This window comes from Lucilia sericata, unplaced genomic scaffold, assembly GCF_015586225.1.
Source record: "Lucilia sericata isolate MDLA Ls3-8-SP2 unplaced genomic scaffold, ASM1558622v1 Contig000273F_arrow, whole genome shotgun sequence".
NCBI lineage: Eukaryota > Metazoa > Arthropoda > Insecta > Diptera > Calliphoridae > Lucilia > Lucilia sericata.
This window is the reverse complement of record NW_023994298.1, coordinates 354,041-426,129: the sequence shown is the minus strand read 5'-3', so window position 1 is coordinate 426,129 and position 72,089 is coordinate 354,041.

Here is a 72,089-nt window from a genome sequence, read left to right as displayed (position 1 = left end):
ACATGTATGCATCCGGGTTTGTTTGTTACTTTCAAAAATTTTCTAAAAAATATTTATTTAGGACTTTAGTAAAAAAAACTTTACATTTTAAAATAAGGGAAAAAACCTTTAAAAACTATATATGTATAAAAAACATTTAACAATGTGTTAGTAATTCAAATAATACAAAAATCAAACACATACAAGTATTTACAACATCCTTTGATCCTTTTTAACATACAGTTGGAATAAAAGAGAAACTTAATGTATGTTTTACTTTTATTTTTTTAAGTAGTTATTGAAATCAGCAGCAACAAAAAAACTTTTCTTATTTGTTCCGTACAATAAACAAACAGAAAAGGGAAATGGAAAAAAACAAGAACTCATACACACATATGTACATACATGTATGTATAAATATGCGTGAATACAAATATTCAAATGTTCATTCATTTTTCAAGTAAAAGTAGAAAAAGTTTTTCTTAGTTTATATTTAGATCCTTAATGTATGTCAGGATATAGAAGAAAAAAAAGCAAAATTTATATCTGCTAGACTTTCAGTATGTCCGTATGTGAACAACTACTAAACAAATAAGCCTTGTTTTGTTAAACAAATATGTATGTATATAAATACATATACAGTAAGTAGTTAATACTATTCATGTGTTCGTAAGACTAACTTCCGGTCTGTGTGTGTGTGTGTCGGTTTCTTTGTTTGTTCTGTGAATGTGTGTCAGTGTATGTTTTGTTTGATTATTAGCATTCAACATTTCAATTTGATGAAAAAGTTTTTTATGACACACACACACACACACACATTCATTTAAATGCGAATATCCTTACATGCACTCAGTCACATACTTAAGGAAAAGTTACTGGTTGCTGTGAACAATAAAGTTATTTAGCTAAATTTGAATCAAAGCGACCTACATTCTGCCAAACCGACTTTGAAGCTTTTTCATAGAAATTTTATAGAAATTTTTGGAAAATTTTTTTTTTTTGTTGAAAATTTTCGGAAATTTTTCTCTTTTTTTAGAAAATTTTCGGAAAATTTCTCTTTTTATAGAAAATTTTCGGAAAATTTCTCTTTTTATAGAACATTTTCGGAAAATTTCTCTTTTTATGGAACATTTTCGGAAAATTTCTCTTTTTATAGAACATTTTCGGAAAATTTCTCTTTTTATAGAAAATTTTCGGAAAATTTATCTTTTTATGGAAAATTTTTTCTTTTTATGGAAAATTTTGGGAAAATTTCAATTTTTATAGAAAATTTTCGTAAAATTTCTATTTTTATAGAAAATTTTCGGAAAATTTCTCTTTTTATAGAAAATTTTCGTAAAATTTCTCTTTTTATAGAAAATTTTCAGAAAAATTCTCTTTTTATAGAAAATTTTCGGAAAATTTCACTTTTTATAGAAAATTTTTGGAAAATTATTTTGTTAATAGAAAATTTCAGAAAATTTTCAGAAAATATCACTTTTGGTAGAAAATTTTCGGAAAATTTCTCTTTTCATAGAAAATTTGCTTTATATTTCTCTATCTCTGGAAAATTTATCAAAATTCCTCTGTGTAAAAAATTATTAAAGTATCTATTACGTTACAAAAGGGATTTCCAAATTCTACTTAAACGTTTTAAAGCATCCTTAATAGTTTCCCTTAATTCCCTATAGTTTATGTATGTATAATTTTGGGAAAATCCTCTTGTACATTTAAAGTTTTTATTATGTTAAACATTTTTCAAATAGACATGGCTAATAATAGTTTATGTACAAACAAAACTACTTCTAAACAAACTTACCTCTAAAAAAAAACATAACTAACAAGGGGTTCCTTGTCCTTAAAATTAAACTTTTAGCCCATCAGCCCTTATTTAGATATTCAAGGGAGCAAACTACAAAAAAAAAGGATAATTTATGCGCATATTAATTTTGACCTTGGGCCAATAACTATTTAATTAAAAACTCTTCAAAGTTCATTAAAGCAAACCAAGTGTCTTCTGATTTTGTTAATGAACTGGGTACTCAAAAAAAGTTTTCGTTTTTTTTTCCTTAAGCTTAAGAGATTTCTTTTTTTTTAGTTGTTAATTTAATGGAGTGAAACTTTAAATCCTGTTTAATAGAAAAAAGCTTTAATATTGTTATCCGTTTTACTTATTAAATATTATTAGAATTTCTTTTTCAGTTGCTGTAGAAATTTTATTACAATTTTTATGATTTCGTTTGTAAATTTAGTTTAATAAAATTTTAGTTATTATGGGGAGATTTTCATCTTATATTTTTCCATGGCGAGTTTAGCATAAAAACAATTTCTTGTTCATGAATTTCATTAAAACAACGACATGGATTTACAATAGTTAGAGTGAGAAATAATAGAAGAGACTATACTTGCTTCTTGCTTCCTATCCTGACACTATTTCTCTGTTTCTTTTATTATGTTTCCCCCTGTATCTATAAATATTCCTCATTTTTATCTCTATCGATTTCATGTTGCTTTAAGTATTGAATTTCCATTTAAGTCTATTCTTCGATTTGTTTGCTTATTTCTTGTTGTTTTTTTTTTTGTCGTTTTGTTTCGGGAAGCTTAAGAAGTCATAATACTATTTTCGTACTTACTGCTTAAACAAAATCCAGTTAGTTTTATTAGATTGAATGAATATAAAAGAATATTTTTCCAATTTTTTATTTAATTTCTTTATTTTTCGGTTTTCATTTTATGTCTCCATTGTTTGGCAGCAGTTTTAGTTAAATACAGATTTTTGCAGAAATATTATCTGGTCTTTAAGATGGAAATTTGTACAAGAAATTTGAATATGGGAAAAGTCTTAAAGTGGATCTATTTCAACAAGAGTGGTACATCATTACCTAACATTGCAAGAAATTAAATATAAAATTTTTTAAGACACTTAAGGACTTTTGTCATCCTAAGTACATACATAAAAGCCTACACTACTTGACCTTGTATTACGTTTTCCTTTAACATATAAAAACCCCAACTAAGATAATAATATTCATACTTTTAGACTTTTTGACAATTAACACTCTTCAACTACTAGAGTTAAATAAACATATAGTTCTAGTACGAAAAATTTACATATATTCTTAAAACAAGAGCCAAATTTTACAAACACATACTCAAAACAATACTCAAAGAAAATATAACAAAAAAAATAAGAATTTTATGTAAATTTTATATTTTAAAAATCTAAAAAAAAAACTTTAAAAAAATCATGACTTGCGTTGCTATGTCACAGAAAAAAAAATTACAGCTCCTTAGTTTGATTTATTCATGTTGTAGAGTTTTTTTTTCTGCGTATGTTTCCGGGTTTTTTGTTTTGTAATTTTATACGCATATACTTACATATTTTCCCTGTTTAAAAGAAGAAAATAAAAAAAACGACTGCTTTATCACTCCTCCTCCTCCTTCTGGTTATCACCTGTAATTTGACTTGCATATAGTCATTTTGTTGTCGTACATAATTTACCATAAAGTTACTCAATTCCTTTTTTTACAATTTTTTTTTTCTACCAGTATGTTGCTAGCAAGTAGTAAACTTGATATAAAGAAAATGTTTGTTATTTTGACATTTAAGCTTGGTAACGTTTTTCCATAATTTCTTTTTTTGTTTTATTTTATTTTATGTGAAAATCTTACAATATCATTTTCTTTTTCAATAATGCACTGCAAGAAAAAAGTTATTTATGAGGAAGTACAGAGTTATTGAGATTGTAATTCTAAAAGTCGCCAAAATAAAATTCAACAACACACTTTATTTTAAGAACACTTTTGAGAAATTCTTTACTAAAATAACATATTACTGTAGTCTAAACTGTAGTCTAAAGTATAGAATATTGTCTATCCTTTAGTCTGGATAATAGCCTAGTCTAAACTCTAGACAATAGTCTAGTCTACAGTCCGGAATTTAGTCCAGTTTATAGTCTGGACTATCGTCTAGTCTAGTCTATAGTTTTAAATATTGTCTAGTCTCTAGTTTTAACTATTAGCTAGTCCATAGTTTGAACTATAGTCTAGGCTATAGTCTGGACTATAGTCTAGTCTATAGTCTGGACTATAGTCTAGTCTATAGTCTGGACTTTAGTCTAGTCTATAGTCTGGACTTTAGTCTAGTCTATAGTCTGGACTATAGTCTAGTCTATAGTCTGGACTTTAGTATAGTCTATAGTCTGGACTATAGTCTAGTCTATAGTCTGGACTATAGTCTAGTCTATAGTCTAGTCTATAGTCTGGACTATAGTCTAGTCTATAGTCTAGACTATAGTCTAGTCTATAGTCTTGACTATAGTCTAGTCTACAGTCTGGACTATAGTCTAGCATATAGTCTAGGCAATATAGTCTAGACTATGGTCTAGGCAATATAGTCTGGACTATGGTCTAGTCTATAGTTTGGACTATAGTTTGGTCTAAAGTCTAGATTATAGTCAAGTCTATAGTCTGGACTATAGTCTGTACTATAGTCTAGTCTATAGTCTGGACTATAGTCTAGTCTATAGTCTGGACAATAGTCTAGTCTATAGTCTGGACTATAGTCTAGTCTATAGTCTGGACTATAGTCTAGTCTATAGTCTGGACTATAGTCTAGTCTATAGTCTGGACTATAGTCTAGTCTATAGTCTGGACTATAGTTTAGTCTATAGTCTAGACTATAGTCTAGTCTATAGTCTGGACTATAGTCTAGTCTATAGTCTGGACTATAGTCTAGTCTATAGTCTGGACTATAGTCTAGTCTATAGTCTGGACTATAGTCTGGACTATAGTCTAGTCTATAGTCTGGACTATAGTCTAGTCTATAGTCTGGACTATAGTCTAGTCTATAGTCTGGACTATAGTCTAGTCTATAGTCTGGACTATAGTCTAGTCTATAGTATGGACTATAGTCTAGTCTATAGTCTGGACTATAGTCTAGTCTATAGTCTGGACTATAGTCTAGTCTATAGTCTGGACTATAGTCTAGTCTATAATATGGACTATAGTCTAGTCTATAGTCTGGACTATAGTCTAGTCTATAGTCTGGACTATAGTCTAATCTATAGTCTGGACTATGGTCTCGTCTATAGTCTGGACTATAGTCTATTCTACAGTCTCGACTATAGAATAGTCTATAGTCTGGACTATAGTCTAGTCTATAATCTGGACTATAGTCTAGTCTATAGTCTGGACTATAGTCTAGTCTATAGTCTGGACTATAGTCTAGTCTATAGTCTGGACTATAGTCTAGTCTATAGTCTGGACTATAGTCTAGTCTATAGTCTGGACTATAGTCTAGTCTATAGTCTGGACTATAGTCTAGTCTATAGTCTGGACTATAGTCTAGTCTATAGTCTGGACTATAGTCTAGTCTATAGTCTGGACTATAGTCTAGTCTATAGTCTGGACTATAGTCTAGTCTATAATATGGACTATAGTCTAGTCTATAGTCTGGACTATAGTCTAGTCTATAATATGGACTATAGTCTAGTCTATAGTCTGGACTATAGTCTAGTCTATAGTCTGGACTATAGTCTAGTCTATAGTCTGGACTATAGTCTAATCTATAGTCTGGACTATGGTCTCGTCTATAGTCTGGACTATAGTCTATTCTACAGTCTCGACTATAGAATAGTCTATAGTCTGGACTATAGTCTAGTCTATAATCTGGACTATAGTCTAGTCTATAGTCTGGACTATAGTATAGTCTATAGTCTGGACTATAGTCTAGTCCATAGTCTTAATTATAGTCTAATCTATAGTCTGGACTACAGTCAAGTCTATAGTCTGGTCTATAGTCTAGCCTATAGTGTGGATATAGTCTAGTCTATAGTCTGGAATATAGTCTAGTCTATTGTATAGTCTGTGGTCCAAACTACAGTCTAGTATATAGTCTAGATTACAGTCTAGTCTATAGTCTAGACTGGTCTGAACTATAGTCTAGTCTATAGTCTAGACTACAGTCTAGTCTATAGTCTGGACTATAGTCTACTCTATAGTCTGCACTATAAATTAGTATATAGTCTGGACTATAGTATAGCCTATAATCTGGACTATAGCCTAGTCTGCAGTCTGGACTGTAGCCTAGTCTATAGTTTGGACTATAGTATAGTCTACAGTCTGGACTTTAGTCTAGTCTATAGCCTGGACAATAGTCTAATCTATAGTCTAGACTATAGACTAGGCTATAGTCTAGACTATAGTCTAGACTATAGACTGGACTGTGGTTTATTATGATGTAAAATCTAGTCTATAGTCTTGTCTATAGTATAGTCTATAGTCTGGACTATAGGCTAGTCTATAGCCTAGACTATAGCAAAGTCAATATATATATAGCCTGGATAATAGTCTAATCTATTGTCTGGACTATAGTGTAGTCTATTGTCTGGACTAAAGTCTAGTCTATAATCGTATCTATATTCTGGCCTTCAGTTCGGGCTGTACTATAGTGTATAGTCTTGACTATGTTTTCGTCAATATTCTGTACTATAGTCTAGTCTGTAGTCTGGACTATATGTCTTGTCTGTACTCTAGTGTATATTCTGGAGAATTGTCTAGTCAAGTAGTCTGGACTATAGTATAGTCTATAATCAGGGTAATTTTATTTTTTAGCCTGGATTCTAGCATTGTCTAATGGCTGGACTATATTCTATTCTAGACTATAATCCAATTTATAGTCTGGGTTATAGTTTAGTCTATAGTCTGGACTAAAGTCTTGTCTATAATCGGGACTATAGTCTTGTCTATAGTCGGGACTAAAGTCTAGTCTGTTATATAAACCATAGCCAGTCTACAATCTTGGATATAGTATTTTTATAGTCTAACCTCTAGTCTTGTCTAAAGCCTGCACTATAGTCTAGTGTAAAGTCTGTTCTATATTCCAGGTATTGTCTGAAGTCTAGTCTGGACAATAGTTTAATCTTTAATTAGGAATATGGTCTAGCCTTTAGTCTGCTCTATAGTCTGGATGATAGTGAAGGCTTTAGTACAGATTTAACAAAGTTTTTATTTAATTAAAAAAATTTATTCTAAATTCATTTAATTTATTGCTGCTAATGTTTACTTATTCGGATGTAAATAAGTGTAACTTTTTGACCCAAATCGTATGCTTCTCACTTCTATTTTACAACATTTTTTTATTTAAGTGTACTTGCTTTCCTTTTTTTCCACATCTAATGCCATTTGAACAATCAAAGAAAATTGTTAAGTGGAGGGTTAAAATTACACACAAAAAGCACATGTATTACTTACCTTTACTCTGTGTGTAGACTATGTATTTATGCTAAAAGATAAATGTATGTACAATATTTCCATTTACTTGTTTTATGAGGTGAAAATTTCCATGTAAATGCCTGTGGATTGTAACTATTGATTGCAAAAAAGGAGAGAAACAACAACAGTAGAATAAACCAACTTAAATGTAGGTTAAAGGTTAAAAACAAAACTGTATGTAGGTTAAAGTTTTTATAACAAAATTATGATAAAAATCTGTATAAATAGTTTCGGTGTGGAAAAAAAAAATAAAGGTAAGAAACGCCTAAAGAAATTACTTGTGAAAAAAAGGTTTTGTGATTTATATGGTGCCAGTGAACAAAGTAGTGTAAATGTGTTAATTGTTTTAATGGAGATGAATGTTTAAATTATAGTTACATGAAAGTTGTAATTATTTTTTCTGTACACAATTAAATAAGAAAGTAATAAAATAAACATTTCCTTACAAAGGATTCTATACGACTATATGTAGTGGGTAGGGCTCAGAATATTAACTTTGGTCTTATATTTTATCCACATATGAACATAATTAGGTCCATAATTAATCAGATCCCCTTTATTAGATCATCAACGAAAAATCAATTTAAGTGCTTCAGTTAAGCAAAGCCAAAAACTTTGAAAATTCTCTTTGTACTTTGTACTAGAAATTCTATTCCTCTTCGAGGTCCTTGAATCTTGTTGTTTTTGTGCTATTGACATTGCCGCCTGATGTTGTCATATTATTATTGTTGTTTTAGTAGTTGCTGTTGTATTGTGTTGTAATGTTTAAATATCCGTTCTTCTTTACAATTTCTACAATTGTTCTACATCTAACAGGATGACAAAGTATTTGTACTTGATGTTATGTTTTGCTTTTTTTTCTTACAACAATTTATTTATTTTCATCATTGACATTGTGTGAAAAAAGTCAAGAAATAGTAGAATTTGCTGAAAATAGCATTTTCTTATCCCCGACAATATTTTACTAAAGTGTGTTTGAATGTTGGTCAAACAATGTCAAAGTTAAATGTTTAAATTTCCTTTTTCTGCACTTGATGTTGTTTCCAAATGGAAAAAGGAAACTAAGTATTTGTTGTTGCTGTTGTTGTATTGGCAATAGACTAATATCTATACAAGGATATAAATATTTTTTTGCAAGATATTGAAAATTAAGGTTTAAATATTTGTAGTCAATGTACAAAACGAAAATTGTCGTCAGAGACAGTTCAAGAATGTTGGGTGTGTCTTTTTGTATAGAAGATTGTTTATGTGTTAAACATTTTAACACTTAAATAACTGGAAAATGGCAAAATTTCCGTTTTTTCTAAATTGGTTTTTAGGGTTTTGATATTATTTAGTTTTTTTGTTTGTTTCAATACATGTAATAAATATTATCTTAAATGGCAACAGAAAACTTTTTGTTTAAAATATGTAATAACTCTAAATTGTCTGAATTAACAAAAGCTTTCATTTAAATCTTTAACAAATTTTCATTTAGTTTTTTTTTGTTCTTTAACTTGAATAAAATAAAAAACGAATTACTTCTAAAAGATTTCTCACATAATCTTGCTTTAAGTCACCACCACCTGCCCTTTATTCACGTACATATCTAAGTTGCGCTATAGAACCATCCCTCTTCCAAAAAAGAAATATGTCATTTAAATATTTTAATGAATTTCTGTAGCATTAAATTATTACACTACAAGAAGCACAGGACTTTATGCTGGGAACTATACATATACATACGCAAATTGTTGGTTTTTAATTTTTATACTTAACATCACTGCATCGGCGAGGGTAATATTAAATTGTACTAAAATTTGTAGTATAAAATATACATTGGTCCAGCCGTTAGTCTAGTCTATATTCTAGTCGATAGTCTAGTCTATAGTCTAGTCTATAGTCTAGTCTATAGTCTAGTCTATAGTCTAGTCTATAGTCTAGTCTATAGTCTAGTCCATAGTCTAGTCTATAGTCTAGTCCATAGTCTAGTCTATAGTCTAGTCTATAGTCTAGTCTATAGTGTAGTCTATACTCTAGTCTGTAGTCTAGTCTATAGTCTAGTCTATATTCTAGTCTATAGTCTAGTCTATAGTCTAGTCGATAGTCTAGTCTAGTCTATAGTCTAGTCTATAGTCTAGTCTATAGTCTAGTCGATAGTCTATAGTCTAGTCGATAGTCTATAGTCTAGTCTATAGTCTAGTCTATAGTCTAGTCTATAGTCTAGTCTAGTATAGTCTAGTCTATAGTCTAGTCTAGTCTATAGTCTAGTCTATAGTCTAGTCTATAGTCTAGTCTATGTCTAGTCTATAGTCTAGTCTATAGTCTAGTCTATAGTCTAGTCTATAGTCTAGTCTATAGTCTAGTCTATAGTCTAGTCTATAGTCTAGTCTATAGTCTAGTCTATAGTCTAGTCTATAGTCTAGTCTATAGTCTAGTCTATAGTCTAGTCTATAGTCTAGTCTATAGTCTAGTCTATAGTCTAGTCTATAGTCTAGTCTATAGTCTAGTCTATAGTCTAGTCTATAGTCTAGTCTATAGTCTAGTCTATAGTCTAGTCTATAGTCTAGTCTATAGTCTAGTCTATAGTCTAGTCTATAGTCTAGTCTATAGTCTAGTCTATAGTCTAGTCTATAGTCTAGTCTATAGTCTAGTCTATAGTCTAGTCTATAGTCTAGTCTATAGTCTAGTCTATAGTCTAGTCTATAGTCTAGTCTATAGTCTAGTCTATAGTCTAGTCTATAGTCTAGTCTATAGTCTAGTCTATAGTCTAGTCTATAGTCTAGTCTAGTCTAGTCTAGTCTAGTCTATAGTCTATAGTCTAGTCCATAGTCTAGTCTATAGTCTAGTCTATAGTCTGGTCTATAGTCTAGTCTATAGTCTAGTCTATAGTCTAGTCTACAGTCTAGTCTATATTCTAGTCTATAGTCTAGTCTATAGTCTAGTCTATAGTCTAGTCTATAGTCTAGTTTATAGTCTAGTGTATAGTGTGGGCTATAGTCGAGTCTATAGTCTAGTCTATAGTCTAGTCTATAGTATAGTCTATAGTCTAGTTTATAGTCTAGTCTATAGTCTAATATATAGTCTTTAGTTTTGTCTATAGTCTAGTCTATAGTCTTGTCTATAGTCTGTAATTTCAGTGTTTTATCGTCTGCTTTCCATGAGTGTACTTGGCTCAAGCAAATTTTTAATATAAAAAGTTTTAGCAAAAAAAAACTATAAATGTAAACCAAACTAACTCTGCCTCTCCCTTGTTTTTCTTAAATGTGATGTTTCCATCTCTATTTATAGCAAGAATTATGAGAAACATATCAGCCTCCGTATCCGGTTTAAGATTCTTTATGAAAGCCTGCTCGTGAGTTTGTTTTTTTTTTTTTAATTATTATAATTTTTGTTGCTTTTCATACCAATTTAGGTGAGGGTTACACATATTCATTCTACACAAATATGTGTTTTAAATATATAAGTTTTATTTTACTTTTGTTCTTTAAAAAAATACATATCTTCTATAACAAAGCTAAACCTCTAAATGACTAAGAGACTGAGTGCAGTGTAGCTGAAAAATAAAATTCATTCATACATTTTACATTCGTTACACTGATACCTTTAAGCTGGTTTAAGGTAACAAACAATAAACGCACTACAACAAACATCCCCGACAAACACAAAAAGGTATCTTTGCCAAAAAAAGCAGAACAAATTTAAATTGTTTCTTATTTTTCAGTTAAAACTCATTGAAGAGTATACAAAATTTAATTTACATAACAATTTGGTATCATCATCAAAATATGAAAGAAAAAATAACTTAAACCAAAGAGGGTGGCTTAACTCCCTTTGTATAGACACTATACCTAATGGAAAATTGAAAAAAAGAAAACGTTTCATATTTGTTGATGTTTTTTTGAAATGGCAAAATGTCTAGAAAAAACATGACATCAAAATATTCATTCAGAGTAAGGTAGATTTTTTGTTTTTCTTACATTTTGGCACGCGTTTCGATTAGGTAAATGATGAAAATGAAATCATTACCAAAAAAATATTTTTTGTTTCTTTTATATATAATTTTTTTTTTTTTTTTTGGTTTACCTTATAAATGATTTAGACAACCAAGATGAAATGTTTTACGTGCTTGCAGTTAAGTGAAAAATAAAATATCAGCTATTCCTGCCAACGACAATGATGCTCAAAAATAAAATATTTTCATGTTTTTGATGTGAGTTTCTTTTAAAATAACTTTGAATAAATTTGTGTCTTGAACTACTGCTAAAGATTAAAATACAACGAAAGAAAATTTAATAAATTTTCTATAAGAAAGAGAAAATTTTACAATTTTTCTACAAACAAGAGAAAATTACATAAATTTTCTGAAAATTTTAAAAATCAGAAATTTTTGGAAATTTTCTATTAAAAAGAGAAAATTTCGATGATTTTCTTTAAAAAAGAGAAATTTTGGAAAATTTTCAATAAAAAAGAGAAATTTTGGAAAATTTTCCATAAAAAGGAGATATTTTGTAAAATTTCTATAATAAAGAGTAAATTTCGAAAAATATCTTTAAAAAAAAGCGAAAATTTCGACAATTTTCGAAAATTATCTATACAAAAGAGAAGTCTTCGAAAATTTTCTATAAAAAAGAGAAAATTTCGAAAAAAATCTTTAAAAAAGAGATAATTTCGAAAATTTTTTATCAAAAGGAGAAAATTTCGAAAATTTTCTATAAAAAAGAGAAAATTTCGAAAATTTTCTATAAAAAGAGAAAATTTCGAAAATTTTCTATAAAAAGAGAAAATTTCGAAAATTTTCTATAAAAAAGAGAAAATTTTCTATAAAAAACAGAAAATTTCGAAAATTTTCTATAAAAAACAGAAAATTTCGAAAATTTTCTATAAAAAAGAGAAAATTTCGAAAATTATCTATACAAAAGAGAAAATTTCGAAAATCTTCTATAAAAATTTGTTCGAAATTTTTCTATAAAAAGAGAAATTTTCAAACATATTCTAAAAAAAAAAGAAAATTTTTAAAAATATTTTATAAATTTTTTTTGCAATTTTTAATATAAATAGGTTGATAGGAGGATGTATACTACATCAAATCCGAAGAACTACACCTAGGCCACTATCGGGCCTATATACATACATCACTGAATGTATTATTTTTCAATATTCAGAAACTCAGTTTCCTGGACGTAGTTCCTAAGAATTTTCCAATCAGTGTTAGTCAGGAATGTTATTTCTGGAATAATATCACTTGCGACGAATGCCTGACAGTGGCAAAGAAAGTGCTCCAAAGTTTCACTGTCCTCTCCACATGCTCTACATTCGTCTGAATCCGCACGTCCAATTTTGTATAGATGTGCACGTAATCCTGAGTGTCGACTCAGAATACGTACCATCATACTAACCTCAGACTTGCTCATTTTGAGGAGATTTCTCGTTTTGCTCTCATCAGGGTCACCCCATAGAATCTTTGTGGTTCTACCCACCCATCTCATTGGTCCAAGAGGCCTTATAGGATTGTCCCACCCATATTTTTAGTTCAGCTTTTGTTGCGTCGAATGGTTTTGCGTTTGTCAGGTTAACTACCTCGAGCTACCTTCCCTTTAAAGCAATTACATTCGGACTTTCGTTGCCGACTACTCCCGAGTGGCCTGACACCCCTATGATACAAACCTTACCTCAGGGTAAGCATTCAGTTAAAGCTTTCATACAATCCAATACGGGTAAGCATTCAGTTAAAGCTTTCTTACAATCCAATAGATTTAATTCTATCACCTGATATCGCCCTAATTGCCTTCTGGCTGTCGGTAAATATATTAAGCCCTATAGGAGCCATATTTATACTAATAAAATTTACACATTCAGTTATTGCTGAAGCTTGTGTTATGATTAGGTAAACGGTGATATATTTCTGTTCGTCCGATGATTGTGTATAACCTTCCAATGTGTCTAGTATCCATTTATGACGTGTCCTATAACCGCTTTTGGCCAGTTCGTCTAAAGTAAAGAGCCTTTCGGCTGTGTAAGCACCGCCTCATATCTTAAATATATATTTCAATGGGTGGAATATCTAGCAACGTTTCCAGAGCCTTAGTTGAAGTAGTGCACATAGCACCACTTCTACCCAAGCAGCATGTACGCTGAACTCCCTGTAGTAGTTTGATATTACACTTTTTGTCCAAAGCAGTCCACCAGATTATTGAAGCATACAGCCAATTTTTCATAGTAGGATTAAGACCCCATTTCATGCCTATAGTTCTCCTACATATCGCACCCAGCACCGATGTGCCTTATAGATCCTAATATAAATGAAGAAGTTGAAGACTTTTCGTTAAAATTTCTACAAAGAAGAGACATTTTCGATTCTTTATCTTTCGAATGACGGCTATTTTCTGAAAGAAGAAAACTTTTGTACGCAATGCTTTAGATATTAGTCAAATTGAATGAGATTTAACAATTTCTTGAGGAGAGGTATTACGGTTCTCAGTTAGATAAGTTTAGTTCTGTGTGATATATCTTTTCGCTGAGTGTAGGTATGCTTTAGGAAATAATGAAATTTTCTTGTATGTACCCTAACTTTGAGAAAAACCAACATACTCCATAAACATTAAGTAAATCTATAAAATTTATTTTAGCAATTTGTAGCAAACAGATTTTTGCGTAAATTGCTATTTTTCTCAGCTCATACAGGTTTATGCTTTTTAATGTATTCATTAATTTTTCATTTAAATAACATGAATATGAATTAGTTACAGTAAAGCTTAGGAAAAAACTTGCATACATATATGACTGTAATAAGAAATGACAAAAAATTTGAAAGTTTATGATAAAGCAAATTTATTTTAAGATTTTAAATAAAATTTTAAATTGAAAGACGTTTAGAGATTTAAAAAAAAATTCCTAACAAATCAAGCGATAACTTTTAAGAAATTTTATTATATTAAAATGTTTAACTTAATGGCCCAGTAACATATAAAATTTTACTACTTATTTGAGAATTGAAGTGCTGCTAACAAAACTAAAATCACTTAAATAGAAATTATTTTCCTCTAAGGCATAAAATTACAATTCTAAGAAGAAAAAGCCATTTAGAATCTTAATGCCATTGGAATTTTGTAGTTTATGACTTTTTCCTAAAAACTACTTGAGTTAAAACAATAATTATTTTTATAGTTTTTTTCCCTCGTTCTTCTAATGCCACTAACTCTTTTATTTGTTTGTTAAGATTTGCATTTTTGTAGAATTTTAAGCTTCTTAAGAAGAAAATACATAAATTTACATATTTTTAAGAATGGCAATAACAATTTTAAACAATATTAGGGAACAGTAAATGCAACTAAATTCAAATCATCTAAACAATTAATGGGTTTTTTTGTTCTCATATGAAACAAATAACTTTCTAAACTTCCAGCAGTTTTAGAAGAAGTCATGGTTTCCAACACAAAAACATCAAACTTTTGTGTTTTAAACAATGGAAAAAAATGTCAATTGTTTACTTTTTATATCACTAGTAGTCTAGCTGGTAGTCATTTGTCACTTAAGTGTAGCTAAGTAGTGTAGAAAGTTATAACAAAAAAGCTTTATAAAGTTTTTTAACAAAAATAATCGTTTGTCACTTAGATCAGCAGGGCATATTTGCACAAATGTGCTCTGTCTGTGTGTGTGTATGAGTTTTAGCGTAAGGACTAGGCCAAGTACTATAAAATAAAGCTGTAAATAGCTTAAAGTCAAAATACAACTACATATATATGTATGTAGTTAATGCGCGTGGCACAATTTTATTTCATACTTTTTTTTTCCTCAGCCAACTACTACAGTTTGTGTCAATTCAGCAATTGCTGCTGTAAAAAAAAAAGAAAACGTATAAAGAAACTAAAAACTAATGGCTTCCTTTAAGTCTTATACTCGTTTGTAATAAGCAACAAAACAAAAAAAGTAGGAGTTTTATAGAAAATAAACTTATTGTGGAGCTTTTAAGGCGTAGCGAGAAAAAAGTTGCACAAAAAAAAAAACTAAAGTGTTAAAGCTTATGTTTACGATAATCGCCTAAAGCCAAACTAAATAATTTTGTTTATTCTTTTTTTTTCTCCTTCAGCAAAGACTAGAAGCCGTAGCAGTAATCATCATCAACAGCTAGTAGATGGTGCGAATTGTTTTCTTTTTTTTAGCTAAAGCGCCAAAATGTCTATAGTTTATTAGTGGAAAGGAAATCATGGTGTTTACTGCTCATTGGTTCGTTGTAGTTTTTTGTTCGTTTAAAAAACTTTTTTTTTAAAGTGATTAGTGTAATTTATTTAAGGCCATAATTTACAATATAATAGCTACAACAACATGAAAAATCAAATTGAAACTCATAAAGTTTTAGCTAGAGTTGGCAAGCTTTAGTACCAATAAAGGGAAATGGTACTTTTTTACCTTTAAAAGCTTTCAAGGTATCCCTGTGTATGTGTTGTTGTAACAGCTTAAACAAATTTAATTCAGTAGTTTGCGTTGAAGTCCAAATTACTTCTACTGAATTTGTCCATATATCTAATGGGCTAAAGTAGAGTAAGCTAGACGGTAGATATTGGAAACAGCAAGGTCAATTGCTCCATCTCGATTTAAGTTGTACCAGAGCAACTCCTATCCTTCCTGATATACCTTGGGACATGTTACCTTGATAACCTTCCCCATCTTGGTATTATTGCAATCCTATCTAATCTGCAGGGACTCGAAACTGGTGGTGCCAAATGTATCCTCGATTTTTCTTTTGGAATAATTCGACCTGGAGTCGAACCAGAGAGCCTTATAATCTGGTACCACGGGAGCCGATAGCACACAGGGCAGAGTTTTGGACTTTGTCTTGTCCCGGTTATTGGAGAGGTCCATTATTGGGAGCACTTGGTGGCTGCGGTTTAAATTCAAACTCTCTGGAAGATAATGTTGGTCAAAAGACTGATGCACGGTAAAGACTATAATTCGGGATAAGTTCGGGGCTGTTGCAGAGACCCAACAGAGGATTGTGGGATTAAGCGTTGGTGTCAAGTGTATATACTACGGGATAAATGTAGGGGTATGATCTGGGTTGTAAGGTATCTTATACAAGTGATACCATTGAAGTTTCTTTCCTTGTCAGGATATGTTCAGGGTTAATCCTGTTCATAGCAAATTTACCAGCTTGATCTCTGTAAGAATACGCTCACCCTATGCTTAAAAAAGCACCAGCGTGAAATAAGGTCAAAACGACAAGTGTTCGACTTACATCTCGGGGGAGCTTTCAACTATATGCTATTAATGTTGGGATGGCTATTTGCTTGCAATCAGTTGTAGTCCGCTGGGTGGAACCACACTGGAATAGATCAGCGATCTATAGAAAATAAAGTACCAAGAACCCATTAGTTTAAGAAAAATTTGAGAGATCTTTGTCAGATACGTATGGTTGATGATAGGCCTTTAAGTCCTTCCTGTTGTTCTAATGTTATCAATATAAACAAGACCATGCTGTCGACAATCTTAAATCTGTTGTTAAATCAATAAATCAAAATTAAAGAAAGATTAGACGATTTTAATTTATGAATTGTGTATAAGGACCGAAAGGAATTTCAAACCCAAGAAAAGCAAAACGGTTTATATTAGTATTATACTTTGTGTATTGACTTCGAATTGGACACGATATTAATTATCGTGGTAATATCCTAGGTACCAAGAAATTCGATAGGATCACTTAAAATCATACCCAGTAGCATATAGTGGCAGTAAGGATTTTTCCAGTTTTAAGGGTCTACCGTATAGATTACACCGGGAGTGTAAAGTCACTATTGTTTTTGTTCTTCATTACAAAGTGTATGATCGGGACGAATGATTGATTCCATATATACATATTTGTATATTTCATGGATGCCTTTTCAAATAAGCAGGCTTGGGGGGGGTAATGATTACATTTTCAATTATATATAATTTTCAATTACAATTACAAATAATTGTAATTGGAAAAACTTCAATTACAAGTAATTGTAATTGGTTATTGGTTAATTGCAATTGACCATGTAATTGTAATTGGTTATTGATTAAGTAATTGAAATTGACCATGTAATTATAAATTGTAATTACAATTACTAATAACTGTCATTAGTAATTGTAATTTTTAATTACAATTACAAATAATTGTCATTGGCAGAACTTGAATTACAAGTAATTGTAATTCGGTATTGGTTAAGTACTTGTAATTGACCATGCAATTGCAATTTTCAATTACAATTACAAATAATTGTCATGGACAAGACTTCAATTACAAGTAATTGTGTTTGTTAAGTAATTGTAATTGACCATGCAATTGTAATGTTCAATTACAATTGCAAATAATTGTAATTGGCAAAACTTCAATTACAAGTACACAATTGTAATTGGCAAAACTTCAATTACAAGTAATTGTAATTGGTTATTGCTTAAGTAATTGCAATTGACAATGTAATTGTAATTTTCAATTACAAATAATTGTAATTGGCAAAATTTCAATTACAATTATAAGTAATTGTTATTTGTTATTGCTCAATTACACATTATAAGTAATTGTAATTGACCAGATAATAGATTACTTTGAGTAATCATTATCCCTCAAGCCTGATAATAAGGACTGTTTCGAATGTAGTAAAATTTGTCAGAAGTACTGTTCAGTCCTTTACTATTATTACGTTTAGGAACATTAAGAAAAAGTCCTACGAGTGACACATACAACCTAACCTATGTACTGTTCAAAATAGTACTCTCTTTTTTAAATATTCTGAAAAAAGTACCTTATTTAGTACTTTTCTTTTAAACATATTTGAAATTGTAAAATTTGCTAAATTATGCTGGTTACATTTATCTTAACAATCGTGTTGAACTCAAAATTGCCTTAAAAACTGTTCAAACACAGCTAGTAGCTGAATGAGGCCCTCTTACATACATACATAAATGTAAATGTGCTACAAATGAATGAATGAATTGAAATGAAGACATTAACATTAATAATGACAAAAAATCATGCATTCTATGTGGAGTAAGTGGCAGTGTAAAAAGCCCAAGTGCAGCCAATATTTTGCATACAAACTCATACCACATAATGTTGTTGATTATGATGATGAAGCTGATAATTGCAATAAGTTGGTATGCACAACGGATCCGGTATTTAGATCTACTCGTAACAATGTATGCAGTAAAGAAATTGTTGCATATGTAGACTATAACGATCCTGTAAGCTAAATGTTTGCCATAGCTGCTGTTTTAGGCTGCCTAGCAAGTAAAGGCCACAGCATGATAAGTAAAATTCAGCCTAAGATATGAAGACAAAACAAAATATTTTGTAGCATAAACTGTATATATTGATATAGTACGAGTTTTATATAGCTGACTCCTGCTGCTGCCTGTTTTTGTTGAGCACATTAAAATTTATGCGCAAAAATTTTTTATGGTCCAACAACAATCAACAAACGGCAACAACTTTACTTACTACCACTCTCCAGTAAAGTAAAATAAACGACATTTAATGTTTGTTGTTTGTTGCATTGTCACAATTTTTAGAGTAAGCTGCATGCAACAACGAAGAAAAAAAAATCGCATAAAATAAAACTCATACAACTTGTGCGACATTTATCACAAGTGTCAAGCTAATGCAGCCAAGTTCACTTCAGGCTGGCTACAACGTCTAAGTATTGCTGTCACACATCTACTTACATCTCTACCCAGTAAACTGTTTCAGCAGACATTTATATTCCTGCTATTTTAGCAAAGTTTCGGCTACTGTTTGTTTGAAAAACTGCTTACAAAATTAAATAAATGAACATTTTATTTTTGTTATTTTGTCCTGTAATATACCAGTATTTTAGCTGAAAAAATTGTGTTGGGGCAACATGAAATGAAATTGTTTTGCAGTTAGTTGTTCGTAAAAGAAAAATGACTAAAATTGGTCAAACAATAGCAACAGTTGCACTTAAGTGCAGTTAAGTATATAGAAAAAAACAAACAAAATTACAAAATATTTCTCCACTTTTTGTAGTTTTTCCATTTGTTTCATAATTTTTGTTGTTGTATGATTTTCAGCATGAAAAATTATATTCATAAAAGTTGAAAATCATTTGGGTGTTTTTATGCGCCTCATGATTTGTTAGAGAAAATTTGTTTGGATTAACGAACTCATTATTTTATGCTGTTAAGTATTTTGTGGATATTTTTCTCTTTTTTTTTTAAAAAATTTAATGGCCTGCAAATGGGACAAAAACAGTAGTGACTGCTATTAATAATGAAATATTGCATATGTAATCTCAAAACAAAGGCATTTGTTAGAGTTTATTAGGATTAAATAAAAACTTACTTTTTTTGCGTCATTTTATGCTCAAAACAATGGTTGTGAAATATCTGTAATATGTGTTATGTTAAATGTTGTACAACTTACCTAAAATGAAAGTAAAAGAAAAATATGTGATTAGTGCAAATGAATTTAAAAGTTTTTAATAAAGAAAATACAAATTATTCACAGTTCTTTAAACAAATCTGGGTTAAAATTATGACATTTTGATGAATATCCCTAAGAAAAATTGTTTCAAATTAGTCAGTAGACAAGTCGAAAGACGAATCAATAGAGAAGTCCATAGATTAGCCAAGAGAGTATATATTACTCCGTAGACTAGTGAATAGACAGGATCATAGATCAGTAAATACACTATTCCATAGACTAGACGAGTCAATAGAGAAATGTCAGTGGACTAACTAATAGACCTTTGACTTGACAATACACTAGTCCATAAATGACCCCGTAGACTAGTAAATAGGCTGAATCGTAAAGCAGTAAATACACTAATCCATATACAACTTAATAAAATAGAACATAGTCAATAAATAGACTAGTCAATTGGATGGGTCCATAGAAGGTTTTCGTTGAGAAAAGTGGGTCAAAAGAGACTCTAAGATCATATACAGCTAGATGGATTCAATAAGCTAAATAAAATTATAAAGCTTGCTGTCTATCGTTTACCTTAATGACAGGTAACTGTGATTATAGGTCACGGTTTGAACGTGCTATATACCTGGGTTACAGATATCTCACATTACTACTAAGACGATATCGGAATGAGAAAGATGGTGATGATAGACTCGAGAGGATATATAACGGTTTAACTAGAGAATAGTTTAGGAAAGTTGTGCTCGTAGTGCTGTATATCCAGACATTATACGAACTATCAGACTTATCTTGGACTTCATCCTACAGTTGAGACTTCTTGATCTTCTTTTATTTTCGGAACGAATATTCGTCGTCAGAAATAGAACACACTTGGGTATATGAAAATGTACACAATCATTGAGTATGACGAAATTCGTCGTACGTAACGAACTGTGCGATAGGTTTATTTCTATTTCTTACGCAGACAAACGACGCATTAATTGGGGAAAATTGTTTTAAAACCGATTCCGATAGTCCGAATTTGCTGAAATTTTGCGGTTGTGGGTACAGCTAATGACAATACAATATTATGTTCGAATATTCGAAATTATATTCGAAAATTCGAAGTTATGTTCGAAAAAATGTTTATGCTCTTAAAATAATCTCTGGGTAATAACAACTAAAAATAAAATTTTCGAAATTTTTAATGCTATTAAAAATATTCACAAAAATATAATATTAGTTCTTTTTGAGTTCAATTTCTTACATTTTCTAATTTCGAAATAATGTTCGAATAAATTCTAAAGCTGTTAAAATTATCTCAAAATCGTGGAGATTCACAAAAATATAATTTTTGTTCCTTTTCCTTACTTTTTCCAATTTCGAACAAACAAATTTTGAAACGAATTCGCAGTACGAATAATTTGATTGTGTTCCATTCGACGAATTTACGCAAGGAATTTTTGTCGATTAGTTCGTCGTGCTATACGAAATTCGTCGTTCGCCCCAATTGTGCGTATACCATAACTTGGTCTTAACGTTTCGAATTTTTTCAAGTTGTTATATATAAGTTGTTATATAAGTTATAATATGTCTTATCACACTTTTATAAAACCAGTGTGAATATGTTTCTATTATATAAGGATCTAACTTGTAGGTCCTATCCTATATATACTTTAACTCCATTTAAATTTTCCGTCTGGGATTAAGAGTTCCAAATTTATATTATATCTATAAAAAAAGACCCGTTATCCTTCAAAGTCGAACAAATTAAAGAAATTCCTCATATACTTAAATGCATGTTGTATCTATAGGCAGCAATATTTTAATAAATTGCTTGAAAAAACCATAGTACATAATTTAATAAAAATATAAAAAAAAAGAATCTATAAATAAAAATTCATAAATAAACCGCAAAACAGTAGAACAGTCCCAGACAGTGAAACCGACAACAGACACATGCAACAAAATTATTCAAACCAAAATAATAATAATGACGTTGATGGCAAAAACTACACGTACTTGAGTTGTTATTTATAAATTAAAAAAAAAAATACATAATATTTTTATACAAAAGGAACAAACAATTGAAACTACTAAATGAAAAAATAAGAAATATAAAAAAAGGAAACGTAACGAAATCCAATGCATGACAAAAGGAAGCCACTAGTGGCATGTTGTATTTAGTATGTTGTTTATGACTGTGGCATCTGTGTGTGTAGATTGAAATGCAAAAGATTTTTTTCTTTTTCTTTTTTTTTTCATTTATTTATTTTAGTTCTCCTCTTGTTATGTTTTATTAAAAAAAAGAAATATTAAATAAAAAATAAAAGAGAAAAAAAATTGTGCGTGTGAATAAATCTCAAGTGGTTTATTTCGTTTGTGAACTGTGAAATGTTTGACGCTTCATTTAGGTTCATTCATACCATAAAGCACGTTGGCTAAAGATACACGATACAAGATACAAACATCACACTTGTATAATGATGTGGATTATGACAACTTTGTTTGTTGTATGTGACATTGTTGTTATGTTTTATGTTGCACGATATTATATATAGACGTACATGTGAGTAGAAAATTTTGGGGTTAAAGGATAATTTGTCTACATTGGGTATATGAATAAATGTTTTAATAAAATTTAATTGCCTTAATATTTTTATCAATTCAACCATATTAACGTTTTAGTAAATTTTCTATTATAAGTTTGAATTCTTAAGGATTATCCTTAATATATCCTTTTTGTTGAAAAGATTTTCCCACTGGGTCTATTTTCATTTTAATAAATAGTGTTGCTGTAGTTGTTATTGTATGTTCATCGTTATATTTATCATTTATTCACTCGTTCATTCATTCATACTAGATTTTATTTATCATTTGTGTTGTTGTTAGTGTTAAGTTATGTGGATAATTTGTTGGTGATACATATGTGCATGTGTTTCCACATATACATACATTAAAAACATTAGGGTGTAGGTATTTCTATCTATTATATATTTTATCAAAAATCTATAAAGAAATTGTTTATTGATCAGTTTAGAAATTGCTGTGGTGACTGATTTAGATTTCGGGTAGTACAGGGTCTCTAAAACTAACTAAATTTTACTACCTTAAGGGATTTAGATCCAACCCAGCAAAAAGTTTCATTACCATGTAAGGAGATGAAATGCTAATTTACTTACACAATGGCATCATTATTTTAACATAATGATGTCATTGGAGACAAGTACTTACTACAACCGCTTACAAGTAATTACAAAAAGTAGTTAATGTAAATAGTGCTTCACGGAGATGACTAATGAATGTTTTTATATAACACATTATTAATTAAGACATTAATAGATTACTTATATGTAATCAATGCGATATGTAGTAGTCGTTGAAAAGTATGTTAAATGGTGAGTAGTTACAACTGAAAGCCATCAGCGAGTTTTTGCCGGGGATTTGTTAGCTATTTCATTATATTTCACTTGAATTTGCTTAATGAAATATGTCTGCATTATTTGAAAATGCTCAATGGGCGGCGCTAAAGGGGCCCAAAGTAGGGTACCATCATAGGTAGGAAAACTACACTGCTCATAGATATGTATTTTGATGTTGCTCGTACAAAATGTAACGATTTTATCCCCCCAAATGTTCTCATGGATGTCAGAGTTGTTTATGTACAATTTGATAATTCTAGCTCTAATAGTTTCTCAGATATACGTAATTTTGTATTTAATTCATATGGAAGGTGCGACGATACATATTGATATTCCGGTAATTTTCCCTCAAATTGTTCAAATGGACTCTAATTTGTTAAAATTATTCATATAAAATTTGAAAATTCTAGCTCTAACATTTTCCCAGATATACACATTTATGTATTTAATTCATGAGGGAAATGCCACGCCCCCTATTTTAAGACCTCCGATTTTGTCTTAAATATTCATAACGATACTAAAGTGGTTCCATTAGGATACTAACTGTTATATTTTCTATTTTCTAAATATATTTTTTTTAATATATTTATATGGCAGGTTCCACACCAGTCTGCCCAATTGGAAAAAAAGAGCGCCGATATTAGACAATCTGATAAAGACCAGACCATAAGGGGAAATTCATGAACCACTTGATAGATATAAATAGCAGGTATATGTAGCATTATCTTAGACTGATCAAAGCTGCAGATTACAATAAGAATTTATAATAATACTTTATCAGAGCTTATAAGTCAAGGGTAGCCATTATCCGGTTCAAAATTTACACGTTCTCGAAATTCCCAAATTGATAAATTTTATCACAAATAATACCATATTAATTTTAATAAATATGTTCAAGCATTTGTATATATTGTTATAGTGTGGTACAAAATAAAATAAATAAAACTTAAGAGAGAGAAGAAAAAAAACTTGTCTACGTGTCATTTCATTTATTTTATTAAAAAATAAACAAATAAAACCAACAACATGTAAAGAAATAATATTTATTACTGTCCTCCCACTAATACATACATATGTATGTATGTTCGCACAAACACTCGTATTAACACTAATAACCCAGTAGTTTTAGAAAGAGTCAAGGCATCCTTTTTATACCGTACACCATTTCAGTGGAGAGGGTATATTGGGTTTGTGCTGATGTTTGTAACGCACAATAATATTGGTCCTATACCCACCTTAAAGTATACCAATCGGCTTAGAATCGATGTAGCTATGTCCGTCCGTCTGTCTGTCCGTCCGTCCATGTAAACCTTGTAATCAAACTACAGGTCGCAATTTTGAAGATAATTCAATGATATTTGGCACATGATCTTCTATTGTCCCAGGGACGAAACCTATTGAAAATGGTTAAGATCGGTCTATTATTTTACCTAGCCCCCATACAACTGAACCCCCGAACAGAGCTTGTAAGCCTTGTAATCAAACTACAGGTCGCAATTTTGAAGATAATTCATTGAAATTTGGCAGATGATCTTCTATGGTACCGGAGATGAAGCCTATTGAAAATAGTTAACATCGGTCCATTATTTCACCTAGCCCCATACAATTGAAACCGACGAATAGGGATTTTAAGTTCATAATTATGTTCTATACTAGACTTGATGACTCTTTAATGAATTTTATAATTATAGGGTCTCATTTCACCATAGCCCCTATACAAATCCCCCTTTAAAACTTAACTTAAATGTCCACAATTTTGTTCAACAATAAATGGCTTAAGTATAATTCAAGGCAAGGTACAATTCAACTTAAATGCTTTATTATGAAAAAAACTAGATCAAAATTTAATTTTGTAATAGGTGTAGGTTATTATATGGTCGGCCTCGCCCGACTATCATTTCTTACTTGTTTAAATCTTACTTGCTTTTATGAAATTCATATATTCCCAGCAAAAACATGATAATGACTAGTACTTACTCAACAACTTAGATTCAAATAACTACTACATACCGTCTGAATTACTTAGAAGGAGTTTAGTAATGACATACTGATAATATATTATGTAAGTACTTACTTTTTAGGCTTGACATATAGTTTTCGAACAAACTAAAAATTTCAAATAGAGGACGTATCAATTTTTTTTCTTAGAAATAAAACTACTTAACTGCATATTTGCAGGCGATCGTAGTAAGCACTTACCTATCTGTCTATTTATAAGCGAGCGTGGTAAGTCTGCTTATAGTCAGGCTGTGTTGGGTCAAAACTTAATTTTTACTAGACATGTCCTAGTTATGAAATTTACCACTTTGAAAGCTAGTATGACAACAGACTGTACTCTGCCAAATGTTGGCTAAATTAGACTAGCCAACAGACTATCTCTAGGTAATCAATGAAGTGTCAATTGACATTTCCCTAGAATATGACATATGTAGAAAAAAGGGTAACCAGAGTAAGAGAAATCACTAGATATGTTAGGACATTCACACCAAGACTGCAGGTTACTTCTGCCACATCAAATGAAGGCTTTATCATTATTTGTAGTAGAATTTTCTTTTTTTCGAATGGTTTATTTATTTTTTTGTCTGCCTGTGATTATAATCATATGAAAATATTCATTTTTCTTCTAACATTTTCTTTTTTTTTAATTTTTTCTCTGCAGGATATTTTCTTTTTATCATGAAAACTTCTTTATTTTCACACAAACACTTTTGTTAGTTTTAGCAGCCATATTTCATGGGAGTTTAAGTGTGAAAATTATTATGTTTTTTTTTCATTCGTTTACTTTCTTTCATATTTCGTTTTTTCCTTTATAAACAAACATTGAAATTTGTGTGTTAGAAAGCAAAACTAACATAAATATGAGCCTGTTTATTTTCTATTATTAAGAAAAAATAATATATTATTTCTTTTGAGATCTAACAAACATATAGATAGACCTTGACACAGTGGTACAAGTTTTGCAAAAGAAAAAGGAATTTAAATATTTTTCAAAACCTCGTATAAGAGATTTATATAAGTTTTATAAACATTATAGTTAAACATCAACTTCTTTCCCATTGACTACTACACTGCCTCTAAGTAATGTAGATAGTAAACAAAGGTCTTTGATTGATATGTTAATCTGTATTTGCTGCATAAATATACTTAAGCATTATCGACAAGTAAAATTTGCCTACAAATTTCGACTTCTCTCCAACTGGTACCACAGTTTTGCCGCACTGCAGTTGCCCATATTTAGACAGTGGCTAAATATCTGTGGCTGTACAACTGACTGACCATCTTTCTTGTTTAGATTGTTTGCATTAAATGCAAACATACATATTTACTTGTTAGTTACTGTTATTGGCTAGATAGATGTCTGACTGGCTGACTGGCTGGCAGTTTGCTTAGTTAGTTTACTGTTCGGGGTTATTTTTGCTGTTTGCAATTTCTCTGATTTCAATCGCTTGCAGTTATAGACATTTACAAATGTTCGTTTGCAATTTGCCATTGTTGACAGTTGCCATTAGTTATTTGTTTAAGTTTTTCTTTTATTTTATATTTATTTACTACTATTAACTGGCTTTAAGGGGTTATACTTAGTTTTTGAATTGCTCTTTTTTCTTTAATAATGAAAAATTATTAGAAATTGTTAAACGGGGAAAAAAAGTATATTTTGTTGATATTGCAGCCTAATTATATTTGCAATATAAGTTTGAACTTTTAGGATTTATTTTGTAAATAACAAATTTTATCTTAGTTTGGATTATTACATATTTAAGGGTCCATTAAAATGGTACGAAAGCCTAAAACGGTACTGATGGTAACTTTTGACACTAATCATTATAAATCTAATTCATAGACTGGTCCGTAGACATCTCACCAGACTTCTTAGTAAACTTGTCAAATGATTTTTTAAGAGACTAGTGCATACACCAGTCATTAAACTATTTCATAGACTAGTCAATGGCCTTGTCCATAAACTAATCTCAAGACTAATCCATAAACTGATCCTAAGGATATTCCATAGACTAGTTCATATATTAGTCTAGTCCAAAGACCTCTCAGTAAACTTGTCAAATGATTTTTGAATAGGCTAGTGCATACACCAGTCAATAGACTATTTCATAGACTAGTCAATGGCGTAGTCCACAAACTAATCTAAAGACTAATCCATAAACTGATCCTAAAGCTATTCCATAGACTAGTTCATACATTAGTCTTGTCCACAGATCACTCAAAAGACTAGTCAATATAGTAGTCAGTAGACTAGGTTATATACTAGTCCATAGGTTATTTAATATACTAGTCTATAGATGGTTAAAAGATAAGTCCATAGACTAGTTAATAGACAAGTCCATAGACTAGTCAATAGATTAGTTCACATACTAATTAAGATATTAGTTCATAGAATGGTTAACCACGTTTATTAACTTTTAGACAACGTTGCGTGGTCAACATTACATGTTGTTGTTGTATGTATATACTTAACAACGGATGTTATTGAAAATGTTGGTGTCAATTTGGTACCAGGCGTGCATATTTTTTCCCTCTGTGTAGTCCATGGACTAGTTAAAAGAATAGTCCATGTGCTAGTTAATAGACTAGTTAAAATACTAGTCCATGGACTAGTTGAAATACTAGTCCATATACTAGTTAATAGATTAGTCCATAGAATATTTCCATAGTCCATAGTCTATTGATTACTAGTCGATGGAGTATTAAATAGTTAATTTACTAGTTTATAGAACAACCAAAAAAAAACCACAGATCGGCTTTAAAATTACTTAACTTCTCAGACTACTAACGCACCTCAAGCAAACCACTTCTAAACACTTCATAACCATTCATAAAAAAACAACCAGCAACAGACACATTCAACACTTGAACCTCAAAATCTATAATAAAGAATTTTTGAACTTGTAGTCTTAAAAACCAGATACCAAGAAATAAGAATAACAACAACAACAAGAAAATTATATACAGACCACAATCTATAATATGAAAATACGATGGTCATAAATATATTTTTGAAAAAAACAAGAATAAAATGCACTTTCAATTGTTAAAATGCAATGCCAAAAAGATATTACTTGCTGCACATGATGTCGAATGTTTAAATGACGTTATTGAGGAGATCAGAATAAGAACAAGAAGCACTTATAAATACCATATATATAATAGGGAGGTATTTTTTTGATAGATTTTATGGACAACAAAACTAAATGGTTTTTGAAATTTATTATATTGGGAGAGTATATTTGTGCTGATGTTAATAATATTGGTCCTACATGCATCTTAAAATATACTAATAGGCTTAGAATCATTTTCTGAGTCGATTTAGTCATGTCCGTCTGTCTGTCTGTCTGTCTGTCTGTCCGTCTCTCTGTCTGTCTGTCTGTCTTTCTGTCTGTCTGTAAACCTTGTAATCAAACTACAGGTCGCAATTTTAAAGATAATTCAATGATGGTACGTGATCTTCTATTGTTCCTGAGACAAAGCTTATTAAAAATTGTGAAGATCGCTCCATTATTTCACCAAGACCCCATACAACTGAACCCCAGAAGAGGGGAATTGTAAACTCTGTAATCAAACTACAGGTTGCAATTTTAAAGATAATTCAATGATGGTACGTGATCTTCTATTGTTCCAGGGGCAAAGCTTATCGAAAATTGTGAAGATCGCTCCATTATTTCACCTAGACCCCATACAACTGAACCCCCGAATAGGGTTTGTAAACTTTGTAATCAAACTATAGGTCGCAATTTTGAAGTTAATGCAATGAAATTTGATACATGATCTTTTATTGTTCCAGGGACGAAGCCCTGGAAATGGTTAAGATCGGTCCATTATTTCACGTAGCCCACATACAACTAAATCTCCCGAAAAAGGCCTTAGAGTTCATAATTATGTTTAATATACTCGTATCTCGACAAAAAGCGTTACAACTTAGTTTTATAATAGCGTTGATGACCCAGCCGGATTTTATAGTGATCTGGCCTCACTTGACTCTAGTCCTCATGCAAAGATCCCTTCAGAAAATAATTTAAAAAAGTTTACATTTTTATATCTGTTGTTATAATAATTCATAAGCCGCCCTAATGTTTGCATCTACGTAGGTATAATTGCGAACATACAAACTATAGATTCGCATTTTTATTCGAAAAATAATATGATGTGTTCTTAAGGAACATTGATAGTGGATTTTATACTATTTTAAGAATTACATCTAAGACTCTTGTAACGAGTTTAAAGAAAACCCAGGCGAATAGATGAAAAGCTGTTTTAGTGTTCTAATTGAACATAAAATTCTTCAAAAACATGATCCAACTACTTTGCTGATTCTGGTAATGTTTTATTCATTTTGGAAATATCATAACCCCGCTTTTTGAGTATGCGATTAATTTCCTATAAAGCTCATTACAAAACTTAATGCAGTTCTTGTGTATGCGCGTAAAATGAAATCATAAATACGATTTATTGCCTCTCGAATAGTTTTCATCTTTCATACAGGATGTCTATCTTATTATTCCTTTGTTTTGTTGAGCCTTCGTTCATAGTAGCCAATATGACGGCTGAATATGTTAGTGGCCTTTAATAAGATGTCGAACTGAAATCAACATACAGACACTTGGACAAGACTCATGCAGCCAACACAAAAGAAGACAACCAACTGAAATCCATAAAAGTATGTGGTAAAAGTGAAGTCTCAACTTCATATAATAATAAAAAGGAGAAGAATTAAAATAAATAAGAAAATATTTAATGAATACTGCTGGAAGGGCAGTCAGTCAGTAGTTCATATTATCCTCATAAATATTTTTTTTATGTTTTCTTGATGGATTTAAAGTAATAAAGCATGTTGCATGCCTCATACAAATTTTCAAAGATGAATATAAGATTTTTTTTTTATTTTTAAGAGTATATTTTTATGTTTGAAAATTTAATTTTGCATTAATTGGAGGATTTACTGATTTTGTTTTATTATTATTTTTTTTTTTTTTGGGTGAACAAATAAGGACAAAAGTTTATGTTTTTTTAAGTTGTGTAAAATCTGTGGCAGCGTTTTAACTTACTGCTTAAAAACCATTAAAAAGATGAAATATTTTTAAAGTGATGATTTAACAAATGACTTTGTTTAGTAGACATTGTATTTTAAGCACTATAAACGATTTTTTTCAGACTTAAAAGACTTTCATTCTTAAAATAAAAATAATTGATTTAAGACGGATTCAAATGTTGAAGACAAATTTAAGATGAAAAAGACCACCGTGAAATAAGGTCCTCAGAGCAGGTGTTCACGTAAAGCACTTCGATATTCGTAACACAAATGAGAGAAAGATGAGAAGACTCCTCGAGATTACTAAGTGCGATAAACGCTCTCACAGATACTTGGAGTTAAGTTAAGGGGGTACGATCTTAAAGGATAACACAAACTTGAGAAAGAAGAGAAGACTCCAACGATTACTATGTCCGAGATTAACATGATGGTTCACAGAGGGTAAAAGAAATATACACGCCTGGTACCAAATTGACACCAAACTGTTTATAATTTCTCAATAACATACGTTGTCAAAGTATATACATACGTACGACAACACTATGAAATGGTGACAACATTGCAACAATTCGTTGTCGAAATCTAAATTTTATACACATCCGTTGTCTAAATGTTAACAAATGTGGTAGCTCACTATTGACAAACATTCCGTTGTCAACATTACATAGTGTTATCGTACGTATGTATATACTTTTAACAACGGATGTTATTAAAAAATTATAAACTCTTTGGTGTCAATTTGGTACCAGGCGTGTACATTTCTTTCTCCCTCTGTGTTCTTGTTCTGAAAATAGACTCTGAACTAGGAGCATAACTGAGATACTTATCAATGTTTTTGATCCGTTTTAAGGAAGTGTTAATGTTGAGAATGTAACTAGGGGCACGACGACAACAGTCCTAATATACTTTAGGCTAGATTCCAGTTGAATAGAAAAAATCCTGGCCTATAGAGAGTTATATAAGGTTCTAGGTCTCAGACTGAAAATATAATGATTCAAAATGGTCATGGTCATAAGTAGGTGAAATATTGATAATTCAGTTAGAACAAGGTTCAATAGATGGATACTAAACTGTTAAGGGACAAGCGGGGTAAAGAGCAATAGGAGAAAATAGATCGAATTTTCCTCGGATTTGGAAGATGAAGAATACGTTAAATTTTTTGCAGGGAATGAGATAACCTAATGAGAGATCTCATTTAGTTATTCTAAACTGCTCCACGATTGGAAGGTAAATATCTATGTATACATATGGAGCTTCTCATACAATTTTATCATTTCAATGAACAAAATGCCCAAAGCCATACATATAATTGCTTAATTTTAGAACTACAAATTTTGATTCGTTTTCTTAAAAATATTATAGCCTTAAACGTTATTAAATTATTCTTATTATATTTACATTTAAACACAATATTAATTATAGTTATTTTAAAAATGTTTCTTTTAAAATAATATTTTAAATACAAGCATTAAATTTTGTTGCTGTAATTTCAATTAAAACATCTACGACCATTAGAATAAGTAATTGAAATAAAGAAACAACTGCTTGTAACGAAAATATTTACAACCAAAAAAAGCTTAATTTACAATTTACTACACAAACTTTAAAGAGCCATGATGTTTTACTCTGTCTTCGGTTGTTTGGAAAACAATTTTCAAAATTTCAATTACAAACAACTATATACTGTTATGTACTTTAATTTTGATGTTTTTATAAACATTATCAGATATAAAGTAATGGAAGTAGAAGGCCTTTAAAAGGGCCTTTTGAATACAGATTTTGGCCAACTCAAAGACAAATGAACAATCTACTAATGTTGAGCAAACAAACTTTTAATGCAAATTAGTCTCGTAAGACTCGAAGTAACCAATTTTTAGACAATAAGAGGGCAATACGAAAATTCAAAATGTTTAAAGGCCCTTTAAAGCAAAACAACCTGCAATTAATTCCGTTTGAAACATTTAATATTTTTTATGTTTATTTTATAAGAAAAACAATGTCTATAAAATCAAAATCAGAAACTGCAAGCAACCGTAGGGCAATAAATGGCTGGAAGGGGGAACAAACATAAAGAAAAAACGAAAACTCTAATTTGATTTTAATTGAATTGTTTATGCCAAAAATGCTTTGGCATGTTGAAAATATCTCAGTATCATTTTTAATGTAAGATATATTTTTTTTTTGCTCTTCACTAACAACAAACACTGGTTAAAAGAAAATATCAAGGACCGAATATGTATTTGACTGTACGAGTGAGTGAATGACTGACAACCGACAGACAGACTGACTGCCAATTGTCTGTCTTATACTCCTCATACGTTGGAAATGTATAAGTATTTGATGTTTTTATGGTCAAAATGAAATGAAAATGTATAGAAATTAATATTTGAAGCAATTTTTGTGCGTTGGAATGCTAACGTCTGCCCCTCTGTCTGTGAGTGTTTAAAGTGTTTATTCAATGACTGCTTGTTTGCCCGAGACCGACTGACTAGCTGTTTGTTTGAATGTTTTGATAAAACAGGAAAACTGTAAAAAAAATGTTTATTAAATTTTGTATTTATGTGTTTTTGTTTATTGCTCGTTCGATTTTTTGCAGTTTTAATAATTTCCGATTTTAATTAAAACTGTTGTTATTAAGGATATTTTAATTATTGTTTGTCTGTTAAAGACATAATGACAAAAATCATTTCAAAATAATAGGGATTTATAGTTTATATTAAATGCCAAAATCAAATTTTCGAAGATTTGTTAACAATAAAAAGTTATGGTTTATGTGGTAGTTCACTACGCCCGAACTATCAAGTAGAATCGAAGAGAAGAGAGAGAAAAATTTTCTATAATTTCGAAAATTTTCTATAAAAACGAGTAATTTTTAGAACATTTTCTATAAAAAAAGTAATTTTTTGAAACATTTTTTAAAATTTTCTATACAAAAAGAGGAATTTTTTGAGATTTTTTTTATAAAAAAGAGCATTTTTAGAAAATTTTCTATGAAAACAGAAATTTTTAAAAAATTTTCTAAAAAAATATAAATTTTTTGAAAATTTTCTAAAAAAATAGAAATTTTTGGAAAATTTTCTATAAAAAAGAGACATTTTTCAATAATTCTGTATGAAAAGAGAATTTATTTTTAATAATTTTCTATGAAAAGAGAAATTTTCGAAAATTTTCTATAAAGAAGAGAAATTTCTTTAAAAAAGAGAAAATTAAAAAAAAGAGAAATTTTCGAAAATTCTCTAAAAAAAGAGAAATTTTCGAAAATTTTCTAAAAAAAAAGAAATTTTCAAAAATTTTCTAAAAAAAGAGAAATTTTCGAATATTTTCTCAAAAAAGAGAAATTTTCGAATATTTCCTCAAAAAAAGAGAAATTTTCCAAAATTTTCTATTAAAGAGAAATTTTCGAAAATTTTCTAAAAAAAAGAGAAATTTTCGAATATTTTCTAAAAAAAGAGAAATTTTCGAATATTTTCTAAAAAAAGAGAAATTTCCGAAAATTTTCTATAAAAAAGAGAAATTTCCGAAATTTTTCTACAAAAAAAAAGAGAAATTTTCTACAAAAAAGAGAAATTTCCGAAAATTTTCTATAAAAAAGAGAAATTTTTCTATAAGAAGTGATATTTTTGAATAATTTTATATGAAAAAAATTTTTCAAAATTTTCTATAAAAAAGGGAAATTTTCGAAAATTTTCTATTAAAATCTATTAATTTCTATTAAAGAAAAACTTTCTATAAAAAGAGAAATTTGTGTAAAATTGTTCGGAACATTTTTTATAAAAAGAAAAATTTTTGGATAATTTTCTAAAAAAAAGAGAAATTTTCTATAAAAAAAAAATTTATGAAAATGAGAAATTTTTAAAAAAATTTCAATAAAAAAAGAGAAATTTGCGAAAATTATCTTTAACAAAGAGAAATTTTCAAAAGTTTTCTGTAAAAAAGAGAAGCTTTTGAAAGATTTTTGTAAAAAAAAGAAATTTTCGAAAATTTTCTATAAAAAAGAAAAATTTTCGAAAAATATCTATAAAAACTGAAAAATTTGAAAAAAATTTTCTTTAAAAAAGATAAATTTTTGGAAATTTTTCTATAAAAAGAGACATTCTCGAAAATTTTCTGTAAAAATGAAAATTTTCTATAAAAAAAAAAGAAATTTTCAAAAAATTTTCTATAAAAGAGAGAAATTTCTGGAAAATTTTTTATAAAAAAGAGAAATCTCTGTAAAATTTTCTATAAAAAGGGAAATTTCTGGAAAGTTTTCTTTAAAAAAGTGAAATTTTTAGAACATTTTTTATGAGAAGAGAAAGTTTTGTAAAATTTTCTATAAAAAGAGAACTTTTTGGAAAATTTTCTGTGAAAACATAAATGTTTGGAAAATGTTCTATAAAAAAGAGACATTTTTCGAAAATTATTTATAAAAAAAAGAGACATTTTTGGAAAATTTTCTATAAAAATTAGAAAAGTGTCTAAAATTTTCTATAAAAAAGAAAACAAAAATTTAAAATTTTCTATAAAAAAGAAAACAAAAATCGAAAATTTTCTATAAAAAAGAGAAATTTTTAAAAAAATTTTGAAAAATTTCCATGAAAATAATTTATTTTAAAATATATTTTTTTATATTTTGTCTTCCTCTTACATTTAAGAGAATTCTAAAATTAATCAATATTTATTTTAATTATAGGTTTTACTTTCATCTTGATATGTTATTTAGTAATTATAGACATTTTAAACGTTAAACTAAACTAAACTGAACAACCAAATCCACTCCCATTTTAAATGCAGACATTTAAAAAAACAATTCCTTTAACAAAAACCTTTAATTAATATTCTACATGGTGCACACGGTTTAATTTTCTTCTTTGAAGCAAAAAAAAAGGTTTTCATAAATATCAACCTTAATAAATTAATTTTTAATAAATAATAAAATGCATAAAATTTATGCCAACCATACAGAGCGAAAGAGATATAGCGACGAATGGTTTGTATGGATGACTGACTGAAAAGATAGACCAGTAGACAAGCTGGCAGTTAGTTCGTCAGTTGGACAGCCAGACTAGCAGAGAGGGACAAGGGACAACCATCAACAGTAGCTGTTTTAAGAATATAAGCTTTAAAATAACAACTACAGGCACACACATATACAAAGCAGTGAACGGCATTTATAGCTACTAAGGGCAGAAGGTGACCACATATGCATGTACATAAAAGAATATTGAAGAAGCTTCAGGAGAATCAATAGAAAATCAATTAATAATTTGACTTGTTTGTTTAATGTTCTCTTTGTGCTGTTCACCGATGTAAAGAATAACTTATGGGCTTTTATATACACGTATGTAGGTATGTATGTATGCATGTATGTGTGCAGACATCTATGCATATGTATAGAAGTTTTAATGAATATTTTCCTCTTGAACACCTTGCTTAATGATTTATGTCTTACAACATATTTATTGCTGTCTGACATTAAAATAAAAAAAATAATAAAAATAAAATTATGAAAAATAAAGACTTATACCGATAATTTTTATAAACGTATAGTTTACATATGCATACAGCCTTGATTAATTAAAAAGCACAACAAATAAAAACTGTTCCATAATTTTGTTTATACTAATTTATATTTAACATGAACTCTTGAGGGACTTAGGGTCTAAGAATACTTGCTAATAGCTAAGCAAAAAGTGGTGCGCTATTTACTTTTTCCCTGCTGTTTTTATGTAAATATAAATAAGTTTGTAATAACAACCAAATACACAAACCTACAAATACGAAAAGCATAATCATAGTCATCATAAGCAGCAAACAGCAATCACAACGTGCAACATAATAATCAAACACACCAAACAAAAACATAGAGTGAAAAAAAAATAATGTTCGAACAACAAAAAAACCCAACAAGTCAAACTGCCACCAACAGAGCAAGAAAATCAACATATTTTCAATTAAGACTTGATTAAATTTTATTAATTAAATTAAAATTACAAAAAATATAACGACAGAATACACAAGAACACACAGCAACACCAACAAAGCCACCACCACTGCCACCAACATATAAAAATTGCTCGAAAATTACTGTAGTAGCACTACAGGAACGAACGAAAGGTGCGTCAGTGTAAAATAAAAAACAAACTTTGTTTTAAATTTTTGTTCGCTTTTTTTATCGGTTGATTTTTCTGTTCTGCCTGTCTGTCCGTCTGTCTCTGTGCTCAGACACAAACAATATAATAATGTCAGCAATATGTCAACAACAGATTGTCAGGTATCAAGACAGCAATACGAGTTAACAAAAAAATAAATTGTCGTATTCATATACAATTGATATGAACATCAAGTTGAGATATTTTTATATATATTTTATTTTAACAAATAAAACGAAAATTTGTATGCAGTCAGTGTAAAATACGGAAAAATGTTATTATTACGAGAGCAATTCGTTGTTGTTTTTTATTATTGGTTTGAAATTGCTGTTGTTATTTGAGCTATTAAATTGTTATTTTTTTAAGGATGAATATTTTGTGCATTATATACACTGGAAGAAAATATTTTCATGTTTTGCAACCATTCCTCATGAATATATCAACTTAGTTAGTTAGTTAGTTTGAAAGGAGGATGTACATATATACGTCAAATCCGAAGAAATACACCTAGGCCTCTATCGGGCCTGTTGTGCGCTCCTTAACCAGTGCCTCAGTTGGGAACCGAACCCACCATCTCCGGTCTACCAGACTAGAACACTAACCACTAACCCACCGGAGGCCACATATATCAACTTACCACTACTAACTTGATTCTGCTCTAGTTAGTCCTGATCAATACACTAGCTGTTGTCCTTACGATGTCTTATTAGTCTCAACTTTATTTTAGATACCGAGATAGACAGATCTTGCAAATTTCTGACTAAATAAATATCAACATTAATAAATTAATTTTTAATAAATAATAAAATGCATAAAAATTATGCCAACCATACAGAGCGAAAGAGATATAGCGACGAATGATTTGTATGGATGACTGACTGAAAAGATAGACCAGTAGACAAGCAGGCAGTTAGTTCGTCAGTTGGACAGCCAGACTAGCAGAGAGGGACAATGGACAACCTGATCAATACACTAGCTGCTGTCCTTACGATGTCTTATTAGTCTCAACTTTATTTTAGATACCGAGATAGACAGATCTTGCAAATTTCTGACTAAACATAACGAACGTTTTCGAATCAGTAAATATTTTATGAATTATATATCAGGACAATCAAATGTCAAAATTTTCATTCTGGTAATTAATCCGAAGAGTCTAAAGATGGACATCAAATGATTTTCTGCCAAATTGACAGCTAGACTCAAAGAGTCACGGTTACTGAGGTATGATCGTATTGGTCATGGAATCATATTCACAGAACTTTTCAAATTCCCATATCGCTAAGAGATGATTGGGCTACTAAGTCTGTGTAGCATTCCTTTATATTATGAAAACCTGCACCGATTTAAAGGATTAAAGGGAAGATTCTGGCGACAATTTTCGGTCACATAAATGCAAATCATGTCTCGAAGAAGAGAGAAAATATAACAGATCTTAAATCTTTATTTTAAAGACGATATTGGACATAACAAATTTTATAAATATAGGTATCTTCGCGCTATTTCAAACTTTATGACACGATATCTGAAAACTGTGGTAGCAATATTTTGAGCCTATATTCGGGTTCGGCTCAATCCTTTAGAAAAGTATTCTTTGGTCTCTGGATTAAAAATTGTTTTGCACGTGTTATTATTGCCCAAACTAAATCTTCTTAAGACTTACAAAATCAGAATATCGATAAAAAATGACTGAGTTCTGACGATTTTCCTCCACGACGACTTGACCTCAGTATTCACAGACGATTCGAAAACTGAAACAGTCGATGACTTAGCAATTTTCTCGAATATGCTTGGGATTTTGCTTAAAACTTAGGCGAGTGTTGATTATCCAGACTGATAAGTTCAACATAACAAAGTCGAATTGCTCTCATGCCCGAAGAAGTGTATCAGGTGATTATGCATTCGCACTTGAAGATAATACAACAATTACACTGCGTGACAAAAAAATACTAAATATTTGACAAAGTTTAAATATAGTTGAGTAGATAACTCCCGAAAATCGCCTTGGCGGTCTAATTTCACAGAGGTCTTTTTCATCTACAGGATGAGCTTTTTTGACGACTCATCATCACCCCTTTGTGTATGTTACCTTGCTCAAGAAGTCGAGCAATTTAATCTCTGACCATTGCTGCCCAATATCTTAAATACCGAGATGCGAAAACACCACTATCGTTTACAACCACGCAGATAAGATGTAATCTTTTTAGTCGACAACAGCACAAAATACGAATCAAATAAGCCGAGGACTTATTCTTACTCAAAAGTGGTGCAAAGTGTACTACTTCAACCAAGGCTCTGGAAACATATTTAAGATATGAGGCGGAGATTACAGCCAAACGGCTCTTTAATTTAAGCTAACTGGCCAAAAGCGGTTATAGGACACGTTATCAATGTATACTGGACATAATGGAAGGATATACACAATCATTGGACGTGCCTGATCGCATACCAGACACAGAATATGTCGGAAACTTTGAAACGCTGATCCCAGATAGAAAGTCTTGGTCAAGCGGAACATTAGAGCAAATACCAGTAGGAGTCCGTTGTTACACGGATGGCTCTAAATTGGAGGACAAAGTGGGCCTGGGTTTCTATATTGAAGACCCAGAAACAGAAATATACCATCATAACACAAACGTCCAGAAGTCCGTGCAATAACGGAATTTGTAAATTGGATTAGAATAAATATGGTTCGAACAGTTCTTCATATATTTACCGACAGTCAGAAGGCAATTAGGGTGATATCTGGTGATAAAATTAAATCTTACACCGTATTGGATTGTCTTTAACTGAATATTGGGAGCAGTCGGCAACGAAAGGGCGAATTGTAATGTAAGGAAGTTAACCTGACGAACGCAAAACCTTTCGACGCAACAAAAGCTGAATTAAAAATATGGTTGAGAGAATCCCCTAAGGCCTCTTGGAATATTGAAACAGTGGGTAGAACCACAAAGATCCTATGGGGCGACCCTGATGAGAACAAGACGAGAAATCTCCTAAAAATGAGCAAGTCTGAAGTTAGTATGATGGTACGTATTCTAGGTGGACACACAGGATTACGAGCACATCTATACAAAATTGGATGTGCGGATTAAGACAAATGTACAGCATGTAGAGAGGACAGTGAAACTCTGGAGCACTTTCTTTGCCACTGTCAGTCATTCGTCGAAGTTAGATCCAAGTATCTTGGAAATGATGTTATTTCGGAAATAACATTCCTGGCTAATACTGATTGGAAAATTCTTAGGAATTTCGTTCAGGAAACTGAGTTTCTGAACATTGAAAAATAATACATTCATTTTTTTTTCATGAAAAGGAGCGCACAACAGGACCGATGGTGGCCTAGGTGTATTTTTTCGAATTTGATGTAGTATACATCCTCCTATCAACCTAACCTAACATATTCCTACTCAAAGAGAACAAATTGTGGTAAAACTGATATAATCAGAGTAGATCATGAAATACCCGGACAAGGAAGGAATATTCAATGGTATCACGTGTACCTTGCATCCATCATCATTCAAGCCATCATACTTATCATTCGTGCGGCACTCTCACTGCAAGTATACAGATGGGAAAGCCATACCCCTACATCCATCCCGTATCATATACACTTGACACCAACTTATTTCCAACACTCAGACCCAAAGTCACTACACTGTGGGTTATCTTTTGTCCCGGCAACAGCACCGAATTTAGTATTTAAACCAACATTTTCTTCCCGCGAATTTTGGTTTAAACCACAGTCACCTGGTGTGAAGGAACCTCCCAATAACTGGGACAAGACAAAGTCCGAAACTCTACCCTAAAGGCTACTGGTTCCCGTGGTACCAGATCATGTGATTCTCTGGTTCGACTCCATTTCAAATCATTCCAATAAAAGGGGGAGGATACATTGAGAATCAGGGCTCTAGAACGCAGACTCTGATATTAGAAATGTATGTCTAGAGAGCTATTTATATCATGTTCTCTTGCTTTTCCCAGAGTGCCTACAAAATTAGTTTTGTTCTCAGGGGGTACAAGATTCATAAAATCGAAAGCTCATATAGGAAAAGAGCATTCTAATAAACATCCTAGCATACACGCGCACGTAAGCTCACTTGGAGTTTTTTTGTCACTTTCTCCCGATATCAAGCAGTTATCAGCAAGAGAGGTCTCTCATAAGCCAATCAATTATCTCTCTTTCTGACTGAAGTAGGCACATTTACTAAAATGCTGAAAATATTAAAATTCATTTTGACTCAGTTGGACATGATTTTTCTCCGAGTGTACTACTATTATTATACCTATATGTTTTTGTCAAACTGTCTAATATTTTGTCACATCTTTTTTTTCCGATACTTGCCATCAATTTTAAGGCACGCGTATGACAATCACCTTTTTTATCATCGCCATCATCATATTACGTCTATTATTTCTTTATATCATTATAAGAAGAAAATGTTTATATTATTCTCTACAATTTTATTTACACAAATATTGGCGGCGTTTACATGTCAACAACATTGTGTTGTTGTTGTTGTTGAAGAAGAGATAAATACTTTGTAGTGAAAATATTTTAAGGTGTATAACTTGTAAAGTTTTGTATTAAAGAAAATTAAAGGGGAAAAGCTTTTGTCTTTAATTAGATATTTTTTTCCTTTTGTTAAGAAAGTAAAAACACACCCTAATAATTTATGTTTAATGTCATGGCTTTTTCTTTCCTAGTGTCATAAATTTAATAGTGAAACATTTTTCTTTTTTTTTTTGCCAATTTTCAAGTGATAGGTGAGTGGTATTGATTTCAGATAAATTTTGGGTTTAACCAGAAAAAAACTTTCGATTATTTTTGATATAATCATTAGTAGTTTTTTCAATAAACATGTGTTTTATAGACAAACCGTTAATGTTATTTTATTTGCTGCTGGTAGCATGAGGCACGTTATTGAGGCACGCATTTTACTGGAAAATGTTTTTGTCGGGATTTTAGTTAATCGTTTGATTTTAGCCATATTCAAATCGTTGAATATTTTTACGTTTAATTAAACTTAACACGCTTTTAGTTTATGCTTTTTATATGTTTCAATGTGTTCAATATATACATATTTTTGAAACAAATTTATTTTTTTATAATAAATGTTCAACATATTTTATTCAAGTATGAAAATGTTTTATTGGAATGTCTGATATTTTGCCACAAAAAAAAGGTGTCACGCGATTGCGTGTTTTTAGTGCCAAATAATACAAAAGTTTTGTTTGTTTGTTTAGTTTTGGCTTTATATTTATGGATTATTTTTCAACTGTCAATACATTAAAGCAATGCCTCTGCATGTTGCAACATCAGAAAAAAAAAAAAAACAAAGTAACATAAAAATGTGGCAAAGCAAACAACTATTTATATGGAGTGTTATCTATCAGACACTTCATATTATCAATATGTAATTTTTTAGACAGTTTTCCATAGAGCCTTATGAAGGCATAACTTTTATTCCATTCGTCTAAGGCAAATTATTGGATTAATGTCTTGTAAAAGCTGTTTGATTAAAATAGTATTGAATTAAAGTGAAAATGTTATAACACATATTTTCTATGTGACATGTGAGTCCTTTCAAATAGAAAATAATTGAAAATATTAATTTGATTTGATACCCACGCTTAAAATTGTTTGAGATCTCTATACATATTTTCAAAAGCTGTTTATTAACTTTTGCTAAAGTATTTAAATTGATTTAACATATTTAGATAAATTTAATAGCAAATTATAGATTTGCTACAAAGTAAATTATATTGCTCCCATAGAGATTAGTGGACATTTGTTGAGAAACTGAACAGAAAGTCAAACAAGTCTTGATAGATTGGTGAAAACACGATAAAGGTTTTATATAATTTCATCGCTTCGTTTTAACTTCTTTGGCATTCCTTTTAAATCTAATTTAAAAACGAACTATAAACTCTCCAGGCTATATTACAAGTGTAGGTGGATCTTACCGCACCTTGCTTCCGTAGTGCTACTAATATCTCAAGTATGTCGGGAGTTTAAACTGTTGAAGCATTTGTCTAACGATCTTGGCACATTATCACCACTTCGAGTGATCTTGTCCAATACCTCTAGTGTGCCGATACTATAAATTGCTGATGATCAAATGTATCTTCGATCTTTCATTGGAATGATACCATATAATCTGATACCACGTAAACCGGTAGCCCACAGGGCAGAGTTTGTCTTGTACCGGTTATTGTAGAGTTCCCTTCGGGTTGCAAATGGTGGCTGTGGTTAAAAGTTGATACAAAGTAAAGGAACTCTTGTGGAGACAATAGATACGTCTCAGAGGAGTGACTGTGGGACTAAGCGTTGGAAATGAGTTGGTGTCAAGTATATGTGATACTGGACGAATGTAGGGTTTTGCGGGCCTCACCCATCCGTATACCTAGAGTGAGAGTGACGGATGAAAGAAAATTGTGCTGGGTTGAATTGATTGACTGATACCACTGAATTTTCCTTTCTTGTCCGGTTATATTCAGAGTTTGCACTGTTCATCCCAGATTTACCACAAGTCCTGGGCTTATTTAAAGGATTCGTATATCGGCTAACCTATTACGTCTCTAGGTGTTGGTGTCGAATCTACAGAGGCGATCGAAACTTCGTGGTTGTGAACGTAAGTGAAACATCGTCTCGGAAATTAAGCAACGGGGAAGCCATGGTCAGAGATTAGATAGCTCGAGAACTTGAGCAAAGTATTTGTTCATGTCTGACTGGCAGAACCATGTACAAAAATTGTCACCTGCATGTAAGAAGCATGAAGGGCCGTCGTCTGAAAAGCTCACTCTGTGGTTGTAAAATTACCAGGATAACATGGCAGGTGTTCGTGTTAACACTTCCATCCTTCGAGGTACACATTATGGTTTTAGTTGACACCGAAATCCTGGTAAGTTAATCTCGGTTAAAGTGGAAGTGCATCAGTCTGTCCAGATACTATACCATGTGATATAGTTGCTTAAACACTTGTCGAGGAATGAATTCAATCGGTTGCAAATCGTCTTACCGTCACCAGTGATTGTCACTTTCGATCGGGAAATTATCTGATAAGCACTTTGACTTATTTGATGGATTCGTTCATTTGTCTATCTATTATATGTCTTGGTGCTTTTGAGAAATAAATGGAGGCCATTTAGTCTGCGCGGTTGTGAACGAAAGAGATGTTTCTGGAACATCTGGGAAGTTACGCAACTAGAAAGCGATAGTCAGAGATTAGATAGTTCTATGTTCAAAAATTGCCAAGAACACAAAGGCGCGATAGTGGGTCGTCTCTAGCTCAGGTACTGTTGACATCTTCCAGCAAAAAAAGAACTTCCAAAGAAGCGAAAAAGAAGTAGACTTTACTCCATGGAAGTATTGAAATAGAACTGAAGAAGTGATGATTTTAACACAGGCTTGTCATAGAAGGGATGTCCTTTTTATTTGATTCCAAATCTGAAGTCATTCTCAAGGTAAACAAATTCTCTTAGTGCTACTTTTGAAGTGGTGATAAATGTTATTCTTTTGGAAGTACTCTAGATACTATTGCTGAATCAATAGAAACTTTTTCATAAGTGTGGTTGTGCGATGAGTTTACTTTGATCATTGCCTGTCATAGCTCGAGTAATTGAGCTTTGTGCTTAATCGTAATGCGATAGAATTATGTGCAAAAATTGCAAAAATTATGGTTCTTTGCGAGTTAAAAGGAGACTTGGTGAGTTGTCTTTGTGGATGAAAAAGGCCACTGTAGAGTAATGCCAACAAGTAATTTATCGACGTAAAGCAAATCAAGGACTATGTCCTTCGAAGCCATATGCATTAACACTTCAACAGATAAATATATTCAGTTAAAAATCAAAAAAATCGCTTACTTTGCAACAATGCAACTTCATTATCTTCATTTAAACATCATCATTGTAAAGAAAGTTCAATGACTTCTCACCTAAAGACCTGATTTAATGGTTAGATATTTATTTCTATTACCTTAATATAGACTTTAAATGCATAATTTTCCAGACCAAAGCTTGTTCATGTCAAACAGCAAAATACGCATTTAAATTCAGCTTCCTTATACGAGAAAAAGAAATGGCAGAGATGAGCTAAACACAAGAAACACTCCCAGAAGCTGTGGAAAACAATATTTTCCGCTACGTTATACGAATATTTGAAAATGAATTGTTTCACGCCTGAGGCTTTAAGTTTTCTGTTTTTTTCCTCAGCAATTTTGCTTTTCCTTTATTTTTTTATAGACTCTTTGCATATGGAAATCAAAGTAAACTTTTTTGTGGAAAGAGGTATAGAAGAGGAAAATAGCAGCAGCTGTGATGGCAAAGAATATGAATAGTAATACCTGAACAGTTAGTTCCGGATTTTTAAACACAGACGCAATTTAAGCTTTTATGCAGACATACAGATAGAAGATTTTTTTAAACCTATATGTTAGTTTTTTTCTTTTTTTTTTATAGAAAAAGAAACACCGAGACAGGTAATGTTGCTTAAATGGAGAAAAAATGCAAAGGATTTGCTATTTTTTCTGTTGTCTGTTGTAGGAAAAAAACTAAATTCTGTTTAACGTTGTGTATCTTAAAGCTCCAGCGCTTCACTAATGGCGGTTACATGTCAACTCAACTCTTTGCTTAAATGTGAGGAAGATTTCACATACACACACAATTTCATATGTATCCCTAACACGGTTTAAAGGATATTGGTGTCATCAGTGTTGAATTTTGTTAAAGTTGCAGGAAACTTGCCACCCCTTGTAGTAAAAAAAAACTGTGTCGTGATATTTTGTTCTTATTTGTTTTTAAATTGTTGGAAAGAACTGCTTGTGTGTTAAATTTTTTTTGGGGCATCGAAAAGAGGCCGTTAAAGAATGTTATAGAAGAGGTTTTTAAGAAGTAATGGTTTGTATAGTTTGAAAACTGTGTCTTTTTTAGGTTAAGTACTATGTTTCACTAGGAATTAAAAGACTCCATGGATATTAACTTTATGATTATTTTAAATAAAGGAACTGGTCTTTGTTTTCAGTTTTCTGCGTCCAAAATCTCTGACCACTTAAGTATTATTATATTTGATCCATTAAAATGACTACTTACATAAGTACCTCCTTGATAAGCATTGAAATACTTAGATAATATGTTTGTTACTTACCTAAAAAAGAAAGAAAAATAATTAGTAAATAAGCTTTAAAGAATCTTGAATAAGTTTTTAAAGTAAACATAAATAAATAAACTTTTCTGACCATACTTTCTCATATAAACATTTTTGAAAAAAGTTCTTATCAAAGTATTGTACCAAACGGAAAACTTTTATAATTATTGATTAAAAAACTTTTTCCTCAATTAAAGTTTTCTTTAAAAGGTCGGGAACGATTGTATGAGAAAAAGCTTTATATATTAAATTTAATTGACTTAAAAGTTTATCACTACAAAAATCAAAAGCTTAATAAATCAGTTTAAATAGGAACCTTTCTTCAGATTGATTTTTCGTCCACAAAAGTTTTTTCAGTTTCATGACGACTTTTAAGAAAAGTTTATTTATTTACAGTTGTTGTTTGCACATTTTCTGCCCCGAAAGCTTTTTCATCAGAACCTACAAACACGATTTCTAACCCAAATCTTTCTTTCTAATTTTACCCAAAGCATTAATTTAGTAAGACGCTTATGTTGTTGTTTAATCGAAAACTAGTTTATTAATGTAATTTTTCAAGAAAAACCAAGAACATTTTCAGATATAAAGTTATTTTTGAAGTAAAAAGCTTTTCACCAAATATTAAATTAATATTTTATTGATAAAAAAGCGGTGTTAACTGTTGGTCCTCAAAAAAAGTATTTGATATAAAAAGCTATATTTTATAAAAAAAATTATTTTGAAAAAGCTTTTGTCTCCCGAAAGCTTTCTTATACATTTTCATGCAAAAATCAAAATTCCATTTTTTGGATTTTTTCTTAAATAAAAGTTTTGAATGTTTTTTCATCAAAAGCTTTCATTCGTAAACTTTTTTCACAGAAAGCTTCTTTTTCGAAATCTCCAAATAAAAGCTTTTCCAAACTCCGAACAAAAGTTTCCTTTACAAGAAGAAATTTGTTTCCCAAAAGCTTTCTTATATTTTTACTCAAATAAAAGATTTCATAGTATTTTCAAAAGCTTTTCTCCGTAAACTTTTTCCTCAGAAAGCTTCTTCATCGAAATCTCAGAATTAAAGATTTCTTTACAAGGAGAATATTATTGAAAGAAAAGCTCAAAAATGTTCTCATCATGTCCTCATCAAAAAGCTTTTTTTTTTTTGTAAAATTTTTGAACAGAAAGCTTTTCCATCAAACTATCCATAAGTTGTGAAAAAAAAGCCTTCTTTAAAAGGAGTAATGACTGATTTACTAAAAAACCTACTGTCTGAAAGCTTATTTAATCAAAAAGCTTTGGTAAAAAATTGCATTATCACAAAAATATTTTTTACTATAGTTTCCAAATGTCTTCTAAAGAAATAAATTGTTTCAAAGAATATTTCAACAAGAGCTTTTTCACTAAAAAAGCTGTTTTGAATGGAAAGCTTTTGCTAAAAAATAGCTTTATCACAAAAATAATTTTTCAGAATAGTTTCCAAATGTCTTTTAAATACAAAAATAGATTGTATCAAAGTATATTTCAACAAGAGCTTTTTCATTAAAAGGGCTGTTTTTAATGTTTTTAGATTAAATAATATTTAAAATGTATTTTCAATAAAAATAGGTGCTGGAAAATTTTTTGAAATTTTTTTAAATTAAAGCTAACAGAATTATGTTCGAAATATTTTCTTTTATTTCGCAGTTCTCTTTAAAGAACACCTTTAAAGCTCTCTTATAGTAATCAAGATAACAACTGTTGACACATATTTTTTTCTCGCTTAGGTTAAGGGTCAAATTTTGCAACACAATTAAAGTTAAATACTTAAACAATTACTATCTTATCTGAAAAGAATTTAAATAAAGCACTCTTTTTTAATAAAATCCATTTAATTGTGCACAAAGCTAAATAGTAAACTTTTTTTCGTAGTAGTAATCTTAATAAACAAATGAAAGAGTTACAAAAACAAAGAGAAAATAGTGGAACTGAAAAAAAAGAAGAATAATAATGTTATTAACCTTAAAAACAAAATGAATTACTAACCATCAACCTAATTTACAAAGAGCCCTCTATCGGCCTAAGGCTATAAAATAGCAGCAGTAGTAGCAAATGCAGCTAAAACTATAAAAAAGCTACTACTAATAAAAAAAATGGAACACAGTTCATAATGAATGTGTTGTAAATGAGAGAAAGAATGAAAATTGTACATAAATTAAGGCAAACACTAAACATACAAATGCATACATATATATTTAGTTAACAAATGACTGACTAACTGACTGACATTCTAGTAAAAGTTGCTATGTTGCTGATAATAAAATGATGCTACAACATGGAGTTGCCTTTCAAAAAACAACAACCACTGCAATACTTAAAAACTGGTGAAGTGATAAAATAGTGGTGTTGCTGTTTTAAGAGCTCTAGATTTTTATAGGTTTTATTCGGCTGTGACTGGGGGGGGGGGGGGTTGTTTATATGCAACAACTTTAATTTAGTAAACAACAAAATAGTAACTGCACTGAACTATACAGCACAAGTACTACTTGACAAACTGTAAACGCCACTAACATAGAATCCTCATAATTATCCCCATTATCACCAACATTATCATCAGTGACACCGTCACAATACCTCCATCAGCAACCTTTTCATACTCAATGTAATAATTATGAAACTATACTACTCCCATACTTTATTTCCACATTGTTTGTAATGATGATATTCGTTGCCTGAACTCCTGACTGTGGCAATAGTTAGCATGTGGCTGCTGCAATTTTTCTATGTTGTAGGAGGAGTAACAGTCATGTTGCTGTTGATGTTTGTGCTAGTGATGATGTTGTTGACATTAGTGATGAGTACGAGTTTATTTGATAAGTCAGAGATGTCAACAAAAAAAAGCAGAAAAAAAGAAATAAAACTGAAACAGTTTTTCAAATGTAGAACAAAAGAATGTGTTTTGCTCATGCATCACAAAAAAAGGAGCAGAAGATACTTTGTATTTAATGATAATTATATTCATTCTAACACCATTGTCTCGAAGCTTTTTTGTAGGTTTTTTTGTACAAAGGAAGTGCATTTAAGGAAAATAGTTCAGAGTTCAGGTCATAAAACTGAAGGTGTAGCAATTTAAAAAATAGTTTTCAACATTTTGCTGCAAATATGTCTGCAGAATTGGATAATAAATTCTAACTCCCTTTAAAACGGTAAACGTTTAAGAAAGTTATTAACGGTTTATAACAGATATTTTGTATTGGAAAAAAGCAAACAAGTCTTTGATAAAATACCAGATAAATATTTTGATATAATTTCGTCAAAAGCCTGAAAATGACAGATAAAGTGTGCCATCGTTTCACTATCCTATTCGCATACTTTATATTTGCCTATATCTTTTAGTCGAATAATTGGACTACATACAATTATTTTATGTAGTTGAGCCCGTAATACTGTGTGTCTACTAGGAATTCTGACCATCATACTAACCACGGCCTTATTCGTTTTAAGAAGGCTTTCGTTTCATTATTCAAAGTGGACGTCTATGATCCCCCGCTCATGTATTTAAATGTGCCCTCATTGGGTAAAACTTCCCAAGCTCAACCTTGACCCTCATCGGGTCGAAGCATTAGGTTAACTTTCTCAAGTTCAAGCTTTCGTTTATAGCAAATACATTCGCTCTTTCATACCGGTTATCTAGTTGAGCCCGTAATCCTGTGTGTCTACTAAGAATTCTTAATATAATACTAACTACGGCCTTATTCGTTATAAGGAGGCTTTCGTTTCATTATACAAAGTGGAATTATAGATACCCCCGCACATGTTTTTAAATGTGCCCTCATTGGGTAAAACTTAATAAGCTCAACCTTAACCCTCATCGGGTCGAAGCATTAGGTTAACTTTCTCATGTTCAAGCTTTCGTTTATAGCAAATACATTCGCTCTTTCATACCGGTTATCTAGTTGAGCCCGTAGTCCTGTGTGTCTACTAAGAATTCTTAACATAATACTAACTACGGCCTTATTCATTTCATTATTCAAAGTGGACGTATGGCATTCCGCCGCACATGTTTATAAATGTGCCCCCATTGGGTAAAGCATAAGGTTAACTTTCTCAAGCTTCCATTTGTAGCAAATACATTTGCTCTTTCATACCGGCACCTGTTACCCATATGATGTAGACATTACCACATTTACATATTTTTCTAATAATATCTTCTGGGGTTTTAATGTCGAGCTCTGGACCCATTTTGTCTTCCAATTTAGAGCCATCAATGTAACAACAAGATACCAAGACCTAAAGAGACCTAAATTCACGCTGGTCTTTTCTATCTACAGAGTGAGCTTTTTTGACGACAAAGTGTCAATATTGGCACATGATTCTGCCGGTACATGTACAAGAACTTCGGTCGAGCTTTCTAATCTTTGACTATTGCTGACTTGTTGCTTAATTTCTGAGTAGCAAAATCATTACTTCCGTTTACAACCACGCAAATGGAATGGCGTCTGTTGCGTGGGTAATAGAGATCGAAACACGAATCTGTTAAATAATTCTTACTCACAGCTATGGTATAAATACAGTAAACCCTGAATATACCCGGACAAGGAAAGAAAATTCAATGGTATCACTTTAACCGAGTACACTTCCCATTCAATGACATACTCATTGAGAAAAACATCCGTCATACTGACTCAAGGTATACGAGGTGGGTAAGATCCGCATAACCCCATCTGAGGACCCCTCCAATAAACGGGATAAGCTAAAGTCCGAAACTCTGCCTGTGGGCTACCGGTTCACTGTGGTTCTCTGCTTCGACCACATCTTAAATCGTTCAAAAAAGGCCTAGGATACATTTGATAATCACGAGTTTATAGTCCCGATACAATACTGTTATACTGGTATCGCCTCTATTGTTCCCCTTGATCGTAATTTTTTATCTGAGACCAATGTCTTACTAAATCATTTTCAAACTAACAGAATGATACTTATTGGTGGTGGTTACGATAAAATCTGGACTTAAAAATAAATAATGTTTCAGATTTTAAGTCAAATAAATGTTTGTCTCTGCACTTTTCAAACAAACCTCCTATTTAATCAATCATTCTTCTAATTGCTGTTAAAGTTCTAAACATTAAAATCTTGCAATAGTTCTCTAAAATTGCTTGTTAATTATTATCAGTTATAAAATCAATATTTTAAATAACGGCTTTAAAACCAAACCAGACAGATTGTTATTAAACTTTTAACGCACATTCTCAAAACTTAATTGGTGCAATATTGGCCATGCCTATACCCCTTATACACCATACGAAGTCTGCTACTTTTTTGTGTAAAAAGTTTAAAAATATTTACTTATGTTGTGCCAAAAAAAAAACCAACATGTAGTAAAAAACTGAATTGTGTCGCATGCCGTATGTTTCTCCATTAGTTTTGTTTCTTTTGCACGAATGATTTCGATTGTTTTTTGTGCAGGCAGACAGACAGACAGGCAGTAGTTGTCAGTAGAAACACAGATTTTCATTTATTTTCAACTTCAGAAATTTGATGGTAAAATCTTGTTTTCTTCCTTGAAAACTTTATTCTTTTTGTTACTTTTAACTTGGGTTTCTTTCTTATATTAATAATATTATGTATGAATGTACTTTTGTGCGAAATAATCATGTTTTTTGTTTCAGGCCCCTTAACCCCCAAATAGTTGGGGATATGCCAACGTCATATGGAGTATCGAAATAAAAAGAATTGGAAACAGCTTTTAGGTTGTCATTTACGTATAAACATTTTCAAGTAATATGTAAATCCAACAAAACCACCAACTTTAGAATATACGAAGAGTATGTATATGAAAAAACTTATTTTCTTACTGACAGACAGTTTCTCGGTCTATCGCTCTGTCTGTCCATATGTCTAACTGGCTGTCTGTCATTTCCTCATTTGGGGCATATTGATGATTTTGTCTTCGACACTAGCAACATTCAACTGCTTGTCATTAACACTCATGGCAACAGAATTTCTACAATATTTTTGGCAGTTTTGAAAAAGTCTGTCAGTCATATTCTCGTTTTCCTGCTTTTTTTTTAGTTTTAATATGACAAACATTTTGTCATCTGTTCAATTGTATGGTTAGTGATTTTTTTGCAGTTTGTCATATCAAAAACTTTCATTGTCTTTTTAATACATTTCAACATACACACAAATAATTTTATATTCAAATCCATAATATTGTCATCACTTGAGTGTATTATTTTATGGTAAAATTGTGCAATAACAAAAAAACAACTTTAAACAAATTATCGTATATCACATAATAAAAACACCAACAAAAAAAAAATTCATTCAGTTTTTGTAAAATTTAATGATTTTATAGGTCACTGACTTTTTGGCTTCAAGCGTTCGTTGATTGTTCTTTTTTGGATTTGTGCAAAAAAAAAAAAAAAAAACGTTCTGTACTGAATACAATTTATCAAATTTTGCTTGAATTCAAAAACTGATCTTTGCAGTTCTTTTGTAATTTCTGCTTTAACAGAACATGTAATTTTTTAATTAATTTAACAATAAGACTCATAGAGCGTAACGTTTACTGATTTTTTATGCAAATTAAAAACTGACAGTTGAAATTAATGAAAAAAAACATTATATCAATTTGTTGATATCAAAATAATAATTCGTGACTGTGTTGTCAGTTGTAATTAATATCAAATTTGTTAGAATTTTTTTGCAAAATTTCCACTACTTAATTAAATGAATGAACAAAGTTGCTACTTATGCGGCAGCTAAACAATTTATTTCTAACGGAACTTGCGTAAAACTAGAACAGAACTAGAACAGAACTAGAACAGAACTAGAACAGAACTAGAACAGAACTAGAACAGAACTTGAACAGAACTAGAACAGAACAGAACTAGAACAGAACTAGAACAGAACTAGAACAGAACTAGAACAGAACTAGAACAGAACTAGAACAGAACTAGAACAGAACTAGAACAGAACTAGAACAGAACTAGAACAGAACTAGAACAGAACTAGAACAGAACTAGAACAGAACTAGAACAGAACTAGAACAGAACTAGAACAGAACTAGAACAGAACTAGAACAGAACTAGAACAGAACTAGAACAGAACTAGAACAGAACTAGAACAGAACTAGAACAGAACTAGAACAGAACTAGAACAGAACTAGAACAGAACTAGAACAGAACTAGAACAGAACTAGAACAGAACTAGAACAGAACTAGAACAGAACTAGAACAGAACTAGAACAGAACTAGAACAGAACTAGAACAGAACTAGAACAGAACTAGAACAGAACTAGAACAGAACTAGAACAGAACTAGAACAGAACTAGAACAGAACTAGAACAGAACTAGAACAGAACTAGAACAGAACTAGAACAGAACTAGAACAGAACTAGAACAGAACTAGAACAGAACTAGAACAGAACTAGAACAGAACTAGAACAGAACTAGAACAGAACTAGAACAGAACTAGAACAGAACTAGAACAGAACTAGAACAGAACTAGAACAGAACTAGAACTGCTGAACTAGACCTAGAACTGAACTGACCTAGAACTGAACTAGACCTAGAACTGAACTAGACCTAGAACTGAACTAGACCTAGAACTGAACTAGACCTAGAACTGAACTAGAAATGAACTAGAACTGAACTAGACCTAGAACTGAACTAGAACTGAACTAGAACTGAACTAGAACTGAACTAGAACTGAACTAGAACTGAACTAGAACTGAACTAGAACTGAACTAGAACTGAACTAGAACTGAACTAGAACTGAACTAGAACTGAACTAGAATGAACTAGAACTGAACTAGAACTGCAACTAGAACTGAACTAGAACTGAACTAGAAACTGAACTAGAACTGAACTAGAAACTAGAACTAGAACTGAACTAGAACTGAACTAGAACTGAACTAGAACTGAACTAGAACTAGAACTGAACTAGAACTAACTGAACTAGAACTGAACTAGAACTGAACTAGAACTGAACTAGAACTGAACTAGAACTGAACTAGAACTGAACTAGAACTGAACTAGAACTGAACTAGAACTGAACTAGAACTGAACTAGAACTGAACTAGAACTGAACTAGAACTGAACTAGAACTGAACTAGAACTGAACTAGAACTGAACTAGAACTGAACTAGAACTGAACTAGAACTGAACTAGAACTGAACTAGAACTGAACTAGAACTGAACTAGAACTGAACTAGAACTGAACTAAGACTGAACTGGAACTGAACTAGAACTGAACTAAGACTGAACTAGAACTGAACTAGAACTGAACTAGAACTGAACTAGAACTGAACTAGAACTGAACTAGAACTGAACTAGAACTGAACTAGAACTGAACTAGAACTGAACTAGAACTGAACTAGAACTGAACTAGAACTGAACTAGAACTGAACTAGAACTGAACTAGAACTGAACTAGAACTGAACTAGAACTGAACTAGAACTGAACTAGAACTAAACTAGAACTGAACTAAAACTAAACTAGAACTGAACTACAGCTAAACTAGACTTCTATTATTGTTATATCGATAATGTTGTTTTGAGGGACATTGGGTCGGGCCATTTCATTCCGTATTCAAACCGACTTTAAAGTTTTTTTGAAGAAAAAATTTTGAAAAGAGAAACTTCAAAGTCGATATGGAGCTAATTTTTCTTTTTTTATAATTTTATATCAAGCTTATATCACTCCTACTCAAAGATATCGTAAAAATCTATCTACTGAACAAATAAAATACACAACAGATTTAATTATTCCACCTTTTTAAAAAAAGTATAACAAAACTTTTATACTCCACCAAAAAACAAAACATTCCTATAATCACAAATTATTATGAAATTTGTTAATACATATAAAATATTGGGTGGATTTTTTCCGCTTTTTTTTAATTAACAAAAAATATTATTTATAGGATTTGATATTAATGCTTTCAGTGAGACTTTTAAAAATTTTGTTGATAAAAGAGCGCCTTCTAAGAATTTAAACAGCTTAAAAGTTTGAAAACAAAAAAAAGACAACCTTTTTTGTTGTATGGAACTAATTAGTCGAAGTATTTAGCATTTTTCTTGCATGACATTGCTGATGATGAGGATGGTGCTACGCCCCTTTGTTTAAGGTGGCTTTAATTTAGTTCGAAATAAAAGGGGAACACAATAGCAACAATTATTTATATGAATATATAAAAAATATATGAAATATGCTACTAAAAATATATAACACAAGATTATGTGACAAATCTCTAAGCAGTAATTTTTTCAGCTTTTTAAACTAATAAGATAAAAAATATTTCCAAAAAAGAGAAGAAAAAAATACACATAACAATAATAAAAAAATATAAAACCATAAACAAAAAAGTGGCCGTTGGAAGAAAAGTAACAAAAACAAAAAAACTCTATATTTAAATAAAAAAACCCACAGACTACAAAGCAATATAAATCATAATTTGTCAGCAGGCAGTCTGTTGTGAATTTCTCACTCTTTTTATTTTAGAAGACAGACAAATGCACAGACGGACGGACGAATAAACGTACGTAAATTTTATCTGTTGGATGTTGTATTTATATGACTGTGTGAAATCCGTATCTGAGCTGTTTGCTGGTTGACAATGCACCACGATTGTTGTAACAAAACAAAAGTAGAAAACTTGTACCAGTAGTTGTAACATTTCGGTTGCTCTGTACATAAATAAATTGTTGTTTTTAACAAACAACAACAACAAAATTAAGATGAACTTGTGTTTTATTTATAAAAAATGCACAGAGCATATTATTCTTCATTAGATTTGCATATTAAACCCCTTTTTCTTAATCATTAACAGCAGTCGAGGTAGAAACTACATCAGCACTTTCTTGTAGCTTTTAGAGAGTTGAGTTTTGGATACACAGTAGTACAAAATGTTTGGAATTAGACAAAAGAATACAAAATATTTACAGCTTCTGTTAGATTTGGTTTGTTTAGAAAATATGATCAGATTCTTTAAGAAATAGGCCCAGATTCTGAGTACGATTTGTATATGAAATATGATCAGATCTGAACATGATTTCTTGAGAAAATATGCCCAGAGTCTGAGCACTATTTATTTACAAAATATGATCAGATTCACAGCATGATTTCATAGTAAAATATGATGGAATTGAGATCATGTTTCTTAAGAAAATATACCCAATTCTGAACGTTATTCTTTATAATCCGATTCTGAGCATCATTTCTTTAGAAAATATGATCGAGTTTGAAAATGATTTGTTGATCAACAAGGCACATCGGTGCTGGGCGATATGTAGGAGAACCATAGGCATGAAATGGGGTCTTAGTCCTACTATGACAAATTGGCTTTATAAAAGTGTAAATAGACCAATTCTAGCTTATGCTTCAATAATCTGGTGGACTGCTTTGGACAAAAAGTGTAATATCAAACTACTACAGGGAGTTCAGCGTACATGCTGCTTGGGTATAAGTGGTGCCATGTGTACTACTTCAACCAAGGCTCTGGAAACGTTGCTAGATATTCCACCCATTGAAACATATATAACATATGAGGCGGCGCTTACAGCCGAACGGCCTTTACTTTAGGCGAACTGGCCAAAAACGGTTATAGGACACGTCATCAATGTATACTGGACACATTAGAAGGTTATACACATTCATCGGACGTGCCTGATCGCATACCAGACACAGAATATGTCGGAAACTTTGAAACGCTAATCCCAGATAGAATGTCTTGGTCAAGCGGAACATTAGAGCAAATACCAGTAGGAATCCGTTGCTACACGGATGGCTCTAAATTAGGCGACAAAGTGGGTCTGGGGTTCTATATTGAAGACCCAGAAACAGAAATATACCACCGTTTACCTAATCATAATACAAGCTTCCAGGCAGAAGTACGAGCAATAACGGAATGTGTAAATTGGATTAGAATAAATATGGCGCCCACAGGGCTTAATATATTTACCGACAGCCAGAAGGCAATTAGGGTGATAGAATTAAATCTAAGACCGTATTGGATTGTAAGAAAGCTTTAACTGAATACTCTCCCAGAGGTAAGGTTTACATCATATAGGTACCAGGCCACTCGGGAGTAGTCGGCAACGAAAGGGCGAATGTAATAGCTTTAAAGGGAAGTGAGCTTGATGTAGTTAACAAACGCAAAACCATTCGACGCAACAAAAGCTGAATTAAAAATATGGATGAGAGAATCCCATAAGGCCTCTTGGAATAATGAAACGGTGGGTAGAACCACAAAGATTATATGGGGTGACCCTGATGAGAGCAAGACGAGAAATCTCCTCAAAATGAGCAAGTCTGAGGTTAGTATGATGGTACGTATTCTGAATGGACACACAGGATTACGTGCACATCTATACAAAATTGGACGTGCGAATTCAGACGAATGTAGAGCATGTGGAGAGGACAGTGAAACTCTGGAGCACTTTCTTTGCCACTGTCAGGCATTCGTCGAAGTTAGATCCAAGTATCTTGGAAGTGATGTTACTCCGGAAATAACATTCTTAACCAACACCGATTGGAAGATTCTTAGGAATTACGTCCAGGAAACTGAGTTTCTGAACATGGAAAAATAATACATTCAGTGAACAATTTTTTTTTCATGAATTGGAGCGCACAACAGGCCCGATAGTGGCCTAGGTGTATTTCTTCGGATTTGATGTAGTATACATCCTCCTATCAACCTAACCTAACCTTGAGAATGATTTCTTGAGAAAAATGATCAGATACTGAGCTCGATTTGTTTATAAAGTATGATTAGATAACTTCTTGAGAAACTATGTTTAATTCAGATAATGATTTCTTCAGAAGTTAGCTGAGAATCCGAACATTATTTCTTCAGATAATGTGCTAAGATTCTATACATGATTTCTCTTGATAATATTCCCAGATTCTGGTCATAATTTCTTGTCTATTAAAAATTGAAATTAATTTATCATATTATGTATATATAACTTAGTAAGCAACCCCACTGTGCCTTATCTGTAGTGGCAGCATCACTGCTGCTGCCACGAGTAGTAGTAGTAGCCGTATACACTGACTATTAATAGTTAAAACTATGAAACCAAGTGTCACTGGCAGTGATGCCAGGAGATTTTTTTCAGAAATCCCTACGCTTATGAGAAAAAATCCCTTTTTTCCCTACACCCACTTTTTATTTTCCCTACATTTTTCCCTACACTACTTTTTTCCATTTTTTTCAAAGTTTATCTTAAAAAATACAAAAATAACATCATAAACTAAAATATTAGCTCCGTTTTATAATATACATATATATATGTATTTTTTTTTTAATTTTTAGGAATGAAATTTCTAGAATTAAAAATTTTTTTTCTTTCAATTTTACATCATACAAATCTTCCAACCCTGACTCTTCAGTTAAGATTAAAAAAAAACAAGACAATTGAAAGATTTATGGCAGTATATCGAATAGTGATAAAAATTTATTTTATGTGCCTCCACAAAAAAAATTTCATAATATAATTATTTTAAATAAGGTTTACTTTTGCGTTTACTTTTTGCGGTTTACTTTTATAAATTTTCAGAACATTAAATTCATTTTTTCAATCCTGAGTTACTGCATTAAGCCCCCGACTACTCTATCTATAAGGAGTCAGAATATATCGCCCTACAGGATTGGCATAATCCAAAAAGTCGTTTCAAGAAAAATGGATATGAATATTTAATGACATTTAACTATTTTTTTAATAACTTTTAAACAAATCAAGGGATTTTAAAAATCCAGATTCAGATAGTTGAGGTTAATATGTTTCTCATCTAAATTGAAATTAAATTTTTAGTTGTCTAATATTCACGAAAACGTGGGTTTTAGTTTTTACGTTTACAAAAATTCGATTTCACATCGAAAATAATAGACATATTTGAAATTTGATAAATCTATATGAAAGATTTTAGTATGTCGCATGTTTTGCAGACCTCAGTTCGAATTTTGGATTATACCAGTCTTGTAGCGATATGTAGGTACATATATTGTATAAATTACAAGCGGAATTTTTACTAACGATACACTTAAAACTGATTTCATTTTTAATTTTAAAATTTTAATACATGAAAGAGTATATTTTTAGTTGTTAAAAACTATGAAATTTAAAAATCCCTACAATTTGACAATAGTAAGAAATCTTTCCCTTTTTCCCTACACGTGAAATTTTTGAAAAAAATCCCTACAAAAAGGGAAAAATCCCTACACTTGGCATCACTGGTCACTGGTGACACCATTGGCTGTTTAATTAGTTTTACTGGCTAATGTTGCTGCTCTCTGAAGTCAACACTGGCTGCAACAGCTGCTGCTGATGATGGTCAACAAAGTTGATGAAGATGGCATAGTTAAAGCAGCTAATGGTGGCGCTGATGATGATGATGACTTTAATGTAACTTTTTTTTACCAAACGTTTTTTTTTAACGTTTTCTTTCTTTTAACACGAGAAGGCGCCTTCTGTTGCTTTTATGCATTTTTTTTTTTTTTTTTTTTTTGTATTATATTTTTATTTTATTAATCTTTTCATATTTATTACAACACTTTATTTTCTTTTGACTCTTTTTTCAGTGTTTGCCTACTTTAAGTCATAAATTAAAAAAATCTCTTTTTTTTCTTAATGCTGCCATAAATGTGTCTTAATTTTTTTTTCTTATGTCTTGCTTATTTTTTCTTTCATTATTCATATGCATGTTTATTAGCCTTGTTATTAACAAAAAAATATATATATAAATATATTTAAGAAAATAAAGGCGATAATAAAGAAATATCGGTCATTACCAAGTTGATTGGTTTGTTGAATGAATGTTGAATGCATGTCTTGGCTGCCTGGTTTAGTGTTGACATCTGTAGTGGCTAGTACAATATAATGCGAAGAATATAAATTTATATTATGCACTGCAATATGCAGCCATAAATTATATGTGCAAATAAGTATAATTTTTCTTTCTCTAGTTTAATTGTAGAAGTTTATGTTAACACCCTACATCACAAACGCTGGGAGAATACAAAGTATTCTTAATGATGTTTGTAAAGCACGGTAATACAGTTCCCACATCTTCCTTAATGTACCCCAATCGGAATCAAGAATATAGTGGGACTGTAGTCAAGACAGTGAGACTATATGCCAGACTGTACTGAGACTTTAGTAAAGACAAGACTATAGTCAAGACAGTGAGACTATAGGCAAGAATATTTATAACGAAAAAATATATTGAGTCTGTTGTGACACTGTTGTGAGACTATAGTCGAGACCGTAGTAAAAATATAGTCAAGACCATAGTCAGAGTGTAGTGAAGAACATACTGAGAATATTATGAGACTATAGCCAGGACTATAGTGAGATTATATTCTAGGCAATAGTAAGACTATATCCAAGACTGTAGTGAGACTATAGTCAAGACTATAGTGAGCCTATAGTCAACACTATAGTGAGACTATAGTCAAGACTATAGTGAGACTATAGTAGAGACTATAGTGAGACTATAGTAGAGACTATAGTGAAACTATAGTAAGACTATAGTCAAGACAATAGTGAGACTGTAGTGAGACTATAGCCAAGACTATAGTGAGACTATAGCTAAGACTATAGTGAGACTATAGTCAAGATTATAGTGAGACTATAGTCAAGATTATAGTGAGACTATAGTCTAAACTGTAGTGAGACAATTGTCAAGACTACAGATAGACTATAGTCAATACTATAAACAAGACTATAGTCAAGACCGTAGTCAGAATATATTCAAGACCATAGCCAGAGTATAGTGAAGAATATACTGAGAATATAATGAGACTAAAGTGAGACTATAGCCAGGACTATAGTGAGATCATATCCAAGACAATAGTGAGACTATAGCCAAGACTATAGTGAGACTATAGCCAAGACTGTAGTACGACTATAGTGAGACTATAGTCAGGACTATAGTGATATTATAGTTAGTCTATAGTCAAGACTATAAGGAGGTTATAGTGAGATAATTGTGAAGACGATAGTGAGACTATAGTCTGGACTACAATGAGACATAGTAAAGACTATAGTCTAGACTATAGTCAAGACTATAATGAGTCTATAGTCAAGACTATAGTGAGACTTTAGTCAAGACTATAGTGAGTCTATAGTCAAGACTATAGTGAGTCTATAGTTAAGACTATAATGAGTCTATAGTCAAAACTATAGTTAGACTATAATCAAGACTATAGTGAGACTATAGTCAAGACTATGGTGAGACTATAGTCAAGACTAAAGTGAGACTATAGTCAAAACTATAGTGAGACTATATTCAAGACAATAGTCAAGACTATAGTGAGTCTATAGTTAAGACTATAGGGAGACTATAGTGAGACAATTTTCAAGACGATAGTGAGACTACAGTAAAGAAGATAGTGATACTATAGTCAGGACTATAATGAGATTATAGTCAAGGCTATAGTCAAGATTATAGTGGGACTGTAGTCAATACTATGGTGAGACTATAGTCAAGACTAAAGTGAGACTATAGTCAAAACTATAGTGAGACTATATTCAAGACTATAGTTAGACTATAGTCAAGACAATAGTCAAGACTATAGTGAGTCAATAGTCAAGACTATAGGGAGACTATAGTGAGACAATTGTCAAGACGATAGTGAGACTACAGTAAAGAAGATAGTGACACTATAGTCAGGACTATAATGAGATTATAGTCAAGGCTATAGTCATGATTATAGTGGGACTGTAGTCAAGACTATAGTGAGACTATAGTCAAGAAGATAGTGATACTATAGTCAAGACTACAGTAAGACTATATACTGGGACTAAATTCAAGACTATAGTGAGACTAAATCAAAACTTTTGTGAGACTACAGTGAAGACTATAGTGAGACTTTAGTCAAGACAATAGTGAGACAATAGTCAAGACTATAGTGAGGCTATAGTAAAGAATATATTCAAGGATATAGTTAGACTATAGTCAACACTATAGTGATACTATAGTGAAGGCTATAGTTAGACTATAGTCAGGACTATAGTGACACTACAGTCAAGACAATAGTTAGACTATAGTCAAGACAATAGTGAGACTATAGTTAAGTCTATAGTGAGACTATAGTCAAGACAATAGTAAGACTATAGGCAGTACTATAGTAAGACTTTAGTCAAGACTGTAAAGACTATGGTGAGACTATAGTGAGACTATTATCAAAACTATAGTGAGACCATGGTCAAGACTGTAGTGAGACTATAGTCAAGACGATAATGAGCCAATACTAAGACTGCAGTAAGACTATAGTCTTTGTAAGCTCTATATTCAAGGCATTAGGAGGCAACAGCTAAACCATAGTCATGTTCATATTAAAACTGCATTAAGCTGATACTAAATACTATAATTGAACTATTGCCATCTAGACAATGACCTCCTTCCGAAAATTATTTCCCATCATTATAGGGTATTTATATGGACGTCTATACTTTCCAACTTTAATGTTTAACGTTGTTTAATTTAGCATTTTATCATTTTAGTAATACGAAACCTTAATTGTTTGACATTTTATGACACATGTTTGCTTCATTGGTTGGTTAGTTGTTGGCCGGGGCTATTTGACTTAGATGACTTTTTTTCTGTTTTGTTGTTAGTCAAGTTGTTTAGATAAACAACATCAACAAAAGCAACTAACTATTTACTCTTAACAACAATATTTAAATAAACATATATAAAGCTATCAACACTGATTTATTTAAACTATACTTAAGAAAATTTATGAATGTCTCTCTTTTACTGCCTAGTTTTTCTGTCCGTCCATTCATGTGTCTATAAGTCTTTACTTTATCTTTATGATTTTATAATATTTTCTTAAACAGCATGAGATTTATCAATAAATACTTCATAATTTTTTTTCTTCTTACTTATTTTGTTTTTTTTTTTTTTTGTTTATTAACAAAATAATATAAACACTAATAATGGTCGTAATAATTTGTTTACTAATTGGTTTTAATGAGTTGGGAAATTTAAAATGCCATAAATATTTTTTTTAGTCTTCGGTTATGGGAGTCTGGTTATAGAATTGTGTAATAAATACGCTTGAAATAATCTTTATTCTACTATATTATTGATGATTTTTATCCTAGGAAATTTGTCATAAATTAAAAATCCATAAATTATAGTCAAAATTTTTTGTTTTTAGATTTTTTAAAGATAAAGAAGTTTTGTGGCAACAATGTGTCGCAGGCTGGAAAGTATTTTTACTTACTTGATACTTTCAAATATCAAATTTAATAGATTTAAGCACTTACCTAAAACGAAAGGAGAAAAATATTTTTGGTTAATAAAATGTTTAAACGTTTTTTAAAGATAAGCATTAATTAAAGACTTATTTTAAAGATAATTTTTTGAAAGCTAATTAAGAGGATAAATTATAAATCTTAATTTGGGTTATTAAAGCAGGAAATTTATTTTTGTAATTTATAATTTAAACTAGAAGAGCCTTAATATGTTGGTAAATATTGCACAATGCAGAGTTGGGGGTAGTGCACTAAATTTGCAGTTTCCACTAAATGTTAGTGATAGTGCAAAATTTTTCACTATCACTAATAGATATTTAGTGGTGAGTTGAAAAATTACAGCCTCACTAAGCAATAGTGGTAGTGGTACAAGAAAGTTTTTCACTAAAATTAATTTAGTGATAGTGAAAACCCTTTTTTTTACAGCTTAGTGCAAATTTTTTTTCTCCACTAACAGGATAGTGGAAAAATATAATCATTCACTAATGTTAATGGAACTCAAAAAAAAATAAATTTAGAAAAAATATATTTTGAAAAACAACATAAAAATTGTACGCAAAGTGACAAGAAATTAAAAGGTTTGTCATTCAAATTGCATCCGGGATCAAGGGGCCACATTTTATTTCGTATTTTGGTATTACTTTCGTTGTTTTTTAAGGACTTTATCTATCGTATATTTTTAACATTTTCTTTCATTTATTACGAACGAATTCATTTTCTAAAAACCATAAATATGTATGTATGTATGTATATGATTTTTCTTTAATACAATAAAAAATAATAAAATAGAAATATTTTGAACATACATACATATGTACATATGTATTTTCAATTTGTTTGGATTATTTTTACAAACACTATTTTTTGAGATTTTAGTGCATATTAAAGCATTCATGTAGTGACTGTTAAACATTTGCACTATTTTATTGTAGTGCAAAATTTTCACTACCACTAATGGTTAGTGGTAGTGGAAAAATTTTCTCTACCACTATTTTTTTTAGTGGTAGTTAAAATATGTTTCACTACCACTAATTTTTTTAATGGTAGTTAAAATATGTTTCACTACCACTATAGTGATAAAAAATAGTGGAAAATCAAAATTTCGTCACTATAGTGGGATTTAGTGGAAACCTTAGTGCACTAAATATTTAATGCACTACCCCCAACTCTGGCACAATGGCACAATACATATTATTTTCTTTGCATTTTGTGTTACTCCTATGAAATAAAAATATTTATCTTTTATTTTTTTCACACAAAATTAATCCCCTTTCAATATTTTACTTTTCATTTTAAAATTTCTCTATACTTTTTGTAACGTCCATAGATTTAAAAAAAACTTTGTTTTTTTTAAAAACAATGGCTTAAAAAATTCATTTATAGCAAATTAAATTTACCACATATTCAAGCAAAAGTAACAAACAAACAAAATAACACTCCTCATGTGGGAAAACAATACGAAAATTCAAAATAACTGAAATCAAAAATAAAAAAAAACTGAAAAACAATCGAGCAACAAATACTTTTAAAAAAGAGAGTATGAAAACAAAAATAACAACACAACAGTAGAAAAACAAAATGAAGGCCAAGCCTATAAACACAACTTGTATACCGTTATTTTAGCAGTTTTACTGTTATTTTTTTCTTGCCTACCAACCAACACAGTCATGTATAGACAAGCACACTTGAATTTGTCTGGAATATCCAGAGTGTAGTACGGTGTACGAGTATGATCCTTGAAACAATGTTACAAAACATTTTCATTTGAACAAGTTGCACAAATTGAAAGTTGGGGTTTGTGATTAAAAGGGGCGAAAGAGGGGGAATAGGTGATGCCAGTTTGGTCAAGAACGAATTAAAGGTATGAGCTATAGATTTAGAAATTTCAGAGATAGAGATAAAGAGATATAAATAAAATTTTAATAATTTTATTAAAGGAAAGTGAAAGTAAAATACGAACGCATTGGATTTACATCGTATAGGGACCAGGTCACTCGGGAGTAGTTGGCAGCGAATGAACCAAAGAACTTGTTTTAACATAAATATGTCTACACAGAGGAAAAAAGAAATATACACGCCTGGTACCAAATTGACACCAAACTGTTTATAATTTTTCAATACCATACGTTGTCAAAGTATATACATTCGTACGACAACACTATGTAATGTTGAGAACATTGCAACAGTTCGCTGTAGAATTCCGTTGCCAATAGTGAACTTACCACGTTTGTTAACATTTAGACAACGGATGTGTATAAAATTTAGATTTCGACAAAGAATTGTTGCAATGTTGTCAACATTATATAATGTTGTCGTACGTATGTATATACTTTGACAACGGATGGTATTGAAAAATTATAAACAGTTTGGTGTCAATTTGGTACCATGCGTGTATATTTCTTTTAACCCTCTGTGTATATAAACCCGAAAATGTTGACTGAAAAACTTGATATAGCGATCTATGAAATGGATTGTTCAGAAACCCAGTTTCCTAGACGTAGTTCCAATTTTCGAAAGCAAATGATTTTTTGTCCAATTGCGTAAAAAACATATTGTATTCCAGAATTTATGTTTAATGAAATTTTGTTATTTTAAAACAAAGTTGCATTTTGGAATCTGAAAACCACAGCTAAATAAATTCCATTCCAAAGTAGGGCAACGAAAACAAAACAAATGTAACAAAATACCGGAATAAAAAAGGATTCCTGAATCAATCAGGTAGAGAAGTGTGGAAGACCATTTGGTCAAAAGCATCGGTCATACAAACAATGATTGAAAATGAAAATGAACACAGCTACACAAAAAAAAAAACACCCACTCCTTCCAAATAAACAAAAACAGCCAGCAAATATTGGTAACAGTATAACAGAGAATTGGAAATTACAACAATAGGAAAACAAAAACTACCTCTACATAATAACAATTGTTAAATTGATGTTGCCATTGTTGCATGCTACAGCAATGTGGTTAAAATATAGACTCATGAGAGACAGTCTACATATTGTAACAAAATGTTGAAAAAAGAGAATGAAAGGTAAAACAGACATACACACTCACAGACACTAACAGACACACACACAAAAACAAACAATTCAAATTGAACTGTATTTTATCACTGACCAAATGTTGAGTGGTAAAAGGCCGGATTTTTAAGGACTTAAATGCAACAAGAGGGTGTACGAGTATGTAATCAAAATACAAGCCATTGTAGCAACATGGTCAAGTTTAAAACAATGAATTTTTTTGCAACACAAAAAAAATCGAAAGAGAAAAGTTAAGGTATGTTTATAACAAACAAAAAAATAGAAAAATAAAGTCCTTTAGGCTAATAACAGCACAAATGCAATCAAATAGAGACACAAACCTACACATGTATAACACTAGCCTTTCCAAATGGGCCTTATTTTCATAGAAAAAAAAAACAATTGGAATTGTTCGTCAACAAAAAAAGTGAAATTACATTAAAGGTAAAACTTTTAATAATAATAAAAGTTCAATTCTCTATTTTCTATACCGGCCTTCATTCTTTTTATATGTGGGACCTATAAGCTTTTGTTTTTAGTTTTTTACTTGTATAGGAAATAAACATTTGCTGCAAAATTTATATATGAAAACTTTAACTATTGTTTTGTTGCCGTTTTCCACATTATATTGAGAGTTCATTACAAAACGGATGTGGGCAATTGTGAAAACGGAAACAGTAATACAAACATAAGGTCGAGTTTTAGGAGTAAATATTTCAATTTACATAAAGTAAGAGAGAATGCATATTTAGAAAATAGATTTTTAAGGTAAATTAAGTTAAATAAATGAAGTGGACTTGAGAAAAAATAAAACAAATCTATAAGCTTACTAAAGTTTAAACTAGAACTGAACTAGAACTGAACTAGAATTGAACTAGAACTGAACTAGAACTGAACTAGAACTGAACTAGAACTGAACTAGAACTGAACTAGAACTGAACTAGAACTGAACAAGAACTGAACTAGAACTGAACTAAAACTGAACTAGAACTGAACTAGAACTGAACTAGAACTGAACTAGAACTGAACTAGAATTGAACTAGAACTGAACTAGAACTGAACTAGAACTGAACTAGAACTGAACTAGAACTGAACTAGAACTGAACTAGAACTGAACTAGAACTGAACTAGAACTGAACTAGAACTGAACTAGAACAGAACTAGAACTGAACTAGAACTGAACTAGAACTGAACTAGAACTGAACTAGAACTGAACTAGAACTGAACTAGAACTGAACTAGAACTGAACTAGAACTGAACTAGTACTGAACTAGAACTGAACTGGAACTGAACTAGAACTGAACAAGAACTGAACTAGAACTGAACTAGAACTGAACTAGAACTGTACTACAACTGAACTAGAACTGAACTAGAACTGAACTAGAACTGAACTAGAACTGAACTAGAACTGAACTAGAACTGAACTAGAACTGAACTAGAACTGAACTAGAACTGAACTAGAACTGAACTAGAACTGAACTAGAACTGAACTAGAACTGAACTAGAACTGAACTAGAACTGAACTAGAACTGAAGTAGAACTGAACTAGAAGCAGAGCCGAACTAGAAACTAGAACTGAACCGTCATATTTAAAACATCGATTCGAGCGTTTTTGTCAAATATTTTTAAAGTCATGGCAAAATATTTAATGTAAAATTAATTTTAAATATTTATCCGAATCTGATTAACTAAAAAATATATAGATTACTTCTTTAATTTATTGACATTTAATAGCGGTGTGTGTACATAAATTCAATACTGTTATGGTATACATTTAAAATTAATAGCTTTAATAGCCAATTATCTAATAATTGAAATCAATCATACGCCTAGGTCTAAGAAAATGTTGAACCCTAAGTACATATTTCTTATATTTCTTTCGTAATTGATATTGCAACAATAAATGTTTTAACGCCTTAAATAACGACAACGATTTGTTATTACAGTAATAAGCTGTCATATACGTTTTATTAAAGAAGATAAGAAGAGTAGAAAGCTGCACTAAAGATGTCTGAATGACATAAACAAAAAATAAAGCAAAACAATTAACAAATACCTTAATGACATAACGAAATTTAATATTCTTTTCATACTCTCATTCATTTCAACTTCAACACATGTTTGGCGAGACTTAAAATAAAAACAAGTAGCAGGCAGACATGTATGCAACAAAAAAATGCATTTCATACATACAACAAGCACGATTGGCAGCAGCAAGACACATTAGTACAATTAATTTCTCATTAAAACAAAAAAAAATATCTCTAGTGATTATAAAAACAATAATAATACTGATGATGTGACGAATGAATAAAAAAATTATGTTTGCACAAAAAATAATACATATTTGCAGTAAAACAAATGAAGAATACATTACTAAACAAATTTGCAAGAAAAAAAAAACACACACAGAGACAAAAGCCGATGATGTGCATATAAAACAAATTTTTACAGAAAAATGTCTGTACAGGCTTAAAACAATACATGCAACACCAGCAACAAAACAACATGCCACAAAATCATCGCCATCATCATCAGCAGCTACAACAACAACACATTATCAGCAGTAGTCGTAGACGATAGGCATCAGTTTGAACAGCATGATGTGCAGTAACAACAATTTTACCGTATAGAGTTGGAAACGGAACAACAGCACGTTAATTGAATTGTTGACACGCTGTGTCATGCCAATGCAGACGCCACAAAAACGTCATTTATATACCTCTACACATATACAAATGTAAGAACCACTATAACAACAGCAACATCGACAACCAGAACTAATACTACAACACCGTTTACAACCACTATTACACCACGGCCAAAATACTCTTTCATATTGGTTTTAATTTGTACGAAAAGATTTTGTTTATTTCCATATTTTTTCGATTGTATATGTAAGACGAAACCCGAAAAATATTGTAGTTATGTGTTGATAGAATATCAGTTATTTGCTGCAATTTTAAGGAAACAGGGTGACCAAGATGAATTAGAACTGAACTAGAATTGAACTAGAATTGAACTAGAATTGAACTATAATTGAACTAGAATTGAACTAGAATTGAACTAGAATTGAACTAGAATTGAGCTAGAACTGAACTAGAACTGAACTAGAACTGAACTAGAACTGAACTAGAACTGAACTAGAACTGAACTAGAAATGAACTAGAACTGAACTAGAACTGAACTAGAACTGAACTAGAACTGAACTAGAACTGAACTAGAACTGAACTAGAAATGAACTAGAACTGAACTAGAACTGAACTAGAACTGAACTAGAACTGAACTAGAACTGAACTAGAACTGAACTAGAACTGAACTAGAACTGAACTAGAACTGAACTAGGACTGAACTAGAACTGAACTAGAACTGAACTAGAACTGAACTAGAACTGAACTAGAACTGAACTAGAACTGAACTAGAACTGAACTAGAACTGAACTAGAACTGAACTAGAACTGAACTAGAACTGAACTAGAACTGAACTAGAACTGAACTAGAACTGAACTAGAACTGAACTAGAACTGAACTAGAACTGAACTAGAACTGAACTAGAACTGAACTAGAACTGAACTAGAACTGAACTAGAACTGAACTAGAACTGAACTAGAACTGAACTAGAACTGAACTAGAACTGAACTAGAACTGAACTAGAACTGAACTAGAACTGAACTAGAACTGAACTAGAACTGAACTAGAACTGAACTAGAACTGAACTAGAACTGAACTAGAACTGAACTAGAACTGAACTAGAACTGAACTAGAACTAGAACTGAACTAGAACTGAACTAGAACTGAACTAGAACTGAACTAGAACTGAACTAGAACTGAACTAGAACTGAACTAGAACTGAACTAGAACTGAACTAGAACTGAACTAGAACTGAACTAGAACTGAACTAGAACTGAACTAGAACTGAACTAGAACTGAACTAGAACTGAACTAGAACTAAACTAGAACTGAACTAGAACTGAACTAGAACTGAACTAGAACTGAACTAGAACTGAACTAGAACTGAACTAGAACTGAACTAGAACTGAACTAGAACTGAACTAGAACTGAACTAGAACTGAACTAGAACTGAACTAGAACTGAACTAGAACTGAACTAGAACTGAACTAGAACTGAACTAGAACTGAACTAGAACTGAACTAGAACTGAACTAGAACTGAACTAGAACTGAACTAGAACTGAACTAGAACTGAACTAGAACTGAAAAAAGAACTGAACTAGAACTGAACTAGAACTGAACTAGAACTGAACTAGAACTGAACTAGAACTGAACTAGAACTGAACTAGAACTGAACTAGAACTGAACTAGAACTGAACTAGAACTGAACTAGAACTGAACTAGAACTGAACTAGAACTGAACTAGAACTGAACTAGAACTGAACTAGAACTGAACTAGAACTGAACTAGAACTGAACTAGAACTGAACTAGAACTGAACTAGAACTGAACTAGAACTGAACTAGAACTGAACTAGAACTGAACTAGAACTGAACTAGAACTGAACTAGAACTGAACTAGAACTGAACTAGAACTGAACTAGAACTGAACTAGAACTGAACTAGAACTGAACTAGAACTGAACTAGAACTGAACTAGAACTGAACTAGAACTGAACTAGAACTGAACTAGAACTGAACTAGAACTGAACTAGAACTGAACTAGAACTGAACTAGAACTGAACTAGAACTGAACTAGAACTGAACTAGAACTGAACTAGAACTGAACTAGAACTGAACTAGAACTGAACTAGAACTGAACTAGAACTGAACTAGAACTGAACTAGAACTGAACTAGAACTGAACTAGAACTGAACTAGAACTGAACTAGAACTGAACTAGAACTGAACTAGAACTGAACTAGAACTGAACTAGAACTGAACTAGAACTGAACTAGAACTGAACTAGAACTGAACTAGAACTGAACTAGAACTGAACTAGAACTGAACTAGAACTGAACTAGAACTGAACTAGAACTGAACTAGAACTGAACTAGAACTGAACTAGAACTGAACTAGAACTGAACTAGAACTGAACTAGAACTGAACTAGAACTGAACAAGAACTGAACTAGAACAGAACTGAATTAACAAAAAGCGCTGAACTATTTATTTTCGGAATTCCCGAAGAATTAGCTTTCCAAAACTTTGTTTTATGGCTCAGTAATTTCAAAAGATATGTATGTATTTGCAATTTAACTTATGCTCCTCATTATAAATATTAATCATACGCTCTAGAGCAGCGGTTCCCACCGTTTTTTACTTCGCGGACCCCTTGAGGAATTTATTTAATTTCACGGACCCCCATACATATTTTGATATCTTATTGTTATAAATAACACTGTGATACAAAAGTGAAGAAAAATAAAATGCAGTCGTTCTCATATACCAATTCTATTTCGTTATGGTCCATAGAGTACGAATATATTTTTAGTTTTTCCCTATCACTTCGTTAACTTACTTTTTAAGAACAAAAGATGCGAAAAAGAGCCATTTTTGAAGTTTTAAATTTGAAAAATCATAAGTTTAGTAGTTTTCATCCGATTTTCAAATCCGATATTTTTTTTTAATGATACAAGTGTTGCCTTTTAATCCAAAAAAAGAAATCCAAAATTTATGGTCAAATGTCTGAGTTACGATCGTTTAAGTAAAAAACTCACACTTTTTTAAAAAATTTTCATTTTCATCATGCTCTACTTTGGCCATGACGCATAACGCTATGAATTTTCTGATGTTGATTTAATAATATTGAACAACAAAATTAAGTTAAAATCTGTGTATCACGTCGGAATGGAATATTTATATTTAAAATTAACTAGATTAACACTTTTGCTTACAATTTAAAAAAAATATGAAATGTGACCTAACTTCATATTCGGGGATACCAGTATCAGTATTTAATTCTAAGGCAAATCATTATCCGTCTGCTATAAAAACACTTATTTCGATACATATACATTTATAAAAATTACAAATCACGTAATACTTTACTTTATAAAAGTGAAACAATAAATTTGTAGGGCCTAGCTTCATCCTGATAAACGACCGAAACAATAAAATTCAAAGAGTCACCAACAAATCTGGGATTATTGAATAAAAATTGTGTATTTTAGTATTTATGAAAAATTTGGAGATATTTTTAATATTTTCTAACATATAGAGAATATTTTTTATTCATGATTTTTTTCGTTCGTCTTCGCGGACCCCCTAGGATTTTGCTACGGACCACTAGGGGTCCGCGGACCCCCTTTTGGGAACCGTTGCTCTAGAGGTAAACATTTAAAATTAAAGAAAACATCAAAATTAACATTCTTTATGTATTTATAATGAAAAAAAAATTATTTGTTTCATTTGCCAGTTTATTAATCTCTTTTGATCACAATTAGTTTATTTCATGCCACACTGTAGAACCCTCTATTTGCGTTCTTGATTCATTCATTCATATGCTTACAGACAGCTTAGTAGCCACTTGCTTTTGGGGGCACAACAAAAAAAAAAAATTAGGAAAAT